The sequence below is a fragment of the Phaethon aethereus genome (assembly GCF_964289735.1).
Source record: "Phaethon aethereus genome assembly, chromosome: 4".
NCBI lineage: Eukaryota > Metazoa > Chordata > Aves > Phaethontiformes > Phaethontidae > Phaethon > Phaethon aethereus.
The window spans coordinates 1,177,661-1,249,749 of NC_138578.1; the positions used below are offsets into that span (position 1 = coordinate 1,177,661).

At 41.8% G+C, this 72,089-nt stretch overlaps 2 protein-coding genes across 2 annotated transcripts; both read right to left on the minus strand.

Annotated features, from left to right (window-relative positions):
* Window positions 1-5,459: 5,459 nt before the first annotated feature.
* Window positions 5,460-12,914, minus strand: EPGN (epithelial mitogen; the record flags this gene model as incomplete). The annotated part of the gene is made up of 5 exons (XM_081999189.1): window positions 5,460-5,514; window positions 5,837-5,989; window positions 6,764-6,884; window positions 12,283-12,372; window positions 12,878-12,914. 5 exons carry the CDS (start codon window positions 12,912-12,914, stop codon window positions 5,460-5,462), a joined length of 456 nt encoding a protein of 151 aa, XP_081855315.1.
* A 3,880-nt stretch (window positions 12,915-16,794) lies between these two features.
* MTHFD2L (methylenetetrahydrofolate dehydrogenase (NADP+ dependent) 2 like) lies at window positions 16,795-55,536 on the minus strand (the record flags this gene model as incomplete). The annotated part of the gene is made up of 8 exons (XM_081998674.1): window positions 55,224-55,536; window positions 45,379-45,563; window positions 43,983-44,105; window positions 38,642-38,794; window positions 37,772-37,879; window positions 31,744-31,836; window positions 25,105-25,230; window positions 16,795-16,907 (listed from the first exon to the last, which is right to left on the minus strand). Exons 1-8 carry the CDS (start codon window positions 55,358-55,360, stop codon window positions 16,795-16,797), a joined length of 1,038 nt encoding a protein of 345 aa, XP_081854800.1. The 5' UTR covers window positions 55,361-55,536.
* Between the last annotated feature and the right edge of the window lie 16,553 nt (window positions 55,537-72,089).

Genomic DNA, 72,089 nt, shown 5'->3' on the forward strand with positions numbered 1-72,089 from the left:
GATTTCCTGGATTTATAGTACAATAGGGACCTCTACAGGCGTTTCCCTCTTCAGACCGAGGCTAACGACATGACATGTACGAGCAGCCACGCATCGCTGCCGATGCCGCCAGATATCTGCAGCACCGAGAGACTGCAGAGCGCTAAGCTGTGCAGACAGCACCTTCAGTCTCTCAGACGGCAGGTTGTGTTGCTCACAGGTACCTTCGGGCCAGGAATGTGACACTTGAAATGCAAGCAATAAACAGTGCATTCCCCCCACTTGTCATTTTTCATGCTTATTTTTCTAGAGGCTGGATCTGGCAACCCCACTACCATGAAGCTGTTGGGTTCCATGCCAGGAGCTACTGAAATGAGCGGGGCTATTGAAGACCCTACCTACGATGGGCTGGAGTTGACTGAAGACAGCCTTCAGATTATTTACCTGCATCATGCAAAATGTCTCGTTTCCAAAACTTAAATTTAGTCACAATACTTCTCTGAGTATCTCCAAAAGTTAAAACACCCAATAATTTGCACTCATGTCATAAAGGATATAGAGTTGGAATGAATATTCACAAAGAAATCCTTGCTGTTTGGCATCTAACTTCCATTTTACCAAGACTGACCCCTCCTTCCCCTCTTCAGAACTGCTAGTGTGTTACCAAGCTACCAGACAGCCATTTCTTAAAAGAACTCCTTAAAAGGAGCAGAAGATTATTTTTTCAGCTACAGCACTATAAGCAGGTTCGAAAAGTTTTATGACTTGAAGCCCTCCCTCTCTTGGTTCTTCACAGCACACCATCCCCAAAGCACTGCCTTGCTTCATAGGGATGCTCTGAAGACAAGTATATTACAGACTGCAAGTTGCAGGGGTCACGGGAGCCATTCTGAACTTAACTATTCCATCAATTATTCACCCACGTTAGCCTTCTCTTCGTGGGATGCTTTTCCAACTACCGTGTACCTCATGGACCAGAAATTAAATAAAACATATAATGGGTGTAAAGAATGACCAACCTATAAAATTTTGCTGACAGCCATACCATTTCAAGTGGTTTGTTTCGTTTTGGTTGGGTTTTTGGTGTTTTGGGTTTTTTAGCATAAAGACCAGAGTCACTAGCAAGTAACCAGTTTCACAGCTAGTTCTTAGGACACAACCCACTACTTACATTCAGACCGTACGCTAGTTAGCCTCGTGCTAACCACAAGAGCACATATCAGTTTATCACTTTTAATATGCACTACAAGAAGCTGGCTTGCCGTAGTAAGTGGGAAGGACCAGAAACCCTGCCGTGTTATTATGCAAAGCATACTCTCAGTTACTGAAAATAAGAGAAAGTTTTCTCTGAGGGAAAACTGTCTCCTACCTACCTACCAGACACCAGACCTCCAAGACCTTCCTGAGGAGCCCCTGGCACTGTCTGCAGCTGCTAGCTGGCTATGGGACTAGGTGGGCCAGCGGCCTGGCTGCTCCCGTGCCCTCGCAGCTCAGCTTGCCGAATCAGCCGTGTGTGATCACAGGCACCGCTGTTCATCAACAGCATGTCCCATCAGGCAAGCAGAACAAGGACCCTGCATCCTCTGAGCGTTAGCCATCAATACACTTCCTTCCAAGATTAAAAGTAGTGTTTTGGAAGGACAGGCATCTCTTCCACAGGCTTGCATCTTGCCATTATAAATAGACCTTGCTGGGATCAGGTAAACTGCAGGCCGCCCACACACCACAACAGAAAATGGGTGTCACGTTCAGGGAAGGTATTCAAGTCACAGCCAAGCATTAGAGACAAAGTACACCTGGATGGTGACTGCAGATGCCAGCGAAGCAGGCAGAGGGCTGGGTGGCTTAAGGGCACCTTGTCTTAAGAGATGCGCTGCAGGAAAAGCCAGTGCGGTTCCATCGGCCCGGAGCATACACAGGGCAAGCGCTCCGTCCTTCGGAAAGGCAGGTCCCAGTCTTGATGGTCTCCCTATTGGCTCTGCTGAGCTGCTGCCCCACCAAAGCCTATGCAGGACTGCCTAAAAGCCACACACAAACACAGGGTCTCCTCTTGAACTGACAGTTTTTGGCATGTGCAGCTAATCGGAAGCAGAAGCTTACGACTCTGTTAATTATGCCATTACCCAAGGAGTCTGAGCCTTATAAATGAGCCAGGAAAGATGATCCTGATCCTCCGACAGGCCAGTTCTGCAGGAAATTCAGCACCATAAGCAGCAGCACACCATACTAGCCCAATAGCATCTGTCACTTATCAAGGCAGGGCTCAGCACGGCTGACTCCACGAAGCAATCTGAGGCAACGCAGACTTCCTCAGCCCGGTCACTGCATCAAACAGCCTTGTGATTCATTCATGCAGTGATGCCTCAAACATGGCTTGGGCCTGATGAAATCCCTTAAAACTGCAATGACAACAGTCTTCTCCCACATGGGCTACAGCCTGTAAACACTGCAGACTGATGGAGAAAGCTGTCATCTGTGTTGGTGCCACCAGCCTTGGACGCCTAGGAAGCCGGCAGCCTGCTCCAAGGTTATGCGTCAGCACAAAGGGCATACAGCACCCAGGTGGTGAAGCACCCATTTCTGGAAGCCTCAGTAGCACTTGGAAAAAGCAAACTAAAATAAAGCAAAGACCTCCTTTTCCTTCCTTGTCCCCATCTTCGTCTTTCCATTTTATTCTCATTCTGCCCTTACGCAAAGTCTCATTTTGCCTAGCACACTCATCTGGTGCCTCGCTCTCGAGCTTTTCTTCCACCAGCAGAAAAACCTTAGGAAACTTTCACTGGCAGCCCTTCCAAAGCTGCCTTGGACCAGGAAGCAAACCACAAAAAATATTACAGTATTTAGTCTCCTTCTAAATTCTGTCCTTGAAATAAACCTTCCTTTCCAGTTACGTTTAATCAAACATTAAAAAAAAGGAAGTCAGTGTGTGTTTCTAGAGGTGCAGTGTCTCACTGGAATGAGTAAATACTTTTGAAGAAGCACTTGCATCCCCTGCAAGGCAGCTGTGTGGCCACTGATAGGTAACAGATGTCAAAAAAGTCAGTAAGAGGACATACAAATGCTTAAAACCAAGCAAAATCCATTTCTCCCCAAGAGCTTTCTTTGGACAAGTGAGAGTCCAGTTGTTCAAACTCCTGCCCTTAGAACTCCCTAACAACTGCACGTACACCCTGAGCAGGCTGTGCTACTGTGTGTGCCTGCTCCAACACAGCCTCTGTGACGCAGAGGGGTTGGTCCTCTAGAAGCGAATGCAGCGGTCGCTCTGTGCACGCAGGAAGAGACAACTCACTGCGGAGAAGGAGTTTCACTCACAGGACAAAAGCTTTGAGTCTTTTCATCCTTTGGGCTATCCAGCTCTAAAATTTTCTCCAAGGTCTATGAGGAAGATCTCTCACCTGCGTTTTCCTGATGACGTGCATGTTTCTAATAGGTATTTCCGTTCAGTCTGTCCAGTGTGTGAGGAGGTGAAGGGTATTTTTTGTGCGTCTGCGTACGGATGTGCAGATTGTAATTCACATCCAACTGTGCTCTCGCTACATACACGTGACACAGGAAACGTTACGGCAACTGCCAAAAGCTGACCTGAAAGTCATGAAGAGCAGAAGCTGTCCCTCAGCAGATACTAAGAAAAGGCCAGTAGAATGAAAAGGAGCAAACAATACAGAGATCTGAAGATTTAACTTGAGGTGAAGAAAACCAAAAGACCGAGAGTTGGAAAATCAGCTCAGTGGCTATTATAAAACGCTCATGTCAATGAGTGCAGGAAAGGACTGGTGTCTGCCTCCATCCAGCTCCTCACCAACAATCCTTTCTGTGTATGCACATGTCGCTCGGTCTGCTCTGTTGCACGGGGACTCCAACCACACAGTGTGTGACATGTTGTTTTATTTATTGGTATCAAATGGAGACCCAAGTTAATGACCAGGATCCCCCTTGCCTGAGAAGCCCATTGAACTTCAGACCACTCGAGTGCCAAACGTACATTTACCCATTCAAAACCCAGTCTTTCATACACATTTCAGCATTATCATTGTAGTCTCACAAATACACAGGGCTTTTTCAACAAATGACATGCATCCCATTGTGAAAATCAACTCACATTACAAAGAAATCGAGCTTTCCAGCAGGGGACCTAAATTGAGGAGCCTGTATCATCCCATAAAATCGCAAAGTACCTAGATGCCTTTTGGTCATCGATGACTAAACATAGCAGATGCATCTACAATGTGCTACAGATGAAAGGGAAATCTCTTAGAGCCATCTGCAGTCTCATCAGCACTGGCAAACACTCCAACCATCAGTGAGAAGTCACAGTTACTGCAACCATCTTCAGAACCAACTTTCTTCCCTTTTCCTTGAAGAAAAGATTTCTTTTTACCTTTGAGATTCTTTGTAGACAAGATGAAGAAAAACAAGCATCTGATATGTAATCTGTTTGTCCAGGGTGGAACAAAATTCCTACGGTCATTTCTTTCTTATCTGAGCGGTCACATGGTGCATGTAATGTGAGAAAGGAATAAAGATGGCCCGTTTCCTGGGCAAAGCTATACTGAAGTTTCAAAACAAAATTCCAGCTCCTCCAGCAACTGAAGTCTTGTGCTGAAATGACAGCGCAGCAAGGTCCTGTTCTGCCCAACGTTCCGTAAATCTGATGAGCTGCTGTACGATGTTATGGAAAAGTAGAGTTCTTTGTCACGAGCACAATCAATAATCCATTTTGAGAAGGACGTACGATTCCTTTGCTTATGAAAACAGTAAGAACTGGCCATGCCCAGCGGTGTCATGATCTACTTTTCCAGGAACTGCTTACTCTCTATTCCTAAGTTTAAGTAAGCTTTTGAGCACCATCCTTTTTTCTCAGTCCAAAGCGTTTTATAATTGTGTCCTTCATGACAACAGAAAACTATACTTGGCTTAGCACGCCGAAGATAACCGCTGTGTTCTAAGAGGGCTGTTTATCCACAGACATAGGCAGCAGAAGCTGAAAGCAAAACCCAAAGGGTTTCTTGTCAGCACATGATGTTCGGAATATGACTCCATTGTGAAACGAGTTGTGCTTTTCCTCCAGAAGGCAGGGGTAGGGGGGTGGGGTAGTGGGGTGGGGTGGAGGGGTGGTGGAGACAGAAAAGACCAAAGCAGAACACTGTACTAGGTCTTGAAACGACTGCAAACAGCTAAAACCAACCAGTCCTCCGCTCAGCAAACACCAACCACATGAGAGCGTCGAGAGGGCTGCAAGTGGCCTTAGCTGTTCAGACCTGCCCATCTAGCAACCTTTACTAATAAAAGGAAGTCTTTCTTCAAAAGCGCGTGGAGCCTGTCAGTTCTGCACAAGTTCCTTTTATGTACTCGCTCTGTCATTCCCTTTATTTCGTCTCATCGGCGAGGCTGGGGTACCTGCCAGACGGCGAGGGGTGGGCTTCCCAGCAGAATTTCCTCTTGTTTACCGGCAAATTGGTAAGCGTCTCAACGCCAGATCTTCACAACGCCGTCTCGCCCATGCAGACTTTATAGGGTGATTTCAATTTCCTGCATCTAAAATGGACAACATCATGTGATTTTAATCAGACAAATCTAATATCACCACAGTTTGAACAGACCCTAAGTCTAATGGCCTAACTCATCTGGGCAGACCCAATGAAACCCACGTTTCAGACAATCGCACCATTTACCCGACTGGCAGAGCGGAAAGCAGAGGTATAGAGTGTCAGCTCCCTTAAGATCACACCGCAGATCAGTAACATGCAAGAACACGCTCCCAGGGCCCTCAAAACTCTGCACACTGTTTCCTCCTGCCCATTCTTCCTGAATTACAGATTCACATGAATGTTCCCAGCAAGTTACATATCTCCCGTACCTCTTTCTTACGTAGCAGTAGATGATAGCAAGTATCCCACTTGTCAGTATTCCTATACCAATTCCCACAGCAATGTAGCGTTCATAAGAATTATGGGCATATGAATTTAGTGTTAAATGTTCACACCTCTCTCCATTATAGCCTGCAAGGCACCTACAAAATAAATATACACCATGCAAAAGTGATTCAGAACGTCTTATGCTTTGTATTTCACAAACACATGCTAGTTTTCATCAGTTTTAACCGATTTAAAACAAGTCTAAATGAGGATGGGCTCAATCTGGTGCTCAGTCAGAACCTCTTCACTCCACCAAGACTACCAGTTGCCCCAGTCTATCTAGTTTAAAGCCAGCTCAAGTACTGCAGTGACAGCAGCAAACACAGTCTAAATACACCCTCATCACAGAGGGTGTGGTCAAAGAGCACTCTGCGCACCGCTGATCCTTAGCTGCTATAACGTCTCCAAAGGCCAAAGCTGCCCAGTATAGACCCTAGAAAATTTGGGCGACACCACAGACACCACATAGGTGTGTAAGCAGTTGCAGAATAAGGGAATTGCAGTTGATGTCTTAGAAGATCCTGCCCCCTCATTGTGCCCACTGTGAACATCTACTTATTCCTCTACTACTTACTTTAGCACTAGTTGTGATTTGAGATGCCGCCACGGCAGTGACCTACTAAGCTGTGATTTTCCCTCTCCCTCTCTTAGTATTACACTAGCACAGCACTACCGCCTTGTTGATGGTTCCGTGCCACCACAGCGCTCAAGCCTGTGCCAAATTTTAAGCCTGTAAATACTTGACTGGCACTTGAAAGTTGCGCTCTGCTGAATATTAGTCACATTACATTAGTAACGCGTAGCACACAAAGAAACAATGCTACTGTTGTTATTTTCTGAGAAGGATACTTATAAGCAGTATTCTTTACTTGCATATGGGTTTCCTCAGTTCGCTGTGGAAAGCACAGAGCCCATTGATACAATAGCTGTGGTGTTCTTCAAGACAGGTCTGCATAAGCTTCAAGAGCTTCGGCTGCTCTGTGTAGTCTGCTGTGAAAGGGGAAACAGTTATGTTATATTTATGAAAAAAAATAATAATTTGAATATATTTTCACAACTCACATTGGACAGACATTGTCTGCAGAAGATACCTATACATAGGTATACCGTGATATGTCTTGTGAGCAGATTCAAACTCAGCTAAGCAGGACAAGCTTCTAAGACATCCCAGCACAGCTTCAGAAAAAAAGCAAACTGTAAATAAATTACTTGCTCTTGAGAAGCGCGTATAAAAACTATTATTATGGGATATACATGCAGGCTAACATCAGCACTATCCAACCCACAATCCAATCAGAAAAAACACCCCAGGAATATCAGGGGCTTAGGACACAATGAGAGCACTGAATTATTCTCAGTATGCTTCCGAATATGAATTCAAATTATTCGTTATTTATTCCTTTTTTCTTCTCCCTATCACAAGACAAACTATTGCATTTCTAACACTCCTGCCCGCCAGCTCTGCAGCTATGAGTGAGCAATGAATAGTGGGGTTGCTCCCTCTATCCATTCTCCATGGTCTAACATTAGCAGAGCGTCCAGTTACGCTTTTAAGCACCCAGGACTGCCCAGATGGTCTTCCCATGCAAAAACACAGTCCACGACTACCGAGTTTCTGAACTTGCGCAGAAGTACGTGCACCCAGGTCAGGAAGCGCGATTCTGCTTGGCAAGCACGGAAAATGACTACCTTAGTCCCAGCTGTTTTTTGGCATCTCTTATCAGTGTCACATCCCAATAGATGAGCACCTGAGCCCAGGAGCGAGGCACCCTCCTGCATGGAAGGAGTGCAGAGGCCGGCATGAAGCCGCAGGAACAGCGGTGCGGCAAGCAAAAAGAAAGCTCACAAGTTTCACCATCAAAACAAGTACCTGTTTAAACTGGTCTCTCTACCCACTTACAGGAATCACTGGTGGGGTGGGGTGTCCAAGCACTGTCTTACTATTTCAGGGGACTGTTTCAGTGATGGCTGAGGGCGATTTCCTAACCAAGTGTACGTAAACACCAGCTTTCAGTTATGACCACAAGAAAAAAAAAAAATGATGCAGGAAGGTGACAAGGTTTGCTCAGAGTGACTAAACAAAGGTAGAACAAGCAGAAATCTTTCTTTCTGACTAAGTGCTGAATCAAGGTCTGGAGATATTACAGTGATGGAGCCACTGTCATAGATGTAAGCCTCTAGCCCTACTCCAGGCAACTCGAGATGCCACGACAATTTTTCAAGAGTAACACCACCAATCCCCTAAATTTCCAATCAAATTCCAGTTTGAGCCATTTAATGGCAGGAATCCACCCCACGCGCTCAACTAAACAATTTTTTTCTTCGTCCTTTACACAGCTTCACCACAGAGATGACAAGCCATGGTAAACAGCTGCTGTACTCTATGCCCGCACTTCGGAGCGATTCACAACTTCAGTTGTGAATCATGTGGTTTGCACACCTAAGAGGCATGATGCTATCAATGTAACTCAGATCCAGCATGACTACTTTGAAAACAGTGCCCTCTAAAACCCGACAGGGTAATGGGACTTCCAGCTTCTCAAGAGACTTAAAGATAACAATTTCAGCCTGCTTGAATAAGAACATGTTGGTTTACTACCCTTTCTTGGGAAAAGCTACAGAGGTTGAAAAAAAATCTCTTGCTTTATAACAAACTTCTTCGGGCTGAGAAAAAGGCACCTTTTCCATTGTTGAATGGAAAAATCACAAGTTTCTCTTCACACTGTGAAGACGGCAGACCTAAAGATAGCAACTATAAACCAAATCCACAGTTTTGGCCTAGCAATCAAGCGACGATACACAGACATCGAAGGATATGCCGAGACCAAGGCCCTATCTCTATCGCGTGCTGTGATGCAGCAGGGAAGTACCTGAACCGGCTCAGAGACCAGATTTGCGTGCAGCATCACTTAGCAGCGAGTTCTGGGCCACCACGGCTAGGTAGTCCCCATATACGGAAACCAGAGAGGCATCTCTGCTATAGAAAGCCCTGCGTAGGGCAGACCGACCCATAGCCTTGAAATGCACACTCTGCAAGGAAAGAAGATGGCCGCACACGAGCTCTCATATCAAGCTCTGGCTCTTTTCTGGCTGGCTCCGGGAACGCTGCCGACAAGCTCCGGGGACAGGCTTGCGGGCAGAGAGCACAGCCAGCACAGGACCAGGCCTTGGAGGGAACAGATTTCAGGAAAAGAAGAAAAACTTCAGAAAGGACAGATTTCAGGAAAAAAAGACAGGTTTTATGACAAGAGATGGATGATACCGTTTTCTGCACAGGAGGACAGTACGATGCTCTCTGGTGGGGAAAGCACAATGGAAAACAAAGCACACGGTCACCACAGCTGCAGGGCTCAGCCGTGCCAAGGAGATCCAGGATGCAGGAGACCTGCAAAAGCCCGTTTTCTCTTAGGCTTAACAGACCTGCAGACCAGCTATCGAACCTCTGCAGGGAAGGGTTTCAGAAAATTTGCAACGACACGCTCACGCTTCCCCCGTGCGTCTCCTTGAGCACTTAAGCACCAACTGTTTTGAATCACCGTTTCAGCACAGAGCGGGGCACAACGAAACCGCTAAACATAACCACTCAACAGGACCCTTGCATGTGTGTTTTCTGCCGCCAAAGCTCTACTCTAGAGCTAGCGGGCCCTGAGAAGATGTCTACTGCACCGGTTTAATATTTCGCTCACACCTCTCCCACGCGCAGAAAAAATAGAAGCGAGGAAGGTACAAATCTGCACGCCAGAGGCATGAAATCCCCAGCCACTTCTACGCAAACTTCCACCAGATGGATTCATGCAGCCAGAACATCTCTCCTCATTGACGCCACCGCTGCCGAGAGGTGGCGGCCTTCCATCTACCAACGTCTGGGAGACACCTCGCTTCGTGCAGGTACGTGAAACCTCTTCCCCCGAGTGCCATGAAAGTTAGCACTGTCATTAGAAAAAAAGGTCAGCCTAGAGCAGAAGCCTGCCTAGAAAGCGTTTGAGACAAACATCTCGCTGCGCAGGTGACCAACGAACAATACGTTCCTCCCTCGTCGTCAGGAGCAAGAGCTTTGTCCATTGTGGGCTGCAAGATCGAATCTTAAATGTATGCACAAAAATTCCAAATGCTAATTACCGTGACGTTGCAAAAGTACAAACGACATCTGAAAGAATGATGAGTCCTGAAAACAAAAAGAATGCTCTTCTAACCCATCCCTGAGCATTATGCTAATTCATATCATATTATCCACCTAGATACTAAATAAGCTGTTGAATAAACACATCTATGCGCCCTTTCATGTCACGTGAAGGAAGAAAAGCATGCTGTGTAAGCACTTGACAGTTGCCTGCAACTGAGTCATTCCAGCAGATACACTTGGCAAGATCTAACACGAAATCAAAAGTACAGGTACTTGGAAGCCTGGGCATGCCAAAACTGACAGACCGGCAACAAAACGAGTCAGCCACTACGACCACGACAGCTCAGCCTTCAAACACGGTGCATCGGGGAGGAAGCAGCAGCTCACAGCAATGAAGGGATCTCATTTTTTTCCCCAGTGAAAGCAAGTTCTTCCCTCCTCCTAGCTGCCCATTTTGCCCATTTGGGCTCCTCTTCAGCCCAAACAGCGTCAGAAGTTCTTCATCCTTGCCGTGTCATCTCCCAGACAGGCATCTTGTCCATTACGTTTTCCATCCTGGCTGAACAGCGAGCCTAACGTTTCCTCGCCCCAGCACTGGTGACAGGTAAAAGCCTATGTAACATAAAATGAGGAAGCAGGACATGATACTGTAAATAGGAGGCAAATGGAATGAGCAGAAATGAATCGTTTTCCACAAACTGCACCTCGGTCCCCAGAGGATTTGCAATCTCACAAGAAGCTGCCAGCTCCTGCAGTGATACTTCACCAGGACTTCATTTTCTTAGGATCCGGTATTACTGAGCCTTGGTTATAAACCTCACTGTGAACTCCACCTGTACAGGAATAGGGAGCTACAAGAAAACTTCGGGCAGTTTCTCTGGTGACGCTTCAAGCATTTCTTCTCAATCTTCTTTCTGGAAAAGCTTTTCAGTGGCTTTGCAAAAGGTCCACCACCGAAATATACTTCTCCCTACCCGTGAAAACGAGCGCTTGTGTGTTTGTGAATTTGCTTCCACCTTTGAAGGGAACACACTCTCAGCTACAAGCGCTATCTACTTGACTTGCACAGCCACAGCTAGTATAAAGCTATTTCTACTTCATTTTACTCCTGTTTGCTGCACGTAACTCTGGAAGAATCATGTCACAGACAAATCCGCTAAACCAGACCACAGAGCTGCGCTGATAAGTCAAAGTGCTGCAGTCAAAAATCAACATCTTCTTGACTTCACGTACATATATGTGTATACAAATACATTAATATATATTTTACATACATATATACAAACTCCACACATATAGTATATGTATGGATGAATATATATAGTACTGTACCACCATGACAAATTAGACCAAAAAAACCCAACAGTTAGACTTGTTACGAGAAAAATAAAAAGGTTACGGATCTACTAAAAAAAAAACACTTGTAAGACATCCTGTGATGACTTAGAATGAACAGAAGATGATTTGTATGCATGTTTATGTTCTTTTTCAAGTACAAAGACATTAATAAGTATCACAGTTAAAATCCTTTCCTCCTTTACTGACCTGCCAAAACCTCAGTTCCAGATCGCACAGTTCTCCCAAAGTAATGACATCACTAGCACCTGAAGTAACATCAAGAATGCAGCTTGCAGGATAAACACAGCGGTCTGGTCTCAGATGTTGGCAGGTAAATAGCTTGAGTTCACATTTCAGTCAGAAAAGAAAAAGAAAGAAAAGAGAGAGCTAGCACTCTGAAGAGGGCTGTGGAAGCTGCGATAGCCGAAAGCAAAACTGCAACAAAGACACTACTGAGTAACAGTAATGAGGCGTCACTTGCAGTTAGGCTTACTGCATTCTGCTTGTGTGCGTAGAGATTCACGCTGCAGACAGCTAGAAACCAAGCGCTAGTTGAAAGTAACAGAAATGGCCATCAGAAACACAGACGCCTGTCGCCATGAGCCTTAAAATGTCTTCTTCGACTCACAAATGACTTTGGGTAAATGAGCCTTTAGCTGGCCAACACTGAGCCCACCCCAGTTGAGTGGCAGCTATTACTTCAGAGAGGATTTTAAGGCTCCACGAAGAAAGCAGCTCATCTCACAAATAAAATACACACAAAATTCAACAGCATCCAAGCAACAAGAGCATTATAGCAGCTATCATTCTAATAGATTTTGTTGGGGGCTTTTTGTTTTGTAGGGGTTTTTTTTGTGAGTTGTTTGTTTGGTTGGGTTTTTTTTTAATGACAAATTAATAGAGACAAACAGAACATAGAATAAATACCTTCAGCGTTGTTTTTTGTCCAATTAGTCCATAAGTCTGTGCTGAGGGATGAAATAGTAATAGCTGACTCTTCACTCAGTGCCCCCATTGCTGTGTAATGCAAATAGATGCTTACTGTAACAGAAAAACTCAGTATATCTATGGAAGGTTCATTTCAGCCCGAACACAGGTACCCACTTAATACAATTCTGATACGATGCAGCAATAGAACAACAATTCATTTAAAACATTCCTGCCTCAAACTTCCTTTTGCCACAGCATGAAGATGACTGTGGAGAAACAAACTAGTGTTTGCAACTTTTGAAAATACATATCCATTCTGTTCTCCATTCTATCATCTTACACAATTTAGGACGCAGATACCTGCAATACACTGCAGTGTTACACCTATTTACCGGTCTAAGGAGCTTCTTCTCCGAGAGTCTAACTTACACCCTATCAGTTAAAATTTCATCCAGGTTTAAGCTGCTAAAGTAATTCTGCTACGTAAGGTCTTTGCATGCTTCCCACCCCTACTGCTTATTTCAGAAAGAGCTAACTATTGTTCAACAAAGCCTCGTATCTTACGACATGGAAAAGCCTCCTCCAAACCTACCTTTCAGCAAAATATAGATTAGCATTCCAAATGCCATGGCATGCAGCTGCTTTAACTCCTTCTCAACTCTTCTTTCCAGATGGCTCGCTTGCTCTGCTTATCTGTGCTCCCGTGTTTTCTCTTGCACTTATATGCCATGAAGCGTCATCTGCTGTTCTCGCCAATCAAAAAAAGGTGCATCTGGCAACAACCTCAACCCCCGGGGCAACCACACATTTATTTAGGAAACTGCTATTATCTAGCAATGGGATCAGGTTTTCTTTTGAAACCCTGGTTTCCTATTACCTGTGGGCATAATTGTGCATGCAAAGATACAGTTTTAGAGACAGACCTGGTATCTGCCAGAGCAGATCAACGAAATACAGCAACACAGAGGTGAGCAAAATGAAAAGTGACGTGTTGTGAAAAACGTGATCTTTCTTCCCCTTCGCAATGTAGGTCTTGTGCTGCTTCCGGGAGGACAGTCAGCATTCAGGATGCTACCCTGGAGTTCAGGGTCCAGGGACCAGCCCCTGCTTTGCTCGTGTTCCTTCCTTGGTCCCCCCCGTACCTCAGTTCCCTGCCATCCAGAAGAGGAACTGCAAGAACAGCTAGCGCTGTAGATTAGGAAGTGATCAGACACGGAGATAACGGACGATGTCCTCCATCAGTGACTGCCAGCAAGAGGCCTTTGATCACAGGCCCTGGTGCGGGGCATGCTAATCACTCCTCATTCAGCCTCCCCTGTGCACAACAGTGAAGCGAGGCAGGCCAGCAGCCCTGGGCGAGGTCTGGGATCGCTGGCTGGTGCTACGTGTGCTTGTGCGGGGCAGAAGTCAAAAGCTGGCAAAGCACAGGCACCGGGCAAACACAGACTGAAAGAGCAGGTAAGTTGCTGCCTCCCGTATTAGGCCACCCCTTCATTAGTCCTGCCACTGCACCGCCATAAAAGCCCAGCTCTATCGTTTCAAGCAAGCGGGTATTCATCCTGCAAGCAATCCGATATTTTTAACATGAAGTGTTTGCAGGTCTCTAAGACATACCTGTCATAGACATTTCTTACACTAAACCACTCTCCGCAGCCTGAAACGCTGTCCAACCTCCTTGGTCACCGGCAGCTTGGAACAAGTAGGACTGGTCTCTCTGAAGGGTACTGAGGTAGCCGGACTAACTAGAGCAGATCATCAGAAAGGCCCAGTTCGATAACGCACACACACATCAACAACCCGACTCTCACCAAAGGAGAGCTACATACTGTACCCCAGCAACAACTTTCCCCTTCTCAACTGTGAGCTCCAAGGAACAAGAACATTTCACAATTTGTATATTTTAAAACCAAGTATTTTCTAATAAACGCTCTAACAACTCTGGACAGCTCAAGTTCTCCCTCTACGCTGCACTCTCCTCAGTGATCTGTAGGATTAAATCTAACCACTTCACATGTTCAGGGAAAAACACAAGCTAGTTATGCACATTTTCATTATGTATTCTCCTGCTCACGGACCGCATTCCAGGAGGCTTTTCCCTTCCTTCACCATCCTGAATTGCTGCATGCCTGCACACTGATCGAGGGCAGCTTGCGCACTCCCCGGATCGACAGAGGAGTGTTTATGCCGACCTGGATAACCTCTGCTATCAGTCCTGAGCAGGGCTAAGTCTCACGAGCCTTGCTTTCAACACACATCTACACAATGGGAGCTTAATCCGGCTTGAACCCGAGGGCTGGCTTCGTCATGAGGCAACACAGCTGGGCGCGGTAGACCTGTGAGAAGGCTTCAGTGGATAAGGCCGTGCCTCTGTCCGCCACAGGGCGTTCGTGCTTGGACCGGACTTGAGCGGGTCTGGCACAGGAGCGTGCTTTTTGGATTGGTTAATAGGCCCTTCCCTCTGGATGCTCCTTCTGGATTTCTCCCAGCAGAGAATACTCTCACAGATGCGTCTGGCAGCTCTGAAAATAGCATGCCGTTGAGTGAACCCTCAGTCTCGCTGGTTTTTGTGTAACGCTAACCCATCCACCACAGGCGAATCGAGAAAAAGCTTAGGATGCACCATTAACTGTTTGCAGGACATGAAAGAGGCAGAGTCACTCGAGTGACGTATACAAAATGCCACGAATTGTTGTTCTGCCAATAAAGTGCAGAGGTGATTATAGCTAAATCAAAGAAAACAAACATTAATCTAGAACAGCAATGTGAACAGATGAAAATAAGTCTGACAGAACATGCAAGAGATCTCTGCTCCATAAAAAAAGAAAAACTACAACCACCCCCAAAAGTATATTAAAATTTTTCACTAAGACTAACCTAATAGCGAACAAGTTTTATGCCATCTTAGTCAGTGATGGGTTGATCAGTCTAAGTATTATTGCCACAGAGGCCTTGATCCTCCTAACGTTTATACTACCACTTATATCTATACAGATAAGCAAGCGTCTGCGCTATTGGCACTATATATTTAGTAATGATTCTATCAAGCTCTTTTGTAACCACTGCATTAAACAAAACTCTCAAGAAGTCCAGCACAAGTACAATCAGCACAGAAGTGATGCTCCATCTTGTTTCTTTTATTACAGTAAGCGCGTTTTTTTGTTTAATGGCAGTAGTATTTAGCCACAATTTCGTTTTCTTTCCCTTTCAAGTTATCCATAGTGTACTGGCAAACACCCAAGGCTCTTGATGAAAATAAATGGGAATTATCCCAACTGAGATAAAAACGCAGAGATAAAAGTCCAAACTGGCTCCCGCTGTCTTCACTGAGAACTGGGGTAAGCTCTTCATGTCAACAGTGCACACACTCAGTTCAACTGGCATCTTAGCGGTAACTCCACTCCAACTTTAGATTCCATGAGGCTATTCTAGATCCATCTTGGAACTAAAATTTTTGGGAACAGAAACCTACTGATCTTATTATCCGATATAGTCCTCTCTAAGCAGCAAAACATTGCAGCCAAGCAGTCACAGGGCTGAGCCTTACATCACATGCTAAAAGAAACACCCTTCATGCAGTTTCATAAAATAAGAAAATAATTAAATGGGTTAAAATTCCAACACAAATATTTAATCAGGGATAAACCATTGCTTTTCTTTTCCTCTCCCCCCACGCCCCATAAATAATAAACACACATACTAGTTTTAACTACATTCTATCTAATTAAATCTGATCCACCCCAGTCATCTATTCAGGCGGTTTTGTGGGATGAGGATATTATGCACCAAAACATTTTGCCAAACAAATCCATACATGGAAAGAAAATAATTCTGGCCTCAATTCTAGCTATTTACTCGTGCATACCTCTTGCATGTGTTTAAGGTCAGAATATCATCAGCATTCAACTTCACTTGACTATTTTAAAACATGTACTTAACATTTGCATTCTTGTCAACAGTACTGCCTGTCAGCTGAAACAAAAACATCAGTCTTTCACTCTTTTCAGATTCAAGATTGCTGCTGCTATCTCCAAGTGTTTAAAAAAATAAAAACCCCGCAACACAAAACACCCCCAAAAAACCCTACACCCAGAGTGCTTCATGACCTCAGAACCCAAAACATATTTTTAGAAGTTATCTAGCATGTTGAAACTTAGTTTTTTATACTGTTTTATCAAAATTGAGGGTCCCAAGTGCTCAAAAGGTCTTGGTAATTGCACCCCATTCCCGGATACACAGGCATATTCATGCTTCATTCTTCGTTTTCACACACACAGCTGACCACCACCAAGTATCTGCATAGGCTGCATTCTCCAATTCATTTTGCTCACAGTAAGTCAGCAGGAGGTAACACAAAGTATTTCAACATTTTGTAAACCATCAGGTTTCGTGTACTTTACATGAAAAAATAAATACAATGTAGAAATAAATATCTTTGTAGTAAAAAATAAATGTTTTGTGTATCAATAAATAGAACAACTGGGATTCTTCTTCCAAGGTAGCTCGCTTGCTCTAGTAAATGAGCTTTTTAGCAACTATGAGTGTGTTCTTCAGAAGCATTGCAACAGTCATAGGTCCTACCCCTCCCGGCACTGGAGTGATAAAGCCAGCCTTCTTCTTCACTTCTAAGAGAAAAGAGAAAAAGGTATTGACTAAGAATGTTTCAAAAAAACTTTTTTCCCTTCAATTGCCCACATATGCCTAACTGGCAATGAGCATAAAGAACCGTGCCTTGTGAAGTACTGGGGAACACGGGAAAAGTTAAGGCAGAAGTCTTACTACAGCCACGGTAGTGACAGAACAGAGTCAGGCCTGGGGCTGCGAGACAGTTTTCTTCAACTGAATATTATTACCCAGGGGCTAGTTCTGGGGCACGCTTTCAACAACCTGTTCGAGCTGATCTACTTGCAGCACGCTGCCCTTCCCTCATGGGAGCAACAGACACTCATGCAGCCTGTGGTCAGACAGATGGAAAGTTTATCCCGCCTTTTTTTTTTTTTTTTGTTAAGGGGCAATTTTTGACTGTTTGATCCAGCTGGCCAGCTGGCCCAGGGTCGTCTAGGCGACAAGAGAGCAGGGCGACCCCAGGAGGGAAGAACAGACTTGCATCAACTCCATCTGCCAACTGTGATAATGCACTGGCAACAACCAAGAGAGCTGTGGAAGCTGGCGTTCTCATGCTGTAGGTAAAGATATGACGACCCCCCCCCCCCGCCCAAAACTGTGTGCGTTCCTGAGAAGCGGCATGCAGAGCAGGAGTCTGCTGTAACTATCAAAATCGACCGCAGAGCGCCAGCAGCAGTTAAGGCACCTATCCACCCTCTTTCCCCTGCTCTGGCTTGCGCCTTCTGAGAGACCTTCTACGATCACAAAAGGGAATTTCCAACCACAGAGGGAGAAAGCAGAGTTCCCTGGTTTATTTGGTGTCCTCAAGCGAGAGTTGTCTCTGAAGAAAAACAGATTCTAGCGGCAAATTTCCCACTGCAACTTCAGCCATAAACACTCAGCTCCTCCAGAGGAGATTTTTTTTTTTTTTAACCGGTGTTACTAGAGTGGCCATATTGAACTAGGATCCCAAGGTGCAGAACTCGCCAAAGTCTCAGACAGAAAGGAAACTCTTACAGCTGAAATAGCTCCGACCATGAGCCACGCCACACTATCCAAAGTCAGTATACACCTTGAATGCTTGTGTCAAGTGGTGAATACGTGAGGATTTTTTTTTTTTTAAGCATTTAACACCTGTCAAGTTAACCTCTTTGTACGAGGGGTTAATGTAACGTAGCAATAAATCCTGACCTGATATTTTTATCTACCGTGTGAAATGCAATCAACTGGAATTGCAGGTTACTTACAAAGGAATTACATGTAACTGGCTGGGAATTCATCGCATGACAAACTGTAATGAGCAGTTATTTGCTAATAATGGTTAGTCCAAATGGCATATTACTAACCTGATTACCACACAGGTTTTTTTCTCAAGTGCCACCGTGAGAGGTTTTTTGTTTGTCAGTTTGGGGTTTTTTTGCTTGCGTAGAAATAACTTCTTGGAAACTCACACCCCACTTGTAAAAGCAATGTTTTTAACAAGTACACAGCAGAAAACTGAGCAAGCGTGATTCTGACACAAGCACATACATTTCCCCTGCAGTCACTACTGAGCAGCATCTATGCCTGGATATAAGAAGAGGTGGATGGATGGAAAACTAGGCACCTTGATTTTGGAACAAGCAAGACAACTTGCCTCTGCTTTAAGCGTATTCATCTTGAACTAATGTGGGGCTTCACTGTTGAAAATAAGAAGGTCTCACCAAAAGAAATATTAAAAGCAGATTTGAAAAGCTGGATATTGGGGTTTTTTTGACAGAACATTTATTAGGTTTTAAGAGGGGGTAAATGAAATAAAAAACCATTGTCTGAACTCCCCAAGGCAGGGACCTCACAAGAGCATTCGCAGAAGTTAACGGCAAATATCTCCCTAGACTGAAGAACAGAAGATTAAGCCTCACTGAGGACAGATGGTAATTACAACTGGGAGGGTTTTAATTACTTAGTTGACTTGTATCACCAGATATACTGTTAAACTATTTGGAAAGGTAAACATTTTGCCACGCAGGTTCTTTTTACATGTAAATTGTAACAAATGAATTAGGATCTCCTATGACAGCCATTCTTAATATTCTCAAACACAAATAATTTGTCTTTTTACTAGTTATACTATTTTGAACTACCTACCATTTGAGATTGGCGTTTATGGTTAATACAGTTACTAAGAATTCCCAGATTAATGTCATAATTATTGAAACGTACCCACATCTGAAATAAACACAGTAATTAACACAGAAAATATTTTAAGCATTTTAAATTGAAATAGGTTTCTTTCCATGGCAATGTTACGTACCTCTTTTTGTGGTATTATTCAAACTACTCCTATCTCACTTACAAAGAGGTACAATCCGCAACCAGACCATGCCTCACCTAAAGAAAGCCTTCTAATGAATATCATGTACAACATTCATTGCCGCTAGTGTTAGTAACCCTACTCAGCAGTAAACACACGGTACACTGTTTTCACAAGTCGTTGGGGAATTTCTCTACCCATACTCTATCATTAATGGAAATCCCTGCGGGTCAGTGTGGCAGAAGACGTATTTTGTATCAGCTAGCATAAAACCACCTGGACAGCTTATTCACAATGGCTGATCCAGATTTTCAAACGTACAACAGGCGTCCACGGTGGGGAAACTACCATCTGATAAATTTCCACCTGGAAGAGTAAAGACAGATAATACGGTGAATGCAATTTTCCAAGATGAATGCCAGCGACCAAAGAGGGAAAAAACAACTCGGCCCTCAAAAATGTACATAGCCCAGTACACAGTTCAAAGACAGTGCTTCAGCAGGACCGATCTCACGTCGGCAAGTGAAGGGCTGCGCTGTCGGTTCCTTCAGAAGGTCTTGGTTCTGCTCCTCAGCAGCAGCATAACCTTGTCCCTAGCTTCAACCCTACTTTCTCGAGATGCACGCTGTACTCCCGGGCATTTCTCTGCCAATATGCAAAAAGACTGGTATGCAAATTAGGTGCCTTTGGGGGAGGAGCTGCTAATTTGCAGCTTCTGTAGAACCTTAAAATCTTCCTTTGATTCTTCAGAAGAAATGAAAAGTAGATTGTTTCCTTGAAAAACAGGATCCACTGCTTTGGAAACAGCCCTTCATTCCTAGGTTGCTTTAAAGCTAAGGACATCAGACACCTAACAGGGTTAATCACACAAACCAAGGGCAAGTCTCAACCTGAAGGCAGTTCTGGGTCTTGTGCATCTGCATTAAGTGATGCAGAGTAATTCCTGCCGAAGCACTGTTTCCACACAGCATTATTAGGCCCTGTAAAGCTGCTCTAGGATCGCTGCATCCCTGCAGCACTGCATAAGTGCCAATCAGGAGCTCAGCGATCGCAGTAGTTATCATCCCAAGTTCTGCCCCACACGTTCTGGGATTCTTCTCGCCACGCACCGTGGCATGCCCACCAGCAAGCGTCTACTCCATTTCTCATAGTTCCTTCTTTTCCATGTTATCCCTGTTTCTCTTACTGCAGCTATTTTAACAGTCATATAACGGAAAACCAAGGAATTATGGCCCAGTACTGTAATTCTAATAGTGCATACATCTCTCCTCCTGCAGCACCTCTAAAAGCCCATCAACAGCGGCATCTCGGGCAAAAAAAATCCAGCATAAAATTACACACAACAGCTTCTTTGCATTCAACTAATTAGCACAGACAGGTGGATGGAATAGTGCTGTAGCCTTGTGATAAGCAGCAGTGGCAGCAGAAATGCAAGATAGCAAAGATTAGTTACTTAGACCCCTGCGAGACGCGCTCTTGTGCAGAGGAGTACCTAGACTTGGCTATCCAGCAGCTTACTGCCACCAGTTAGCAAGCAGTCTGTCTGGCCTTCTGGCAGTCACAGCCTAATGCTAACATTCTTACTTAGTTCTTGCGCTAGCAGAGCATAACAACAGGCAATGCTTCCCCTGATCTTTTCAGACCAGCAACACGGTGACAAGATTACACAGACTGGACTTGTATTAATTGCAAAATTAATGCCAGGTCTTCAAAATCAACTGAGAAATTAACTAACAAAAGCTATAGCAAAAGCAGCTGGTACATGCACTTCCTATTTTCATGACCACTGTTTGGAAAAGCTGCACAGAGAGATAATTTGGAAAGGATTCAATAATCTGAAGAGAAGCCTACAGCCTGGAAGGTAACACAACGAACGCAAAGCGGCAGCAAACAACCGTCAGAAGCGACTGCTGTCACAAAGCCCGGGATTCCCACAAACTGCAGCTAGGATAGAACTGCAGGGCCACCACTTCCATTAAGAAACTGAATTCTAAGATTATCGAGGTAAACCTCTTAAACTACATGAGCAAGTTCCAAGAAAGTTGTCAACTCGTCCGATTACTTTGTAGTCGTTAGTCCTGTAGCTGCTCAGGACAGGATGCGTTTCCCTGGTTTTCGCTCAACTGATTCTTTCTTTTCAATACACTGGGTCTATCCAGAAGCGCTACATCAATCCGGTCCATGCTCCGCCTTAATAGTATTCAGCATACCGTTTCCCTGGTTTCCCTGCATTCGCTATCTACAGTTATCGCTTGCTCAAACCAAATACATATTACGCACCCACCACCCTTCACTGTATCGATCGCTTCTTGAGAAACTCTTTTCTGCTATTCAGTTCCGGGAACCCCTCCCTGCTCCTGGTGGCACCCATTTTCCAGAACATCTTTTAAATTGCCTAGGCTGTGAAAAAGAGATGAGTTGGAAGAACAACTCTCATTTATAAACCCCTCCACTGATATTGCAGCTACATCACCTATGAAGGTCTTACATAAAGGATTTATTTTCTACATAGGTATCTAATAAAGACTCAAAAACCGGCATTACCGTCTAGGGTTTTTTTCACTTGTCAGATATATGGGAGGAATCATCAAGAAATACAGGCCGCATTTAGAGCGAATCCCACTAGAGTTCTGTACGCTTAGGTTTCACGAACATTTCCAGTTCCAGTTTCAAAGGTTAGCTCCTACACTGGCATGTTACTACCCTGCTCTACCAGTCACTCCTGGAAATGGTGCTCCACCCAAAAAAGCCATTCCAGTTAAACATTCTGTACAAGTTGTTGCTTTATTGCATGTTCCTGGTCCTTGCAGCCCTCCTCAGCATTATTGCTGTGGCAACAAAAGCCCTATAAAACAGGGCCAAGAACACCCACACACGCATTACTCTGTCCATACAAACATGTCTCCCTTTCTGTGACTGAAACTTGCTGCCCAAAAGTAACTACAACGGCCCTGGCAATAATCTAACAAGGCCACAGCTTCTCCTGCTCCCTGTCACTTCACCCTCGCTGTTGCGGCTGCCAGAAACTACAAAACGTCGCCTCCCTGGGCTGTATATTTTGGCAAATTTGTCAGGTAAATAGGGGTACAGTGAATGTACTGTGCTGGTTATAAACGGAGATACACACAGAGTTTAAGATATCCTGGCAATATCAGGCTAGGTACCTCAGCGCCTCGCAGTTGACCTCCACATGCAGACTCTTTCCCTGTCACGTTCTTTTAGATACCTTGAAACTGCACAGTAAACTATAGTGGACCAAAAAATAAATCCCTTCTCTGATGTGGACACACTTTGGAGTGTCAAAATAAAGAGGACCTACGGGTATGGGGGAAATAGTAAATACTGTTTCAAGGCACTCCATAATACAGCCTGGAATTTTTGCCCAAAATAAACGGTTAAGCACAGAGGTACCCCGGTGCCACGACTACCAAGCCAACCATTACAGCAGCTGTAGTAGTGATACACACAAGTCTTCAACTGTTAAATTTTTGTAAGTACACTAAACAATCCTGTTGCTCCTCCTCATCTACTTGAGTTTAAAGGACAGCCAAAGCGTGCTTCTTGGCTTGAGAGCGTGTACACACGTACACCGGCATATGCCAGCAGTCAGTCCTCAGCCCAGTGTGGGTAGCGCTGTCCAGGGCAAGGTCAAGGGCTGCCTACAGCAGAAGCAGACATGACTCAAATGCAGATTGCAGAACACATGTAAAAACTTCAAAACTCATTCTTTTGTGCAGCTATCAAATTCTCTTGGCCTGTGCTAGGCATTTTTTCCTCCAAGCATTTCTTATGTTGAATTCAATAATGAACAACAAGAAAAAAAAATGAAATGGCATCCTTTTGTTGTTAAAGAGAAAAAAATAAACTTCAGTGTCTACCTTACGTCCTAGAGATTAAAGGACGGCATCCAAGTACTGCTACGATACGAAAACCGAATTGAAACAGTTTCCACCCACTTACTAAACTTAATTTCCACTACGGGAGATTTTCGGTCCGATGACCTGGTGAAATAAGCCATTTCCATCTGCTTCTTAAAAACTGAAGTCAATCTCTGATGGCCCAATTAAATCTGTGCTCTCCCCACGGCCACATTTTTCTACTTAAACAAGTGGATGAGGAAACAATAGATACCGGTGGACCTCACGATGTTAAACACCTGCTGCATGACATGCCATTTCATTTACATACTTGGCCTTAACCCGCAAAAATAATTTTCACTTAGGCTTAAGATACAAATTCAGTCAAGTGATCAAAGGGAGAAAAAGGATAAAATGATTTGCTACGTGAACACACTAGCTTGTTCCATTTCCTAACTGCCAAATCAAACACTTGGCAAGGGTGATTTACTTTTTAGTATTCAGTACTGTATACATTGGGATGGGTTTTTTTGTTGTTAGAGATTTAGTGAAACTTTCACCGATACCAATGAACCAACAACAATTTCCCTTTGGCAACGCACAGTGAAATGCTCCTTGCAACTGTAGTGGCATAATCCAAGTTGAAGTTCCTCCCTCTTTTTTGGATCTTCCCTCCCCCCAGGTAAAATCCTGAGAACAACCCACACCAGACATGACGAGACATATACAGTGCATTGCTGAAACTCTGAATCACAGCCTCACCATTGAATCTACACCTCCATTACATTCAGAAGGTCTCACATTTACAGGAAAACAAACGAAAAGGAGACAATTTCATATTTCTCAAAGCTATAGCTTTTTTTCCTCCCATAGCTGCTAAAGCAAATGCAAAATCCTGAAAATTATCTGTACTTCAGTTCCGTTGTGAATACATAACCTTTTACTTCTGATAGTGCACGTAGAATAACAAAACAAAAAAAAAATTTCCAAGTTGTACTCTAAAAGTATTTTTCTGCTGCAGCTCTCTTGTACACATACGGTTACATTTCCAAATGCATGCCGAGACAATCGCTTAGCTACACTCGTGCGGGTAATTTCATTGACTTTAACAGACGGGTATCATGTAGGATGAGTAAAAGCAGCAGGAACTAAGGGAGTGATGTAATTACAAATACACAGCTGGCTAGAAACATTTTTAATATAATTAAGCTTTGAGACATTATGCCAGCCAAGATGTTAATAACTGTGAAAAAAAACCCGTGGGTGATTTTCATACTTATCAAAATAAGGAACTGTTGAGAACCATTAATAATGTGGGTAAATGCTGCCTAAGCTTCCCACACTCAACTCTGCCAATAAGCTTTAATTTTCAACTGCAACAATCCTGCTATTCCAGTCTGGAGCTCCTCCAGAGCAGAGATAGTTAATCAAGTTACATTGTGAACTTGCTCTGCAACACATTAAACATAAAAAGATCAATATGTAACACAAATTTTTATCTGTTAGACTTGCTTGGACCAAGTTTTTCAGCAGCTTAAATGTGAACCCGCATTAAAACTTAGCATAAAGGATATTTCTAAAACAGAAGTTAATGTTTTCACACACAAGTGTGCAGCCAGAGCGTGTAAGTTAAAGGAGGCTCAAGAAGCCGTGGTACAATAATATTTGCTATGAACAGCGGGAGACCCTATGCTGGTGCTAGAGCAGAAACTGCTTCTATTGCTTACTCTCAAAACCCTTCACAGACTCACAAAGGATTAAAGAAACCTGGATAGAGACAAGCATCTTCTGCCACCACGCTGCCATAAGAGCTCATCTGCATCTCTTAAAGGTTGCTGGTATGTGTAATTAAAAGTAACACTTCCTCTCTTAAACAGCATACCATTTCTTAAGAGCAGGTATACAAACAGACAGTTTGTTTTCTTATTTAAGCAAATAAATTAGACAAAATTGTTGCAAGCGTCGTCTCGTTTGAGACACTGGCTATTCCAAGTATTTATCAGGAATAAATCCCACAAACTTCAATAAATTTATCACACAGCTTCATATAAAGAGTCTTTCACTGACCTTCAAAGTCCACATCCCCAACTAATTTGGTCTTTCCTGTAAGAGGATCGTGGATATGGTTGATGCCTACATCAATCACAGCTGCACCTTCTTTGACCATATCGGTTGTAATCAACTTCGGGATACCTGGAATCATCAAGGTATATTCGATTAACACAGCCAGGTAGCCCTACGGCAGTCATTTCCAATTATATCAAGTGGTGTGCATGCACGCGTACGTACGCACAAAAAAGATGATAATTCTTTCACTTGATTTTTTCTTGATACATCACACACAGAAAACAGTTATTCCTCAGTTTCACACAGTTTGTAGTTATGCGAGCATAAGGTGGTATTTGTTCCTTTTGCCTAAATATTTTCAGCTAAACATGCTGTCACAAACATAGTCAACATGACCTCTGAGATGCAAATACTTGCTGGTTTGTGGCAGTAAGTCCCTTTCGTAGCATTTCCAAGGAAACGCTGGATGATAAAGACACTCTGTGAGCCACCAGAAACCATTAGTATTGTCAGAGGTGTGTTGATCCAGAAGCGTTGCCAACTGCTGAAGCAAGCCGTGTACTTCACCTCCACACCATTTTCTTCGATCTTTGCTTTTTTAATACCTGTATTAGATTTCTGTTACTCCTGACTTGTCAGATTTCTCATATACTTTACTTGTTACCTCCACATCTCAAGCAGTTACTTAAATAATGAACATGAAGCACATGAAATACCACTGCTACAAAAAAAAAAAAAAAATGCTAGCATGGTGAGAGAATCTGATCTACCCTGCCATCTTATTTTTGATTCCTGTCATTTATACGCAACAGGTAGAGAACACGAAAAAATAAAATGGTCAGCTCAGATTTACCCATAATAATCAGCATCAGTTCAATCTGTAGGAGAGATGCCTTTCAAGTAAAACTTTCTCCACCTCATCTTCTAATAAGCGAGCAAATTAAACATACTGGATGAAAAACTAGTTGGTTAATTGTACCCAGATAAGAGGCTCCAATGGTACGTTACAAAAACAAAAAGCATATGCGGAGGGAGTACCAGAGGGGCCACGTGTTCGTTTATAACATCACTAGCACGACAATAGAGAACACTTATTATTTAGTAGCGGCACAAGGTGCAGATGACACAAAGCTGGAATGAATGAACTTTAAGCAGGTAAGTTTAGCTTTCAAGTGCCACTGGAAAAAAGAAGCAAGGCATCAAGTATCATTTGACATGCAACATGGAGGAAGAAAAGGCAGCACATATACATACAAATAGTAACCCCTCACAGAGGCAAGACAGCAAAAAAACTGATTAGGCAGTAATTTTTAAGAAAAAGAATTTGGGGGTAGATCAACTCAACTCAAATACACACAATCAAGCTACTGCAAGACACACATAGAAGCCCTAATAATGTCTTCCACATATGACGTCAGCTGGGACACCATATTCTCCTTGTGGGTGCTAGACTTCTCTGATCTGTCTGTTCACATCTCTACAAAACACCAACCGCAATGAGGATTATGAGGACACTTGGCAAAGAATTAACCTTTTACATTTCACGACAGCCTTCAAGGATATTAAAAACTTTTGGCACAAGAAGAGGAACTATGCTTTTTTTCCCCATGTCCGTGATCGATGTAACACAACAATAATAGACTTACGTTTGCTTCCCTTGCTGCACTGTCCAGATCTTTTTAACCACAAGAACCAAGGAACATGGAAGCAAGCAGTCCAAGGAAAGAATCAGGAGGTCTCTACCACTGGAGATCTGAAAAAGCAGACTGAACTACCACGTACAAAATAGCACTTTCGGTGTGCTAATATGGAGTCAGAACACCATTCCCACCCTGCTTTCCTACCATTTCTGCATGGACACAGCAAAGGGGAACCGGGAAGACCGCCTGCATTCAAACGTTACCGAGGTGCAGAAGATGGCACTCTGTCTCTTCACTCCTTAGGTAATGAAGCCATTGACACTGGGCAAACACGTTTACCAAAATTTGTTCACAGGTGCAGGAGGGCAGCTTGAAACTGAATCTGGGACAGCTGAGGCTTTTCTAGGTTACTTTCTACTGTTACCACCACAAAAGAGAGTAAAACCCCACAAACACAACCCAAACCAGAAGTTACGCAATGGGATTGGTTTTGGTTCAAGAAACACACTCGACTAACAGGCAATTTTAACTGTGTTCCTGGTAACCCCGGACCTTTCACAGGGGAGCTTCTACAAAACTCCATGTCCTGCTATTTGTAGCAAATTGGGATAACTCCCAGCTTGACCAAAGCCAGCCTGGCCTCAGCACTACAGATCTTCATCATCTCTCAGTGGGCTACAGTTGCGTAGTGTCCTGGGGTATGACTTTTTTGCTATTAAAAAAGTCCAGCTAAAACAGAGCGCTGAAACAAGCTGCCTCAGCTCTTTCATACGCAACATATTTCTTCAGCACAGTTAAGCATCTTGATATTCATCACAGAATGTTCAACCGTCAGGTCCCAGCAGACTTAAAAGGTCACTTTAAGGTACAGATAAAGAGTTGAGTCAATGGCTATATGTTTCCAGTCAGCACAGCTGAGCTATCTATACACATAGCAACAAACACCACAATAGTTATTTAGATATTGAAACAACTTAAGAACAAAAATGACAACCGAATTACACACAAAATCTGACTGGGGTCCTACCGAAGGGGATGGCAAAACTCCATTTTCTAAGGCAATAGTCCTGGAGAGTAAACGTCTTCCCGTTTGAAAACATCATTGCCGCATGGGATTTCAAACTGCGGGTAGCAGCACACGTTTACTTTGAGGAGATCAACCTCATACAGCTTCCCCAACATGCTGAAGCTAGAGCTAGTACGTCTTACAGCATGCAGACAGCTCCACTTGATGCACAGAAAAGATCTTCCTTGCAAGAACAGAATCAGTAGTTCAGCAGGATCCCCATTTGCAGAAAGCAATTTTTAACGACAGTAAAGGCTGTCTTAGGACAAATGTAGTAAAGCAGTGCTTTACTAACAGCAGTGTTGTGTGTGATGAGACATCTGAAAGTTTGTGCCTGCACAGTCACAACAGATGAAGCTTCTTCTGGAATGTTAATTAGGCAAAGCAGCATCTGAGACCAAAGTCATTGCATGCGATAGGGGAGCCAAGAATATCAAGTCCTTACACATCATCTGCATTAACCTATCATACCTTAATTGCAAGAGCGGCAATCTCTTCTCTGTATTCACTTTAAATGACCTCCTAAACTTCTTTCCTACCATGCAACCTCCAACTTTGAGTGATGGGAAATTCCAACTTCAAAATTACAATTCACCTTGCTTCTTGAGCAATTCCGCCAGTTCTATGTTCTATGAGGAATGTTCATCCTAGTAATAGAGTATCTCCAAAGGGCTCCCCTCTCCCTACCAAAGCAGCTGTCTCTCAGGGGGGAGAAAAAGGTAAGAAGGAAAAGAAAGCAAATCCATATGGCTCGAGACTGTAGTTTTATTGGCGGCAAACACTAAAATACAAGAGCTTTGGCTTCATTTAAAGTGCTGGATCACAGCCAGTTAGTCATTTAGATACAGGCAATGCAAGAACCTTCTTTGCTCTCCATTTCTCACTCCCCCATAGGACACAAGCTTGAAACTCTGCTTCTAATGTTGAGCAAGCCAAGACCTCAAATTCTGTCTTATGCCATTTGATAACATCTGGCTGCGTCTACTTCATCACACCCTTATGCAATCAGTTGCAAGCTGGTTGGTAATTGGATAATGCCTCAGCCTTATAGGGGTAAATGATCTGTGTGTGATAGGGATGGAAGCATATTAACGGAAGCTGCACAGTTACACCCTTTGTAAAATGGTTTGATAATAGGCCAAATACTTAATAGCAACAAATAAACTAACCCCCAAACCAAATGAGCAGATCTATTTACTTAAGCCTACTTTACATACCAAGCAGGAAGAGATAAGCTTTAGAGCAGCTATTCCTAAAATGCACCGACTGAAGAATGTGGGAAAATCTTTCACTGGTAATTTTCGTAGAAAATGACGAATCACATTTTAAACAAAAGAGAAACAAAGCCCTACCTAATCCCAGCTTAGGTACGAGGACTGTAAAATAGCCAACTCCTGAGAAAGCTCACCAGTCACTATCTGAATAAAAGGCTCTGACAAATGAGCAACTCCTATACAAGAGGACCACAGACTATGTCCCGAAGGACAGCGCAAGTAGTCCCAGAAGAATTTCACCTGGCTTTCGGCACTCCCGTTCCTTCTCCTCTTTACGCCCTCTCCAAACACAGAGAAAAATGAGTCTTCTCTCTCAAGGCTGATTGGAAAGCCAAGAGAGCAGAAGCAGCAGGTTGACTAGTCAAAGACTGCCTACTGCCTCCATCAGCGCCCTGGAAGTACCATGGTGGCTCTATGAGCACCACAGGTCAAGCTGCACTCATTCTTCTATTACAGGTCTGGGCCAATGGCAAAAAGAACAGACTCTGTGGGATGTCTGTATAGGCAGGGATAGCAGGCAAAGACAGGAAAGGCTACAGGGGGATGCCAAGGGCCCGGTGTGCTTAGGAGGAAGCATAATGCTTTGCCTAGAAATGCAAAAGCTGCATGGTATTGAGGCAGTTTAGGAAGCTCCACCTGGAAGCAGACACAAGGATTTTAGGGGAGGGGTAGGCTGGACAAGAGCAGCATTGTTAGAACTTATAATGCAAGGAGCTGGGAGGGAATGAAGGGGAAGGAGTAAACTGCATGGATAATTACCATCAAAGTAAGCAGGAAAACCAGGGTCCCAAGGCTGGGGGCAAAGGAGAGACAACATATGGAAATGGGTATTCTCAGACTCAAGAGAAAAAAAAGAAGCACCTGATTTGAAGCGTTATGAAAGCCATGAATGCAAGTGAACACAAAACTCCTCAGAGAAAGAGCACCACATCAGAATGAACAGACTCACTGCAACAAGTCACCAAGCTGGGAGCCAGAATGCAGATGGCTCTTCTAGAAGTATCACATGGTAAGAGGAGAATGAGAACAGGAATCTCACTCTTATATGCAGACACACACAAAAAGCTGTTGTCACAGCTTTCTGCACAGTGGCCTATGACAGCAGCTCTTCAAGTTAATTTCTTTGCAACACTCACCAAACAGGTCACACATTTCCGGGCAATGCGTGATCCCAAAGTTACTTAAGAACTGTGCGCATGGTACCGACGGGAACCTTGGAGAGATTCCACTTTCTAAAGTGTCATCTTCCCCAGAGCATCCACTGGGGCAGGGCTGTACACTGTTTGCACAATCTAGCCCTCATTTTTTTCATCATTCCAAGTCTATCTCGTGTTGTGTCATGAGCGTTGTATCGTGCTCCTGTTACAAATGACACGAGGGAAACAATGGGAAGAACAAACACGGCTGAATTGCTACCGAACTGTTTAACTACGAGCATAACTGATGACAAACCACGTTCAGCATAAAAATCAGAAGTGATGATTAAACTGGAAGCACTGAATTCAGATAAAAAGTTACTATTTCATTTCCAATTAGCACACACATCATTATTTTGCATTCACAGTGCATGAATTCCGGTCAGGCCCACAGTTAAGTAATCATACATGGGACAAGTGAGCCGTTTCTTGTTCCTGGCCTTGCACGAGAAAGAGATAGTGCAGTTAAGCCCTGCAGCAAAGGACACCTCACTTCAACAGGAAGTGATGAGCTTCAGACAGGTACGTATCTGTCTTCATCTAGCAAATAAGTAAGACAGACTTTGGTCCTGAAGTTGATGAAGAGAGAGGAAGGTAGGAGAAAAGAGCAAAGACACAATCCTCGTGCGGTCCTCCAAAACGGTAGGAGAGCAGAAGGATGTCCTGCACTGTGAGGGGACACAGAATTTTGCCAAAGTTTACGTCAGATTGTTTGGGTTTGTTTGTTTTCAATAACTTTATATTTCTATTTCTAATACCCATAAATAAAAACCAGAGGTTGTTCAGACACAGAGTTCTGCTTGTTTTTTTCGTTCTAGACTAGTCAAACTGCAAGTATTTCACTCCACATTGCTTTAAGAATAGAGACACTGATTTTTCAGACCCCTTACTCTAGGCAATTACCATTCTCCTCCTCATTACATGATAATTGTAAAAGAAAAAAAATCAAATAATAATTCAGTCGTTAATAACATATATTACCAAAACTACCAGTTAATTTGGCAGGCTTGCCCTCAATTCTAACAGCAAGGGAAAGGTACCATTGTTTTATGAATGCAGCCTCCAGCCGATTTAAAGAAACCCTCCTGTCAAAATTTAAATGACTCATGATTTTTGCACTGCACGGAGAACGTTTTAATTTACATAATTATACCTGTATAAACTACGCACCGACTAGTTCCCAATCTTGAGTTCACTCTAAAGTCTCCCTAAGGGAAAGGTGTCACATGTGACGAGAAACAGTTTATGTAAAAAGTGCAAATGTGAAGGGCAAGAACAAAGAGTCAAATCACTTGACCTTCTTACAACAAGAAATCCTACTTCCTGGAACACCCTCAGCAAGCACGAGCACCAATTATTTGCTGAAACGGGAAACAGCTAGTAGTGCCACCGCCAGAGACACCAAAGTTGACGCTGTAGGTTTTAATCGTTGTCATTGGAGTACTAACAACAACTAGTATTACCTGCAGCTACTATTACAATGTCAGCGAGTTGTGTATGGATCTTGAGCTGCTCTTTTGGTGTGTATCTGTGAGTAATGGTCACTGTAGCATCACCTGAAATGTAAGAGATTATCAATTAATTGTCACATATAAAATGCCCATATAGCATTTACTTTCAGGTGCCAATGACTGACTTGGGTACACGAACAACAGTACAGGTGATCATCAGATGTGTCTTGGAACGCATCATTTATTTCAGCATCGGCAGAAAGCTCACAACACATGCTGTTCGCATGTATGAGAACACATTTATTCTGAAAAATTCTCACAGGATGAATTCATTTATACACCGTGGACTAACTTATTCCTTGACCATCTTCATTACGTTCAGTGGAATTACACAGAGCAAACACAGCATGGACTCCGGAGTCTACTCTTATTAGGCACAATTTGTATAGTGTGCCATCAGACTCAGTTGTTGGTCACAAACTCAAGGTTCAAGTACAAGATCACCATGTTTGAATCTCCGTCCTCAACCACGCTGCCATTCATCTGTCCTGAAGCTCCCTAGAGGCTTCCCTGGGCGTTCTGTTGCGTAGACAGGAATGAAGGCCACAGTCTTCCCTGTACCTGTGCCCTAACTTCATAATGGCGTTTCCCTCAAGTCACAGTTCAGTCTTTGGCCCATGTTTTTGACAGACTTTGAGTGTTGAAGAAGTAATTGGTAATTCCAGTTCAGTGAAGTGGGACTATTTCTGGATGATATTCCCACTCCCGAGAATTAATGCAGCTGATAATCTGGCCAACGACAGGAGAAGACAACAAAGGCTCTTCTCTTTGTAGGGCCAGATTGCGGAGGGAATGAGCCTAGTAGCTATGACAATAAGGACAATGCCAGGCCAAGGGTCTTTGTTTAGAAATCCTGAAGACCAATAATTGCGTGCAAGGGTCAGTCGGCAAAACCCCTCTCTTGACTGGAACGCTACCAGATTTCATCAAGGAGAGGCATTCTTGAACATACAGGTGGAACACAATCAACAGCACCGTCGGCATTTACCAAATTCTCATTGGATGGATCTGACAAGGTTTATAACAACTTAAGGAATCAATATATCCAACGCATCTATTTTTTCACGTGCTCACAGCATTCCAAGTCATCATTTTATATAGCTCAAGTGCAACAACGGGAATGGGTAAGACTGGACAAGAAGGTGCTCAGAATTTTGCAAGTGTCCTACCATCTCTTGTATATTCTGATTAAACAAAACCAGCTGAACCCTTAGTTCACATCAGAGTAGGAAGTTATCACAAATAAAAGTTCAGACCCTTTTGGGCAAACCCAAAATATCTGGGGCCTCCCCCTGCATGTATCCACATCGGTGGTCAAGAAGCTACAAATAAACCCTCCTTGTAAGACATGAAAAACCTTGTGCTGCTTCATGGAGATACTGAGGAAAGACAACTACACACAAAAGGAGTTGTCACAGGGATAGGGACTGCAGTCTCATACTGCATCCAACAGCAAGTGTGGTGATGCCTCAAGGTCTGCCCAAGGCAACAGCAAAGATAACAGTTATCAAAAAGGAGTCATCCCAACACTTTCCCTATCAACTATTTGTACTGCACAGTGTTCAGCTGTTACATCCCCTCATCTCCACCTTCCACTCATCATTGACTCCTGAGCCACGTTATTAACCATTAAACTAGAAGTTTTTGCCATTTCAGACATTACCACCGCATCTGCTTCCTCTGGAAAACGTCTGACTGATCTAATCTGTGCCTCTCATCTGATTAACTCCATTCCTCAAGCATCTCATCTTCAACCTGTCTGTGCTCCGACTTCTCTGCCCTTTCCCCTCATATTTGATCCCTCTTTTCCTTCAGTCTCTCTAGCGCATATCGTCTACTCAAAGACAAGCAGATGAAGAAATTTTCAGACAATGAGAACAGAAAAGTACTGATTTGCATAAGCGATTCCATAAACTCAGAACTCTCTCACCAACCTCCTACAACTTGCCATGAATTTAAGTGCATTGAGAGCTTAGCTAATTGTCTTCAAAACATCTCCACAGTAACCCTTCGTGAGGTAGCAACATCCCAGCCAGTACATAAAGCCTACAGGTCAAGATTCCTTCATCTTTCTTCCTTAAATACCTCTGCAATCATGAAATAACAACTCATACAAACAAAACAATTGGAACAGGACCGAAGTATTACTCATTGATACTCCCCACTTTGCGCCAGTCTAAAGCAGCGCCTCTCCAGCTGCTGATTCGTTTGTACGTAGGCCACACACGTACTATTTTGAGGGAGCAGCTCACAGGTTGTAGAGATGGTCAGAGTTTTCTTTCTTTGGAGGCCTCACTCTCCAAACATAACCAATCGTTTGTCCCCCTGCAGAGGAACCATGCCTATTCTTTGACGTGACACATTTTCCTTTTTTTTGGCTAATGCTCTATCAATCACACTAAAACTTAGTGATTCTCTGAAGGGCCGCCCCAGACACATGAGAGGCAAACTGACTTATCACTGGATTCTGGAAAGAAAGGCTTGAATAGAATAGAGTAATCTTCTGATACGTATTGTAAACAAAAGATGAAGCATTTCTTGCCCAAAATCACAACCATTACTTCCAAAAATATATACGTAATAAGATTCTTTTGACCTCTTATTCTGTACTCAGCAGAGAAGCTGAGAAAAAACAACGGGTAAAATCCAGAGTTACAAATATTCATACCTTCTGAGAAATACTATCAGTGCTGTTTTCCCATCAAGATTTTAGTGAGCAACGTGTCTGTAGTCAGCTCCGGAAACCAAGTAATAGCTCTCTCTATTAAAGAAGAAAAAAAAAACCTCAAAAAAGTCCCTACCTTCAGAATAGCAGTCCAGAAGCTTACAGACACCTCAGAAAAGGTAGATCATGCCAAAAGAGAAAATAAACAACTATTTTTACAGTGCTACTTTTGCTGAAAGAAGAGGAAGATATTTAGTAGTTAAGACTCCGCATGACACTGCTGAGTCAATTCACCAGCTTATAAGATCGAGATAGTCTCTTGACCTGCCTACACAAAACATAATTTGTTTTGTAAGGGTTCAGAGAGTTTTCCGATCTGACCAGCTATTGCCACCTGCAGGACACTACAGTTTCTACATACAAAACATCACAGATGGAGACAGACCCTAGCTTTTCAGTTTTACTTTTTCAGTCCAGGTATCACACACACACCTTGCATAACTTCTCAGTAAAAATTATTTAATCAAATCAGCCCAACTGTCAATAACACCCTACCCTGACTGACAACCTGAGAAAGTTCTTTTTCAGTACTTAACTGTAGGTTTTGTCTGGTCCCCACCCTCAAGGAAAAAGGAAAGAAAGAATAAAAGAAAGAATAAAAGAAAGAATAAAAGAAAGAATAAAAGAAAGAATAAAAGAAAGAATAAAAGAAAGAATAAAAGAAAGAATAAAAGAAAGAATAAAAGAAAGAATAAAAGAAAGAATAAAAGAAAGAATAAAAGAAAGAATAAAAGAAAGAATAAAAGAAAGAATAAAAGAAAGAATAAAAGAAAGAATAAAAGAAAGAATAAAAGAAAGAATAAAAGAAAGAATAAAAGAAAGAATAAAAGAAAGAATAAAAGAAAGAATAAAAGAAAGAATAAAAGAAAGAATAAAAGAAAGAATAAAAGAAAGAATAAAAGAAAGCTTTCACTTCATTAGTATTGACATGTTCAAATTGTTCTAAACATGTGCTCAAGAACAAAGCCTGCCTTTGTTTGGTTAAAAATAAAATTAGCAACTCCAACATGTAATTTTCAACTCCAAAACACACTTCATCCAGAAACTTAGCACACTTGCTAAAGCTACCTCATCTTGTATCCTGACAGATGTCTCTGACCATAATGCGCAAATTTTGTCCTGCTATTTATTAGCCGCTAAGAAATCAGGTGGAAAGCATGATTCCAATTAAGCTGTTATTTTTATGTTCGCCAACCTTCCCTTTAGCTCCACCTCCTTGATCTCATTACATTTTAGCTTTATCCATTCTCTTTCACTGTCTTTCTCAATTTCATCTGAGCTGCCTTCAGTTTCTTCTCTGTCAGAATACATCCAGAAATTCTGATAGCCATTGAGGTAAAGCTGAAACCACCGCCTAGCCTGCCTTCCCTTCCACACGCTGTCCAGGCTGGCCTCTTGTTGCTCAGGGCAGAAGCCGGAAAGAAAGCTAACTGCAGAAGACCAACCAGATCTTCAAGGACAGCCCGATCTGTGAGTCAGGAATGAAAAATATACCTGACTAACCCAACTATGAAAGTATTTATCACCCTGTACAAATTCATACCTAATGCTAACTTATTGTCAAATAAGTAAAAACGTTCCTTTGTTTTCTCATTGTCAGCTGCTTCACACAGTATACTGCCACTTGGAAGGCTAGAGAAAAAAAAAAAAAAAAAAGAGAAACCACCTTAAAAATAAATCCATTTCTTCACAATAAGCAAAGATAACTTCAATGAGTTAAGTCTTTCTACATCTAGATTCCAGCTTCATTGTTGGTAAGGGAATATCCAAACGTTTTTCTGTCCCTACACAGAATACTTGACATACATAGCATCAAGAGCAGCGCCAGTAAATTGTGCTGCCAGTGAAGTAGCATGTACTATGTCAGGAATCGGAATGTAGGCAGACAATCGTGAAGCACAACAAAGTTCGTTCATAGGCCAAACAACTCATGGACTAGGCTCCCAAACAAGTCATACTACCAGGCAATCAAATAAGAACTACAAACCCAGGATACAAGCAAACACAACTAAGCCACAGATCCACCTGACTCTAAAGCTGAAAGCTACAAAACGGTATTTAGCTACAGCTAAAAGACCTCCATGCAACTACTGTGGGTTTTGTAACAAGTTGCTGAAAGAATCTCGGGTCACCAAGTCTCTCATTTCCAACTGAGAAACCTGCAAGTAGTTTACAACATAACTCTGTGTTGTACAAAGCCTATTTCAAACACGGAACCGCACTGCCAGTAATATATTTATAAGCTAATATTTGCACAAATGGCAAAAATGCTGCTAATTTTCATGGGAATGGGGATGAGACCAGAACTATGCACTGATGGTAATTACAATTCAAACACTGAGAGAAGTTTCAAATAGCAACTTTCCCACAGAGGCTGAATGGAAAAACCAACTCTATGATTAGTGAGAAGCTTTTAGTGTTTCATTATATTAATAACAGATTTCACTCCACTCCTATTAAATATGCCTGGGATTAAACATTCATGTTTACCTCATTTGTGCACACCACCTTGGCAGTTTCTAACATCAAAATGAAGTTGCAAAAGGACATTATTCTATTTAAATGATATTTGTTTTTCTTTCTACAGCACAATTACAGCAGCACATGCATGCTTCTGTAATTAGGATTACTTAAAAATATTTCCATTACAATCCCCAATTTCCACGGGGATATAAACTGCACTGCAGAAAAATCCCCCCGGCCAACGTGTAATATCATAGAGCTCACACTGACAAGTTACTTTTTTGGTCATTTGGAGATTTTCATAATCGTCACCTAACTAACAGAGCATAACACAGGAATCATGTCATAGTTGTTTTTTTTTTTAATCTCTCTCTATATATGTGTGTGTGTGTGAGTGGGTGCACTCGTGTAAGAAAAACTTGATGTTAATATTACATAATCAAGAGGACAAGACATACAGCTATATTACTTTGCATAAACATCACGTGAACCTCGGTAGCTCTTTAAGGCCACACTGTCAGGTATGACCCTCAACGTTCAGTGCTAACTGTGTTTAAGCAGCAGCTGTTTCAAAAGGAGGACAAAACCATAACATAACAGCAGAAAAAGTCGAGTCCATAAACTGCTCTCCCAAGAACATGTCAGGAAATACATTAGCACATTTAATTCCTTGCTGTGGTTGCAAATACTGTACAAGAGACAAAAGCTTTCTCTTTTTATCTGAATGCTCTGGTCAGCTTCATTTTCATGATTTCACAAATGGAAACATTAAAACAACACTCATGGACTTACCTCCAGGCCTTTCATGCTCCCCATCAGTATGTAAAAGCATTGAAATAGGCATTCCAACATTCTTAGATCTTCCAGCCACAACAACGTTTTTTCCAAATGTTTGTATTCCTTATAGGAAAAAAAAAACCCAAACCAAACCAAACAAACAAAACTATCAAAAAATGACTCCAATATTTTGATATACCTAAACCCTTCTTCTCAATCCCCAACATATAATCATTTGCTGTTGTGGACTGCTGACATCAACATGACTTAAAAAGCCACAAGGCTGAATTTGAAGGATGAATCCACAAAACAACTTTCAGCTTTCACCTTAGAGAAACAAAACTGGCATTATTCAAATCACCTTTTGGAGGGACTTCATTTCTCTTCTCTGACCACAAAGGGAAACGGAAGTTCTTATGTCTACCAATAAGAACTTGTATAATACACTTCTAAAATAACAACTATTGAATACATATGCATTCTTTTCCCCTTCTAACACTGAATTAAATGCTCCCATTTTTTTTCTTGTTTCTTCCCCCTCCCCCAGAAGAACTTACGCATTCAAATCTATGCAATAAGTCATCAGGAGGCCAGCAATATCACAGAAAGTTCCTTGCAACATTATAAAATGCAGAAAATAAGTTACCAAAGTGTCTCCCCAAGTGTTCTACAAGGACTACTGTCTACACTTAAATAATAGTTATGCTACCAGCAAAAGATCTCATCTATTTGGCACCTCCTTATTATTTAGATTCATCCTCTAAACATTTGTTCTTCAATCAGCCCAATACATTTAGATAACCTAGACCTTTTAACTCACACCTGACTCTCTCCTCCATTCATCTCCTGAGATAAAGAGAGTTTCAATACAGTTCAGTTTCTTACCTGTCCGTTTTATGATTTCCCACACGGCAGCAGCAGTGGCAGGTATTATAGAAGGCTGATCAAGACACAGACGTCCAATATTCATAATATGAAATCCATCCACATCCTTTTCGGGTGCGATAGCGTTACAAACCGTTCGTTCATCGATGTGATCTAGGAAAAACATTGCTTTCAAATTACAGTTCTTACACCTGTCAGGAGTCATCAATAATATCTGAATCATTACACAGAGAAACACACTAGTTCAGTCTAACTAGAGTAGTTATTATTATTCATTATGAATAAACTACTCTCCCCCTCTAAAGGCAGCACTTACAACTGCATCTTTTGATCATGTACTGTAAATGAAACTATTCCATTTGTGACACTACTAATAGAACAGATTCGGTCAAAATATGAGGCCAATGCTCAGCTGAGAACGACAACTTACTAATTATAAAAATAAGTGTTTAAGCAAGACACTTAAGAGTCACTTCCGCATTCTGGAAGTGTTAATTATCCAGTGGCTCAAAAAAACAAAACAAAACAAAACAAAAAAAACCCCATAGGAAAAAAAGTTACTGTGCGTGTTAGCTGTCTCAAAGATCACAAAGGACCCAAGTGTTAAACAAATGTATGGAAACCCTAAGCTGAAATAATTTTGCGGGCCTAGCTCTGGCTTTCCATTTTACAGTAATACAACTGTTTGTAGTAATTCGCTAATCAGTAGGACCACAGGATATCCCACTTCACTGGAAAACTGTGACAATGCATAAAACTGTTTGATATTGATGAGCTCGAAACACTAAGTATGGCTTAAATGATGACACCTGCACATAATGTATCATTCATATCTATTCATAATGAACCTTCTCCATATGCACTATTAATATGGGGTAGGTCTGCAACTGCTTGAAGCTTATGCTGCATAAACATTGGTACCGATTATGAAAACAATATGCATTAGCCAGTCCTACCTCTGCAAAGTTACAAACTCAAGTATCAAGTTTGCATAAGTAAAGACACTCCAGAGGATCAGCTTTACAAAACACCCCCATACTGACCCAAAAAGCAAACTTTGTTTAATAAATCTATTTCCCCAGTGGTACTTCAGTCACAATTTCAGTCTATTGCTTCATTGTTGAATAACGTCCCAAACTGCTTCCAGCATTACACTTCCAGCTTTACTTCCATCTCAGAATGATTATTTTCAGCATCTTTTACATAATGATACAATGCCCATTCTAGGCAATACGTCCCAATGTTGAATTCAGGGAGCATAATGAGATGTTTAAAAAAAGATAAATCAAGGGAAATGAGTGTTGATTATGGAATTCAGACATTCCCAGTAAAAATATTTTGAAGACAGAGATATGATCTTTGAATTTAGTAGTCAACTAGCTCTACCCAGGTATTTTGTGATTTTGCATTAAAAGGAGCCATCTAATTAAAAGACGTCACGCGTATTATAAAACTTAAAACGTGGTAATGTCTTGTTAAAAGATATACAATTAAAAAAACCCTAGAGTTAAACCAGACTGTTTTGATTTACGATTTAATTCTCCATTTTCAGACAGGAGGAAGTTACCTTCTGAATCCTAATGAGAAAGGTCTGCGGAAATTAAGACGTTAAGTACTTTGACGAAAGAGCCTCTCAGAAGTCAAACTAGCCAGTGCAGATTGAAGGCAACCATAATCTTGTTTTGATGTCAACTTAGTGAATGAAAACAACAAAGAAGAATTAAATTGGAAGTAACCTCTTAAGCATTTTTTGAAAAAAAAAACCTCGATAACCTTATGCAAGTTTGGACAAGGTTTAGCGGGCATGGTGGTGTTGGATTGACGGTTGGACTTGATGATCTTAGTGGTCTTTCCCAACCTCAATGATTCTGTGAGTCTGTCAAGTTAGCTGCTCATCAAACGACTACTCAGCAGCCACGCTTTTCTTTGCGCCTGGGATAGGACAGAAGACGGCTCTGACAAAGACGTCCTCATTGCTGTCTGCCTTCAGCTTGCCAGAAACAGACAGAGAATAGATACACTCATGTGAAAGGGAAGGAAGTCACGCTTTACACAGCTGCTTTTTTCCCTACTCAAAACTGATTCGCAGAACTTCAGAAAAGGGCACGTAGTACTGGGAAGAAACGCAGCTGCACAGCTGGAGACAAGTAGGCTGACATGGGCCTCAGAAAAGAGGATGTGGACACCTTCCTTGCCTCATCAGAGACACTTCTAAAAGACTATCTGGGGCAGGCCATCCCCAAACAGACAAACAAAACCAATTCAAACTGTATAAACAGTTACTATGTTACCTAATGAGTAGATTTTATTTGCCTCAAGAAAGCTATTTTGCTGGTTCGTTTCCACTTCACTGCAGATAGCCTCATTTATTTCCAGGGGAGCAAAATGATTTCTTAAGTGTGTTACTGTCAGTCTCATCGACCGTGCTTAGCCTCCTCTCAACCGATATTCATACAAACTTACTGGCTGTCATTCCAAGCTACTCTCCAGACCAAGTTCCTCTCTGCACTCACCCTTTCACTTATTGAGTAAACTTGCAAGGCGACACGGGCCATCACTTGCTGAGCTACTCCGACACATATGCAAAGACTCTTATTTGCACAATAAGCAACATGTGCCTCTAATGTTGAGATACAAAAAATAAAGACAGCTTTTCAAAAGGGAAGACTGATGACAGTAAAAACGTAGCAGCAAAGGGATTCAAAAACATACCACATGGATCAAGAAATAGAGACACAGAGCAAGGAGAAACCTGTTCAGCAGCAGCAATGAGCTCCCTGGAAATAATTTTGAGAAGCTATACTGGGACACTGCTACAATTTGGAGAGTCAATTCCACCAAAGCAGGCTACGCTTAGGCTGGCACAGTCTTTCGCAACAAAGGGACTTCACGCCTGTAGTAATTTCTCTGATACTACTTTGCTGATTGCAACTAAGAAAAGTCTTAGTTTTTCACATTCTATCACAACTAAATATCTAACATTTCATCACCATCTTGCAGGCAATTTAAAAAAAAGATACTGGAAACTCTCCACAACACCATTACCACATCAGAAGTAATGTACTCAGAAGGTGCACAGAAAGCAAGTTTTCCCCAGGCAAAGATGACAATCCTCAAAGTTAAGTTGCTCCAGCTCACAAAAGTAAAAGAGAACAAAGCTATTTTCTGCTTCTATTTTTATCCCCAAGTTGATCAACAGCCACACCTGTGTGTGGTTTACTGCAAAAAACCCAAACCCCTACACAAAGCCCAACTCTGGAATAAGCAGCTTCCACTGATAAAGTTATGACAATTTCTAGGCTTTGTCTCCTTCCATTGCAATGCAAATCCAAATAACCTTGGAAAATGAGCTAACGTAGCTTTTTGCCTTTCCGTTTCTGAAGTTCCTTTGGGAGAAAAGAAGTAACTCGGTAATCAGAGTTGTATCTGACGTCTATTATGGAAAGAACTTGCTGAACATTTTCAGTTGGCGCTAACTTGCATATTTAACTTGACTATACAGACAAAGCAATACTGAAAACAGTTCTGCTACCAATAAAATTACTCTAAGTATTTTACTAAGGCAGGCAACAGCCAGGCCTCAAACTAGCAATTTTTGTAGGTTCGAGGAAAGCTAATTAGTCTTCCTGTAGTTACTGTGTCAGGCATACCGAAGTTCCTGAGAGGGATCTTCAAACAACTACTTTAGGGCTTAAACATTTAAGTATACTAGCATCAGACATTTGAACTGACACAATTAGAATTATCTTCAGGGGTTTTTTTCTTTTCAAATGTTGAACAGGTTTGAATTCACTAAGTTTCAAGACTTAAGTCTACTGTTGAACTATGTAGCCATGAAGGCAGACAGCTCAAGAGCAATCCTCCTCATAAAAAAAAAAAAAAGCATCTCTGCAAGCAGTACCTGACAAGTAAAACAAGTGACACATGAGACCATGTTTCTGGGGAACACAACATTGGATTGGGAGCCCAGTGGATGAGTCTGTTTCCTTCCTGTGAAGCTACACGCTTCAGACAGACTTCCATCCCTAGGCTGTCTGTACTCCATCTTTTGCACGAGTTCTTAATGCTGAAATGAAAATTTGTTACATGACCCGTTTCTTCTAATCTGCTTATAGTGGGAGAGATGTTGTTCAAAGTACAGCAGCTACATGCCATCAGCTCCCAGAGTTCGTTTCTCAGTGTCCAAGATAGTAGTCTCCTTGCCTATGTTACACTTCCACCTTGTGGCCAACTTATTTCAACCAGTGGCCTATCTAGGCTAGCTTTCATAAAAAACACAGCGCACAACCTGCTAAACGCCAACGCTGATGTTTATTACAACTACGCACAAAGTATCTCTTCCTCTGTAACATTCAGCACCTGCCCAAATTTTTGACATTTCATAAATGTGGAATAAAGGCAGCGACAACTGTCTGAAAGCGAAGACCGAGACTTCAACTTCACCATCATCAGAGATACTTACAAACAGTAACCCTGGAGTCACAGTTAGTGCTAGAAATCATGCCTATACATGCCAAAAAGATAGCTCCTGCCCTTCAGAGCACACAGTATAAACATATGATAAAAGACAACAGTTGGAAACAGAGACAGATGAAATCCAACAAACCAGTCAATTTATTACGACGACTCTAGTAATTTAGGTACCTCTTCATTAGGAAGCATATAGTGATTTAACTAAGATGACTTAGGTAGATTTAGATGAAAACTGCAAGTTTTATCACAGCCAAAACATCATTTTGCCAGCTACTGCCAAGTGCTATTTTAGTGACACTTTATTACAAGTTAGGAGAAGAGAAATAAAAACCAAGAATATAGTAGAGGCTTTTAGGACCTCAGCACAAAGTTCACCCGGAACATTAGTGGCAGCATAGAAAATGTAAACAATTGTTTAAGGCAAAACCTGGAATCACCATGAGAAAGGCCGTAGCATCATCCGCTAGATAGCATCCCTTCGCGTGACATACGGGATGAAAATATGGCCAAGGTCTAGGAGTTCAAGGCAACACAGTGCAACGTGTTACAAAACAAACAAAGAGAAATAAACTGGATAAAGTGCATGACTGGAGGAAAACTCCTTGAAATAGCATTCTGACTGAACTTGAAAAAAAGGCAAGGTTGACAGTATGAAATGATTCTCACGATTCAATTTGCTTTTTTGTTTAAAATGAACTGCAGGCTAGTGTACAACAAAAAAACTTAAGGTCTGAACTAATCCTTCATTACACATGTCCTCTTTCAAGATCTTCTTATGCCACCAAGATACACTTACAATCCAAAATTGTCATACTCTTTCCTCTTACATTGACCGTATATGAGGAGGGGGACAAAAGATGTCACCTACCTGGGAGAGGTAGCTGAACTAATAAACCACTAACTTTTGAATCCTTGTTGAGTTTTACCGTCATATCTAAGAGTTCTTCCTGAGAAATGTCTTTAGGCCTCAGTATGATCTCACTAGAAATGCCTGATCAAAAACAAAAACAGAAGACACATATTAGTATCAGGACATTTATCTACCGATAGCTTAGTCATTTTGTCTAAAAAACTGTCCGATGCTTAACAACTGTCTTAGCCATGAAGGACTTGCTAAAAATTCTGCTTTCGCTGTCTGGTCTTGAATGCTGCCTTTCTAGATGTCAAGTATAATCTTGCAATGAAACACACAGAAAAAGATAAATGAATCTCTAGTTGGACACATTAACTCCAAAATTAAACAACAATTTAGAAATAGTTGCAACACAAAGCATGTAACTTTTCTACAATTGTGCTCTTGAGAATTACAACTGAAACTGAACAGATAAAGCTACAGTAGCACTACTGGCATTTTATCCGATAGCTTTTCTACTTCTGTGGGACAAAACTCATCAATAGAAAAGAAAATCTTCCACGTTACTTCACAAGATGGCAGTTTCACCGACAGCAACACTGAAGTTGCCCGTTTAGGCAATGATAGTCTTTCATTTGGAGATGAGATGTTGCAGTCAGTGGGCTTTATCCCAGTTATTCACTCATTTAGCTTTACTGTTTGATTTCATTATGCTTGTCCTTTGTGTTCAGAGCTGTGAAGCCTTGGTTTTGGATTGGCTTGCCTGGGTCTAGAGCGGAGCTAAAGCATTCAACAGGACAGATATGCCATGAGATATAGCAGGTGCACATGAAGATAGACGTCATAAAGAAATTTCTGACATTATGAAGAAAAAGGTTCTTCTCAATATCTTCCTGTGAAACTGGTTACTTAGTCACTGTTCCCGGCAACTCCGGGGTAGTAGGGCTTGCTACCACAATTGGAGGTGGGCTGAAAAACCCACTGAAAAAAACAAACAGCTCTTAAGCAAGTATTTCACATTCAGAAATGATCAGTGTCTTGCAGAAACAACTAAAAACTGCCATGACTTCTCTCTGACAGTCTTTATTCACCAAGACAACTAACTGCCAAAAAACTTTCCCAGTGTTCTCCTTCAGTTTCCAGTTTCTAACCGTAAGGGTGCAAACTGTTTCCTAAGAACGCTTTAAGACACTGAACAAAGGGCTGCCGTTCATGCGCCATTAAAACTACTTTCTTCACATGTCAATGCAACTTCTTTTCTTCAGGGTCATCAGAGAACGTGAGGAATAAAACAGCGCAAAATTAAATTAAGATATAAAGGGGCTTTCCCCCTGCTTTTCTTTATATTTTTATTATTAGATAACATTATCTTGTGTTTACCAAAGGATTATTTATATTACATAACACATACCTACAGCTGCAGCTGCTTTTATCTTGTTTCTGACATAGATACGACTAGCTGGATTGTCTCCTACTAATATGACAGTGAGATGAGGTCGCTTGTTTCCAAAGGATATCCATGATTCTACATCCCTTTGAACTTCCTTCAAAACTTGTTTAGCAAGCTTTGTCCCTGAGATAATGGTTGCTTCATCACTATAAAGACAAAAAGATACACAATATTTAGGTCTAAAATTTCATAAACAAGAAACTTGTGTGTGATCTACTGTGTTAAATACTTGCAAATGCTTTGACTAGTTAATTTGCTAATATTTCAAATATTATTTGAAAAATGCTGACAAACTGCAAGTCCACCTGGGGAAAGAAGAGTTTCCCCACGCTCTTATTTGAAGAGCAGGAATGTGCCATCGGTGCATACAGAGAGAAACTCACCTGACACACCCCACCTTCCCAACACACGTACCCAGCCAGGTTGAACTGTCAACTCCCGCATTTGGGAACAGAACGTGAGAACATTCTTACACTCTTAAGTGTTCTGGTTTTAAGGAATTTTTTCCCAACTCCCTCGCCAAATTTCCTTCAAAATTTTATCTGACGTAGCATTACTCACACTATTCTTTTATCCAATTCCCCGTCTTACGAGTAACCCTCCTCTGTCCCTCAACCAGCACTACAGCAGACAAACATCTTGAACTTCTCCCAGAACTCCTCAGCCCCCCGCTTTCCCTCTAGCGCTGCTGTGATCACCACCCCAACCAAGGATGCGAACCACCTCCCAGCATCCCAACCAAACCACAACAAACAAGAAACCTCCAGCAAGGATAACTTTCAGATGCTAAGATGTTAATTCTTTTTCCATCAGAAAAGCAGCCTTTAAATACTAACTTTATTGTTGCTGCTGGTGATGTTTAGAGGGGGAAAAGGCAGTAAGAGACAAAAAGCAAGATAGCAAGAACTTCTGTCACTGATCCCGTTTAAAACAATTTTTAATTTAAATTTAAGAATTCTCTAAGATTCAAAACCATAACTTCAAGCACCCAAAAAGACTAAGTTGCCTTTTACTTATTTCAGAAATCTGTGCGGTTTCAATCATTCTCAGTAAATCTTCATGAACAAGGAAGCTAAATGCACAAGGCTGTGGAAGAAAGTGGGGGAATGGGCAGGGAAACAGCAGCAGACGACGAAGACACCACAAAGGACAGGACAACCACAAGACCACCCAAAATCACAGACTACCTATCGTCTTACATAAAGAAAGCATCCAAACTTAATCTCTATATCTGACTGATACATGAAGAAATCCAGTTTACCTTTTAGGTTACTGAAGGAGGATTCTATGACGATTCTGATACATAGGGAAGAGCAAGATACCTGAAAACACATTTTTCTGGATTGGAAATAACCGTATCCAACTCTCCAACTTCTACTACTGCTGCTCAGCCCCTTCAAATAAGTGAACAACTTGTAAGCAGTAACATGACATCGCTGTATTTTAAAATAATTCAAAATGGCATATGAGGTAAACCTTAACAGCGCTCCAGAGGCACCGCAGAAAGGAACGGAAGTCGAATTCCTCGCTTAATCTTACAAGCCCTACCCTCATCCTTGAGTAACACTTTGGTGACAATAACATTAAGACTTACTCCTTGGTAAAGCTCTTGATATCTTTTATCAAGTCCCCATGCTCACCTCAGCAGCTAAGTGCTCACAGACCAAGTGCGTCTTCACGGAACAGCACTTTTGTAAGTACTATTTCATACAGATCTTCCGAGTGTCAGCTTTATTTTACCTTGGCTGCTCTCGTGGTCTCTGGAGTCTTCTCCATCCCCCTGCCTGTCTGCTCACTGTGAGCAAGCACCGGTGCTCGTCGCCTTCTACACGTCCACGGGACATGTTCCACCACAGTTCAAGGTCTCATCTACACTACCTCCTTCACTAATTGAACCTCTCATCTTCTCAAAGAAACTCCAAGAACCCTAACTTGATACATAAATATAGTTAACTGTGTTAACTATGAACTCCTGCTTTGAATTGAATAAATTAATTCAACATGACTACACTTGATAACTGACACAATCTGGCACGGACTACAGATCAGTTGTGACACCAAGAAGGTGTTATTATAACTTTAAAAAAAAAAAAAATCACAGTGTCTACTATAAAAAAAAGAAAGAAAAAAAAACACACTCTGCTGAGAAAAATTTACCTGACTCTTTGTCAGGAAAGCCAAGTATGAGAGACATACTTAGCACACAAAAAACATGAATACATTGTTTCTTTCAATTTTATACAAGTCTTAGCTACTTCGCAGAAAAAAGTTTATGTACTGTTTAACTTAAAGAGATATATAAAGAAAAATAATTAACCCAACAGATGTGGTTCTACTCTTTTCCTGTATGGCCTGCTCTGTATGTGCTCATTTTCATAGATGTGTCTCTCACATCTTCATTATTTATGTTTTAGCTTGATTCAGAGAAATAAAAACTCAGTAACATCAAAGTGTTATTAAGCAGACATCTTTATTACAGCACCGGATGCATGGCGAATATCTCCTCCTAACGTGCGTGCCTTGAAACAGAAGTTCATCCTTTATATACCTTAAAGACATGAATATTCACACATTTTCCGAGAAATCTCCACCTCCCTACCCATCTACTACATTTACATGTAATAAATCACATGTAGCCAAGCGATTTTTCCTTATCATCCTTGTTTGAGCACTCCTGCTAGGATGTTTCTATTCTCAAGGTTAGTTTCTCAGTCCTTGCTCTTAACTCTCCCTTGTTTTAATTCCATGAGACCTCTTGGTACTACACGCACGCATTTCCTTGTGATTAACTATTTACACATAGCTGAAATGTTAGCACTGAGGCCAGTATAGCCTAAGGACTATGAGAGTGGGCTGTTAAACACAATCACACGGTCATTAGGCCAAAGGAATCTGTACAAAAGCCAAATCAATCACGCAACCAACAACCCTCCAGAAAGTACACACAACTACAAAAGGACACTTACAAAGCCCACACCTGACTGACTACATATGCTAAAATAAACTCATAACTGTCCCAGGTCCTTGTTTCAAGCTATACCTGCCTTTGGCACAAGACATTTTTTTCCTATGCACTCATTATGCCAAATAAATAATTAATGCTCACCTGTGCAGCAACGCCATATACCTTTAAGAATATGAGAACTTAACAATATTTTGGTGCCAAAAAGTATTTTCAATCCATATAAACGTGTATCACATTTCTATGCTATTTTTACTCTAAATGCGTTGCCAAAGGATAAGTTTTCCCAATCTTTAAGCAAACAATTCTAAGTGCATGCCTCGTCCTTCAAGTCTAGCCACAGACTCATTACGTTTCAAATATCTGTCCTCACTTCAGTCTGACCATTCTCACCCCATCATGTTCAATCTTCTCAGTCATCCTAGGACCAAAACCAAAGCAAATGAACAGAAAAACAGTGCTAAAAACACAAAACCACACACACAACTATAGAAGAAGAAACCCTCACACACAGAGGAACATTATGAGCTAGGACAAAACACAGGTAACATATCCTAACCAGGAGGCAGTGTGATAAGGCTCTTTGACACCTAGATCTTTCTGAAGAGAACAAACAGTAAATTCTACAAGTCTCCACAAAAGTCAATTATGAAAGACAAAACGTGCCTGAAAAGAGAAATGTTTCACCTTAAGACTACTCTGAAAAATTCATACTCTGGGGCAGCCCAGGTAGAAAAGATCAAAAGGATTCTAGGTGAGTTCACATGTGCAGAAGAAAACAAGTACAGTTATACCTTAGCAAGAAGTTATGGGATGGCGCTGCTTTAAGACAGCTACCCTCCTTTGGCATTCGAACAACTAAACGGCTACTTTGAGGAAGTTGAGAAAGGTATCAATGCAAAGAGTAGCTCTATTTTTCATGTTCTTAACTTTTAAAGGTGCTTGGAAGCGAGATGGTAAATAGCATGTACATTCATGGCAAATGCTTCTCAAAGTGACTCCAGGTCTTAAGGAGAATCTCAATGAAGACAAAGAACAGGGAAAATAAATCTTTAGATAAAACTTTCAGCCTTTGCTTTAGAGACTAACCACGAACCACACAGCAACTGAAATGACCGAATAAATGGGAAATGGAGTGTGAAAGGGTTCTTACAGTCTTACTCTACAGAGTTACAGATAAAGAGCCTGACAAGTTACAGATGCCCTCTTCTCTCTTTTAAGGAAGGAAACAACAGCCAATCTCATGACTTGCCCCCGCCCCACTAAATTTTGCTATTTGATTAAGGCAAAAAAGCCTGCCTCCCATCATCTGCTCATCGCTGATGATCATACACCTGTCTTGAGCTACATGGGCTCAACCACCCATAGCTGACCAATACCAGTACAGTGTCACTAACGCACTTATTTCTTGGAACACGGCTAACAACTTGTATAATGGTTCAGAAACCAAGTGTGCCAGTTGTCACGAGTCCCAGGCTATTACAAGCACTCCACACACCCAGTAGGTTAAGTCCACACTGAGAAATGCCATCTCGGTAATGTTTTAGGGTGGTTTTGAGGATTCCTGAGAAGCGTAAACACATATACACAGACTACAAGGGGAAAAAAGCAAGCATTTTATTAACTAAAGACATCCATTACACTAAGGGTGTTTTGCAAAGCAATTGTCTTACCATCTTGAGGACTGTGAGGAAGATGGACCATCTGTACATTCTTGTATCTTCCTGCGCCACAAGCTCAGCCCAGCAGTTGGTAGGTGCCAGCTTTACGTGGGCGTCCCCACGGAGGCAACGGTGACGTCGCAGTACACCAGCCCACTGCTCTTCGGGAAATCCCAGTATTTACATATTTGCAGAGGAGCGGGTTTCGACACACGTGGCCAGTGAGTGTCGGAACACGCTTTGGTTGCCACCTCTCAACACAGGGAGCCTATGGCATATGTACCCGCTGGCCAGGCGCGCTGCACGCGCCACAGCCATCCCGTCTATTGGTTCATAGGCTTTGTTCATGCAGCATATTACCATCATCCAGCAGCCACATATCAACCATGCTCAAGCCAACAGCACAACGTTACAAGGCAAACAAAACTGTGAATTGGGCTTTATATTCCTCCATTACTGCACGACTTCCACATTCTCCCCTAGCCTTGATCAACTTTCTTATCTCTGTGGGCTGTTTTCTCTCACCCAGCATACTATCTATTTCTCATCCAGCCATCCGTTTTCTCCTATGCTAACTGCAGTTTTCTCACAGACCAAAATCCCATCTCTTAACCCCTCCACTGCGGTTTTCTCAGCTATCTACTTCTCACTCACTGTCCATCCATGGACCAAAATTCCATCTTTTAACCCCTCTGTACACAGGTAACGAAGCTGTAAATATCACCACTGCAAGAACCACCACTTAGGTTGAAATGTTCATTATTTCTTATATGTTTCCTAGCAGAAGTTTTCAAGTCGATTTGAAAGTTTACATCACCTTCATAAATAGCAAACAGTTTTCCCTGAAATTGGACAGCACCTAAATTTTTACAAGTCCAAGGCCAAAACCAAGGGTAAAATAAGCATTATGGTACTTGGAATATAACGATTATTATGTTCTTCTTTAATATGGTTAGATATTCCACAATTCGCAGCTATTCCTGTATTACCATTCTGCTAGTCTACTTTACTGAACAAAAATTAAAAAACCAACACTAATACTTAGTATCTACAGGTAACCATACACATTCCAGTTACATAAATTGAGAACTCAACGCTTCAATACATCATACAAGTGAAGACTATCTAGAGATGTCCCAAAATTAATTCTTTCAGTCTTGATGATAATTTATCTCAGCTGGTCATTATTACACCAAGACAACATACTGTTCTTCCTATGAAAGGTTTCAATAAATTAAATTTAATCACCATAATTAATTCCTTTATTCTTACACCTTGTATTTGGCTACTCCAACTTTTGTTGCTTGAACTTCACTTGACACATAAAAGTAGCCAAGTATGTGATGGCATTTCACATCTATTCTCTAGGAAGATAGCAGTATTTATTATTTCTCTTGATCATTATCAGTATTAGCAGGTTTACAATTTCATCTAGATTTTTAGATGAGGGTACCAATTCAGTAGATCAAGGAAACATGCATCACCTATTGTGTAACAGAAGCGTGGTTTTAGTTTCAAAGAAAAACCTCACTGGGAAGGAGAAAAAAAAAAAAGGCCCTGACAGATTAGAAGAATGTTTGATTACCTATTAAGAGAATAAAAGCTTGACATGCTTCAGCAGTAACCTTTTTCTTTGCCTGACTGCACTGAACATCCAGAACTAAAACATTTCAACACCATCCAAATACATATGCTTGAAGCTTTATTGTGTACCTGCAAGCAAACGCATTTAACACTGCTGTTTAATAGATGTTGAGTTGGTTTGCCATGATGAAAATAGTTCAAAGTCATTTGCAAAAACAATAAAGTATTCTACTTATATATTAGAAGTGGATCAGTTTTCGAAGTGCTGCAAGTCTGATCAGCTGGGGTTTTCCCTGTATTATATTCTGGGGGTTGAACAAGCCCACATCTAGAACAACATTCAGGCAAAAAAAACCCCACACCCATCATGCTTTCTGAGACTGTCTAAGACCAGTTTTCCACTCTGCCTCTACAATAAGAGGCTACGCAACTGGGGTGAAATAACATATCATTAATGTTTCATTAAGCAGATGCGTATTTGTCTATTTACTAGAATACTCCAACATGAGAAATGGTTAACAATTCAACACATGGGGAAAATATCTAAACACTGGCAGACACCGTATTTTTTCCAGAGACACTTGTTTAAATTTTAGAAACACATGATGGTAGACCATTAAGTATTTTTAAATATTACCCTAACAGCACATGGAAGAAATGCACAGTGAAACAACTTCTTTAAAATAAATCCTAGAAGCACAAACAACTGCCAGGAGCATCATTCCACCCAAAACATAGTTCATCCATTTCTTCAAAAGAACTCTTTGCTTAAATAAGATCTCATTTGCGAAGACAGCTGCTGCCAGCACCAGAAAAAAAACCACAACAGTCTACAGATTTTACATGCACCCAGTACGACAACACAGTCTTCTTGCTACTACCTACCAAGTTACTCAAAGACACTTGTTTAAATGCCAGGGGCTAAAATGCAGAAACCATTGCTGGCTTTAGACACAAATACTAAAAAGGCAACCAATGAGGTGGCGATGCACTGTCATTTACCATTCCAAAGGGAAAAGTTTCTAGTTCTCCTCCTTCCGAGACTATTCTCTGTCCTTCATGACTCCAGCAATTACCTTCCCCAAACTAAGAAAACGTTGCACTAACATCACTTTTTCTGTAACATAGCTGATTGATTTTCATGAAGTAGATTTCATCAAGAACCTAATTACTGCTACATAGTCACCATCGATTCGTACCACATTTTTGAAGTCTCTGGATTTGCTCAACAACCATTAAAGCTTTGAGCGTTTCTCCAGATGTGATATGTAAGGTGCTGAGAGTTTTACAGGGGAAAGATGAAGCCACAGCACACACATACACACCTGCTGCACAAAACATACTTAAATTCAGCTCACCTCCCGATTCTAGCAACCTCCTGAGCAACCAGTTAAAGTAAAACAAAGGTCACCTTGAAAACATCTGTGACTTCCTAAATTCAAGTTTAATTTGTCTTCTACGCATCAACTAGTATTTTCATACACGAAATAAATACCAACAAGAATACTTCACTACAACTTAGTAAATACTATCAGATTTTTTATTTGGACCTTCATAACTCTGACTCAGCAAAACCACCCTGTTACAAAATTAACTCTCACTGAAGAAAAAAAAATAAAGCAAGTTTTAAATGTATAGCTAAGGGAAAACTTCCAATAACTTGCCCTTTTCTTTACTTGCAGTGGGATTGGCTTCAAAGTGTTCTATTTACTTGTTAAAAAGACTGTGCATACATCTTTCTCAAGTAAGGAAAATCTTGCACAACTGTCAAATATAAAAATATCAAATACTATAATATGTTGACGCTTCTTAGGTTTAGAATCTAGACAGGTTAAGTCCTTCGATGGAACTATTACACAAGAATGAGACGAAAACTAAAAGCATCAACTGTACAGGAAGATTCCACTGCTAGCTATTAAAGAGTTCAAAATTTAGTAGTGAATTATTATTTAAATTTCATCCACATGAAAAACTTGACCAGGTGTAATGACAGATTAAGCACGTGTTACTATGCCATCCTGTCCCACTATCATCCCACCCACTCACGGAACGCTCTTACTCTGAACTCTGCGTGACTTCGCAACAGAGTATTTCACGTACTAAATTTTTCTTGTCAGTGCATCCAGTGACTTGCAGGACAGACAGAAGCAAACGTGTCAGCTGCTGTTTTAGATCAGCCTATACACTAAAAGCCCCAAATCATATGGGGCATCATGACGGCATCTTCTCAGTTCCATATTTACCACATGAAAACCTGTGTAAAATCCTTTTTACAGGAGCATCTACTTCTCTCAGAACTGGAAAAAACAGTTACTAGCAGCAAAGAAGAGAAGTAGGCATGCACTGTTCCAGAAATACAGCTGTTTGTGCCAAAACCGGCACAATTGAACACTCTGTTGTACAGGATACACAGAATACCTCGGAGGCCAGACACTTATTTCAATTATCACAGTCCTGCTCACTGATCTTTTCATGCCTGAAAACACAAAGCAAAGACAATGCTTGCAGAGTAGGCTGCTTGTGACCGGCCGAATGGAACGAACTTTCAGGTCAGTATTTAAGACAACTCCAGTATAAATGAAAAGGCCGACAAGCAAGAGCTCAGCTGAAACCCTCCCACCCACAGCCAGACAAGCGCTAGTAATCGCCATGCCGCAACACCAACGCGAGAGCTCAGTCCGGCCAGCACGTTAAATGAAACACAGGGGTAACAACGCCTGGAGGCCGGTCCTCATGTTAGACAGCGTCCTGCTCGCGCTAGGGACCCCAGGCTTTCAGCAAAGACTGGCAGACCCCTGCCCACTGCAGGGCTATGGGACACACAGCATGGCCACATGGGTTTTATTTATTTATTTTAATCGTTACTATTTTAAGATTTGTATTCATTCATTCACTAACAAAGGAGCACCACAGTACCACGCCATCTGCCTTGCTGAGGACAGCGAGATGCAATGGGATGGGCCGTCACCATCATACGTCCCCTCACACAGACAGTAATATTCTTTTGCAAAGATTAAAATACCCACCTACCTAAAAGACTCGTTGGCAAAAATAATGCCGGACGCCAGGAAAACGAATATCTACAGTAATTCCGTGTAAATCAGCTGACAGACTCCTTACGGTACCAGGAGCAAACAAACGTTGAATAGCCAGACTCCCCGCGGGGACGGGGCAGGAGGCCCGCAAGGGCTCCCTCAATTTCACTGCAGCCCCTCAACGCCCACTGGACCAACAAGGCCAGGGCCGCAGCCCACCCGCCCTCCCGGTACCCGCCTGTGCCCGCTGGCACAGGCCCCGCGGAGCCCCATTTTACAGGGCTGAACTGCAAATCCAGCCGGGGTGCAAGGGCAGCCACCCCCGAGGCGATCGAGGAGGCAGACGGGCCCGCCGGGCCGGGCCGGGCCGGGCCCTGCCCTCCCCTGAGGCGGCTGCCGCCCGCCCTGCCCGCCACACGCTCGCGGGCTTCCAGCGCGACCGTTAAGCGGCGACGGCGCGCGCAGCGCCCGCCCGGCCCGCCGCTCCCCAGGACGCTTCCTGCCGCAGCGGGAGGAGGAAGATGAGGGAGCGAGGATGAAGACGCCCCGAGCCGTGCGGCGTACCTGGCGGCGCTGCGAGGGGAGCTGCTCGTGCCGTAGGCCGCCCGGGGCGCCAGGCGCGAGAGGGCTCGCCATCTCCTCAGCGACGCCAAGCCCGGGCGCAGCACGGAGGAGGAGGTGAAGGCGGTCGCCGCCGCCATGTCGGTCCCGACGGACGGAAGCGCCGTCGCAACCCAGCGACGAGGGGAGGAGCCAGGGCAAGTAGCGGGCCCGCGGCCGCGGCAGGGCGGGGCGCGGTGCTGAGGGCCGGGCGGAGCTGCCGTGACGGGGACCGGGGTCTGGCGGGGCGGGTGAATCCACCGCCCGGCAGCGGGGAAATGGCGGCGCCTCCAGGGCACGGATACCTGCGGCCAAGCCATCCCTCGCCGGACGGCCCGCGGCTGGCAGACCCCGGGGGTTCGTGTGCTGAGAGGGCGAGCGGCACAGCCCCTGCCCACCTCCCCAGGCCGCGCCACCCTGCAGCGCTTCGGGCGTGGTGGCAGAACGGCTGCCGGTGATGGTGCCAAATGCTTTTGATAAATTTTACTATGCAAATTGTGACTGAAGAATTGCTTTACTTCAAAAGTACATCAGTTGCAAAATGTTTGGCAGATGTAGGCGAGCATATTCTCACAATCAGTGATGCTGAGCACAACAAAAAAATGTTACCCGTTATCTTTTATGCAAACTCGCCTTTGGTACAAAGTGGATTCCTGCTATTCGTACTGACCCCTACAGACAAATAAAAATAGGTTTTCAGTAATATGAGGATGAAACCTTTTTTTCTTGACCTGAGTTGACTGCTTCGGTTTTAGAACCCATTCGAGTTTGGAACTTAAATATCACAATTTAACAGAAAAGGCAAAACTTCACAACGTTTTAAATTGACTTTCAGACCAGTCAAATTGCACCATACTGGCAAGCTCAGGTTTGACCTTCAAGCTATGTGGAGTAGTGCACATATAAAAAAATGCTGCCAATATCAGTCAATCACATCAAAATAATATACTGCCTTTCTGTATCATTCCTGAAAAAAAAAAATCTAAAAGCGCACCACTACTATAAAAACAATATTTATAATTGGCAATTTGCAGAGCATAGCCTACAAAAGGTGACGATATTACTTTTGCCCAAGACCTACTGCATAATAATATAGAAAATATAATTATATATAAATATGTATTGCAATAAAATAAAATAATATATAAAGTATATAAAACAACCATATAAATCAATATATAAATAAATAATATATCCAATAAAAATAATATAGAAAATAAAATTTTATTCTCTAGAAAATCTTATGAAAACATTACAGCAATAAATAACAGTATGCATATGATCCACAAAAATGGACTGATTAAATTGGTACAAAGGATAAAGCTGAAAATATGCAATTTGGTTTGTATGACAGTTAAAGCAGAGTTAGGCACTGACCGCTGGGAAGAAGCTGGGTATTTTTAGCAGGTTGTTTCAGAGCCTGTTATGCTTGGAGTATTTTTATGTGCATATGATAAAGGACTGTAGTTATAAAATACTGTCTTGCGCATTAACAATCCCATCAACTTAAAATTACCTCTTAATAATGATTTTTGTGTGAAGAGAAAGTCAAACACGGTTGTCTGGTAAGAAGCGCTGTTCTCTCACCTTGGGAAAACCTGTATCAGGAAATGTTGCTTTACAAAAAAATTTGTGAGTAATTTCTTTTTGTATCTTGTGAGAATATTATGTCTTTCTGTCTACTTCTCCACTTTTTTCTTCTCTCGTTCGCCTTCGCAGCTGCTGGAAGGTGTACATTTGTATGAGACAAAGAGGTTGAGAAGAGAGCTGAACCACCCCGTATTTTACAGTCTTAGTTTAAGGAAAAAATAAGTCTTAGTTTAGGAAAAAAATTAGTTTGAGAAAAATTTAATTTAAGAAAAAAACTTCTTACCCTTGGGAAATTTTGTATTTTAAGAAAATTTATTTGCTGGCCTTTTTTAACTTGCTAGCAGTCCTATCCCCACCCTCAGCCTCTGTTTTCGAAGGACACCTGTATTTGGGATGGATGTAGTATCTGGGATGAACATACTACTGTATTTTAAGACAGCCTGCGCCGGATCCCACGACCTGGCACTTCAGCACCCGCTGCAAAGGCTACTTTCTGCAGCAGCACACCCTGCCTAACACCTCGGCCCTGACTGCAGAATACCGGGAATTTTCAGAATGTGAGCAAAAGTGAGAGTCGGAAGAGATACTCAAGGAAAAAGATGCGTTACTGATGTATTTAACAGATGCGTGTTTTGCGCCTTCGTTTGACACTGCTCGGCTTCAGTTCAGAAGCGCTGGTTGGCAAGAGGGAAGGGCAGCGGCACAGAACACCTGCGGCTTTTCCTTTGTCAGTACGGTCTGGCTTGAGTTTGTGCGTGCATGTGTGTTACCGTGTGCCGCACCGGTAATCCGGTAATCTTGCCCTTATAGATAGAGTCTGCGACTGTATTCGTGTTGATTACAAAGGCAGGAGTTGGCTGCCCTGGTTTGCGATGCCGTGCGGGGAGCTCGCCACCGGGCGGCTCTCATCGCACACGTTAGTCCCGCCTCACCCCGAGCCCTCCTGCTGCTCTATGGGCAAAAGCTCTGCTGGGGAAAGCCCAAGTTCGGTTTGAATGTCAGCTGCCAGCTGAAATAGAAAACACATATTACATTGTTCTGTAGGAAATGAAAGAGGAACAGATTCAAGATGGAAGTTCATATTTAGGATCTTGAAGAGAAATATAGACATCAAAGCACTGGCAATCTTTTAAAAACTCTTATCCCATGCTTTTCATGCAATATTAGGAGTCCTCAGTCTACCAGTCAACGCTGTATGGTTAGAAAAATCTTGGTTCAAATACACACTTTTAAGGCACAAACTGTAGAAGTAAATACCCAGCCAAGCCTCTTTTAATGAGAGTTTTTAATCGTAGATATTTTGACATCCCTTTCTGCAGACGTCAAGGCAGTCAATGCTTTCAGAGTGCTAAAGTTTATGGATAGATGCATTTTTGATTAATAACTAGCATTTATTGTCTGGCATGCTCTGACTCTGAAATGTCTTCTTAAGTGAGCATGGTTTTGGAAGCACTGACGCAAGTTAGGTAGATTGTGTCATTCAGTAATGGTGCACTGTATTTCTACAGAGGTCCTAAATTTTGAACGTGGTTTCTCCTTGACTTGCTCTAGCACAATTAAAATAAATTAAGGTTTTCTTTTCCTCTGCACCCTCTCTAAAGAACCTTGCAATGAAAACAATAGAAAGTATCTTTTTATGTGTCTAGCATTTGGTGTGGGATCGAATTTGGAGCAAAGGTTCTGCTATTATTTTTAAGAAGTAAATAAAATAGGAATCACTAGCTACAGCAATAAACATTTATAATGCCTTTCACAAATACTATTGGTCCTTTAAATGCACATTTTCATGGAGAAACAAGGAAAGTATTTTGATTTGATTTTAAATGAAACAACAGTTTGTGTTATTACAAAATCATTGGTAGACAGTAATGGCTATTACTATTATTAATAGTAACAGCTATTCCTAAGTAGTAACAGCCTCCAAGTCCTGTAGTATGTTTGCATAAGTATGTAATATTTTGACTTTTTCATTGTTTTTCATTTTCTATTCGAACTGTGAGAAATGTAAAATGTGCTGTAAGTTTAAGCAGATTCTGCATCGTTTCCCAGTCAAGTTTAGATCAGTGAATTTTTAATAGTCAGGTATATTTGCTGTGCCGTGACTCCTTTTGAATACTGTGACTGGTTCTAGAACTCTGCACAAGTGAAAATGAGGTATCTAGTTGGTGCTTGAGCTCTTTGCTATGAGCACAACAGCAGGGAACATGGATTTTCAGCCTTGGGAAGCTTCTCTTAAGCTTGATTGACATCTGTTAATTGCATTTACACTCTCAGGTTATTCTAAAATAATCATTAAGAATTATAACCGTTGCCAAGACTTCTAGCATGTAGTTTAACCACACATTACAAAGTACGTCTGATAAAGGGATCTTCCTGTGGATCTTAGGTTGAAGCTTATTCTATTAAAAAAAGAAAACCACAAATGAAAATTATTTTTCTGGTAACTTACATCAGCCAAACATAAAAACAGCATTTTATGTTGCTTTTACTTCGGCATGCAGGTACAATTAGCACTGCTACTGAAGTCAACAGAAGATGTCTTTATGAGTTTAAAAAAAAGTAAATCCACATTGAAGTTCCCAGTAAACCCATAGTAGTTAGCTTCATTCTTACCACTTGCCAAACTGTTCTTCAGCTGTGTTTTTGATACATGTACTCACTAGACGACTAAAGTTTTTGCTAAAACAGTCATTTGTAGGCAATCCCAGAAAGTAACTTCTCTCCAGTTCATTCGCATAACTAAAAAAACTGGAAATTATATAAAGTCAGGTCACAATTTTCAATATGGTTTTCATGTTAAAAATTCATAGATGATGTTGTATTGTTACTGTTATCTATATGAGACTCTCTAAGCTAGTGGCATTTTCTTTATTGAAAACGTGTATTGTCTCAAGTGTTCCTGCAAATTATGTAGACTCGAAAATAGCTACGTACTACAGTTGCTATTCCCTTAGATATCTTTACAATTTCACCATCCTCCTTTGCGGTGAATGAGAGACATAGCAGCAGTCGTGTGCCACGGGTGCAAAGTTCCCATCTCTTCATATCTGTTTTTGGGTTTTTTACAGCACAAAGTTTCTGTCCAATAGAGACTTGAAATTCTCTACCTTCCCATCGCTGACTTTTTGTTCTGTGTTTTTTCTTTCAGGCAAGGACAGATGCTTCTTACCGAAGATCTGCTTCTGGGGGCTGAAGAGGTGTTTTGTTCTGAGCACATGGTGGAATACTAGCATTTACGGCTTGAGGTGAGCAGCTGATGGTACATTATGAGCAGGGCCGTAAAGGGCGGAAAATCACCTGGGGAAAGGCTACAAATACCGTGGTGGGCTGCGGATGGGGAAAGACAGAGGCAGATTTGTGTTAGGTTTCTCTGAGCGCTCTTCTTTTTGGAAGACACCTTTATGTGGTGATGAGGGTTTGTAAATTGGTATCCAGGATCTAAAGGGTTTGGGTGTGTCACTGTTGGAGAGCCTGTGTGCTGGCAGCCGTCTAGGATCAGCAGGAGTATTACAGAAAAAACGCTTAAAATGAAACTATGAAAATATGTAGTTGATCTTGGGTCTTGTCTCTTGGAGAGAAGAGCGTGGGAGAAAACTTAGAAAGAAATGTCTCTAAATGTTATAGTTTAGTGTAGAAAGAAAAAGGGTCCATTTTACATGGTGTTGTAGTAGTAAAAATCTAGTTTAATACCCTTATGATAAGGAGTGCAGTGTTCCTGGAAAGCAGAAGATGCTGCTCAAAATGAAAGTGCAAGCAGAAGTTAGAAAAATCTGGTATGTTACATGAACATGGTTTGACAAAGAATAAACAGGCCTTTCAAAAGCAAACCCGTGTTCAGTGCATTTCTCTGGATCTGAATGGGTTTGCTTTCCCTGTAGTTTTTAAAAACCTCATTAAGGTAATTATATTTTCCTTGCCGTGCAAACTGGACACTTTGTGATTTTAACTTGGATTTAATTATAGGTGGAATGTAAAGGTAAGATTGAATGAGGAAGAGAGGGCTACCAAGCTTGTTGAAATAAAAAGAATTGCTGTGGGGTGTATTATATTTATTGTCTGGATATTACAGAAACAGCGTTACTCTGGAGACTAACAGGAAATCAGCACTTGATTGAGAGGTCACTAATATAATAAATGTTATAGAAGTATATATGCAAGACATCCTAAAAATAGATGTTGGAGGTATCAACAATCCATTGAAGGGAAGCATCAAATGTGGGTACCAAGCAGAGCATCTTAACTGACATTACATATTTAGGGTGGGTATCAGAAGTGAAGCTGTGCTGCTAGCAGGTAGGAGTAGGAAGGAAGTTCTGGGCTGAGGTGAAAAGTCAGATTTATGCTCACACGCAAATCAGGAACGATAAGGACAAATATCTTTAGGATATATCTCTTAACGTTACTTGGTGAGCTTTATTTATGATGCCAGATGTTTCACATAGAAAGCCTGTTTGCTATTTCATTTTTTGTGCCAAGCCATTCTCTGCACACGGCATAAGAACCTGCTTTTTATTTAGCCTGGCTGTGGAAACCCCTTGAAATACAGCACCTTCACTGACAATGTGATCAGCTACTTTATTCAAATAGTACGGGCAAAAAAACCCCACCCAAACCCTATAATAATTGTTGCTAGCTTGGCAAGTGAGTTTCCGAGTGCCCTCTTTCTGTGTGGAAGAGGATAGTGAACTCGTATCCATGGAGCAAGACGCTTGGATGTGTCTTTGCTGGAGTAGGTATTTGTCTATTTTTAGTGCTAAGTCAAGTATACTTTTCAAGAAATTTTCCTGGCTTCCCCCAGAGGTCATTGCAAACTACTGACATGTTATTAAGATGGTAAGAGTCATCATCTTTGAGTACCCTTGCAAAGTAAGGAATTTCTAATTTCTCCGTGAAAAGCATTGTGCTTCCACAGTTTGCAGTCATGTAGAACAAAGCCATTTCCTAGCCATTCCTCTAAATGTCTTCTATCTGTTTTCAGTTCATCAAGTTTATTACAATAAAGCACAAAGACTACTATGCTAATCACTCAAAGCTGGAACTTCACGTGGAAACACTTTTTCCGGTTCCGCTTTTCATTCCGAGAAAAACAGTTGCAAGGGTTAAATCCAGTTTTAAGTTGCAACAATAGGCTTAATGTGACTGTGTACATTTGACTATCAGTAGGCATTCATCTGAAGCTCCTAGGGTACTGTCAGACTTAACTTTCTTCATGCTATGTGTTTTGAGAATTTCAAAGAACTGATAGATAAAAAGTCCTAAGCCCCATAAGGACTTTAAAAAAATGAGAGACTTTTGATGTGTCTTGTTTTACTAGCATTTCTTGTTGGGCAATATACTTCCATGCTGAAAATGGGGTGGGAGGCAAAAATCCAGAGTTGTGCAAGAAGATATTTCCATTTCTGTTTTAGTAGATTAGCTTACATCTGAAGAAAAACATATGACATAGAGCAGGAGGGAAGGACTGTAGCAGTCTTCACTGTTCCAGTGTTTTCAAAAATAACACATAAAATAGGCAGCTATTCCAGGAGGTATATTACATCTTTCAGCTCTTGAGGGAAACTGGTTGTTGTCATTGTTTTAGTCCCAGTCTTCGGTGTGCACCAGGCCGTAAAAGTGAAAATTCTGCCGTGGGAGACTTGGGATTTTGCAAATATCTGCTGCTCTGGTCAAATGAAGCCAGATGTAGCTGTTTCTGGAATCCATGCTATTCCCAAGACAGGCGTGTTGCAACAGGACAAGGTGCTGACAGTGGTTTCTGACAGACACAATGCCCTGGAGGAAAACCATTATGTGTGCAGATGCGCTGAAGTCTGCTGAGTGGTGGCCAGCGCAGGCAGGACTTTGTCAAGGTTCTGGAGAGGGAGCAGTACTTTCAGGTCACCTGTAAATGGCAGGAAGGGAATGGTGGGGGGCAAAGGGATGAACATGTTCGATGCTATCTATCCACGGGTGAGTTTTAGCACTACCAAGGTTGGGGACAGAGGTTGCTTACCTACAGCAATTCCCTGGTGCTGGTGAAGGAGACAGTATTTTATATACCTTAGTTTGCTCTGTCCTGGTTCATCAAAATGCAGAGTGCTTTGTTGTTGCAATGTGGTAAGACACCACCTGTCCATGTGCCCGTTTTCCACGAGAGGGCTGAGGAGGGTAAGGGATAAATCGGCTTCTAATAGCAGTAGACTGCAGAGTGAAGTACATGTGACTTTCATAAGAACAGGTGCTCTGGATGTGACTGAAGATCCATCCAGCCCAGCTTCCCAGGTGGTAGCCAAAAACTTGCTTCTAGGAAAGAAGACGAGAACAGACCGTGCGCGTGGCAGTAGTGTCCCAGAATTGCTCCTGTACTGCCAGTGATTTATGTTTCATGGACTGCCTGAGCTAGGCAACAGTCTTTGGATTTTTTGCCGTATGTCTGCACGTTATCAGTAGGAGACTCTTGTAAGCTCCTATAACATCCTTTGCTATAACTTAGCTACAAGTTACGTGATTAGCCACCTTCCTTTGGTTTCCAGCCTGTTGTCTGCAGTCAGGCAGCTGACTATGTCCGTGCAATCCTGAGGCATTAACACACAAGAGACTAAATGTGGGTCACTTGGTATACTGCCTTTTCAGTATAAATGTCTTCAGGTAGCATTGCTCTGAATAGGATGCGCTTCCTTCACCAGTCTCTTAGGAGTGTCACGATGCTGTCCCAGGAGAGCCATATTTGTCACACTGACCTAAAGTGCTGGATTTTGGGCCTTTCCATCCCTCATGCGATAAACCGAAAGGACATCCCTCACTCAGGCACGCCCTGTGGAGGCCCTATCATAGTAAGTCCAAATCTGTATTACACCCCAAATACTTGCAAGCAAACCACTCAAGGGCAAGCCAAATGAGAATTAAGTAAACAGCAGGATACACAAAGAGTAGGAGCTTATATTTTATTTTGTAATTGTTTCTATTTAGCTGTATTTGTCATAACACCACAACGCCAACGTAACACCATACATGAACGTGTCAGGGTTCCGTGGATACAGTAATCCTAGCTTAAGCTAGGGTGCGCGCAGCTGGCGTGGCAGCTACTTCTGCCAAACGTTTTGTGCATAAATCAATCCAATCACTTTGTAGCAGACAAATGGGATGGAATAGTGAACTGACTCTGTTAACGTTATAAAAAATTCCTCTGATTATGTTTCTATGCAATAATGTTCAAATATTAATATGCTGAGGAAACGGGTTCTTCCTTTTTACTGCCAAAATGTTTTCATACAGTGCAGATGCTGTGAGAGAGGTAGTCCTAAGCAGCTCTTTGCTTGTATATCTTCTGACGCCAGTGTCAGTCAGGTGTGCTGCGTTTGGATTGAGGAAAGACTGATTTTGAGTGAACTGTGAAGTAGTTCTTCTAGCTGTTCAGCATGAGGAACTTCCTTTAATGCTTCTCCAGTCCTGATTTTATCTCTGAAGTAGGTTCAAAATGCAGAGGGCCTGTTAAACTATAAAGACGGTTTGTCACTTCAGCCAAGGTTTGAGGGGACATGCCTGAATATTAGCTCTCATGTGATTCCTATGACTTTGGCAAGAACTGATGGATGCTCAGCTCTTTGGAAAATGTTGGTGTTACGCACAGGACCCAGTTTTGTACTGTAGCACTGCACCTCCATCCTCACCTCAGTGTTGTAGGTACAGGAGGAGCCGAAAGGGTAATAAAGCTGTGGTTCTGAATATGTACTGACATGGTTTTAGTTTAAATAATGATTTCCTAATCAATGGCAGCCTGTAATCTGACAACAATATTATTAGGTGCCTTTTAATAGACCTCTGATGGTGAAAGGTGAGCTGTACAGTGCTATTTGACTTAACTACTGTCTGTCTATGAAGAAAGGTTTGTGAGATGATGCAAAAAACTTAACGCTAGGATACTTTGTCGCTGCTACAAACTTACGAAGTATGAATGACGAGGATAAAGAGGTTTGTTGAGGCAAAAGTTAGGTACATAAGCCTGCTAGCGTGTTCTCTTTTCTAAGACAGAGTCTTGGTGTGAGGTAGAAAGTAGAATTTTCGAATTTTTGCACTTCTTTTATTGCAAGGGATGTTGACAAATTATTTGACTGTATTTGGATGTAAGCCGTTATGTGAATCTTTTATTTTGCTGCCTGTGGTTACTGGCTTGTGTGGGTGGAAGTAATCTGTTAAATACAGCAGGGAACTTGCTGTGGACACTGGCTGAACTCTTTGAAGACTGTTTCTGCCATACAGAGAAAGAGTTATCTGTATTATTAATGTCAACCATGTGATTCAGTTCCACTTGTGGGTTTAAATATAAAGTGCTGGGGTTTTCAGACTTGAGGCCCAACAACACTAAGAAATATGAACTATAATGGTAAAATTGGGGCAAGGCTGTATGTAGGCATAGATTAACTAAAATCAATGGAATTCCATTTACATTGGTGTGCATTCTCTGTGTGGTTTAAAAATACTACTTGTAGAGAGAACTGTTTATAACATGAGCCATTTATTTTAAATCCCGTCTGAGAATGAATTAGAAACATTCTGAAATTACTGCCCTAATTTACACAGTCTGACCACAGTGGGTATTTCCATAAAACATAGATGTCGGTTGCCTAAACAATGTTCAGCTCCAGCCAGCTATGGTATAACCAGGTGCACTTTTCTTAATATTCTAAAACTTCGTTTAATTTTTTTTTACTGCTGTTTTATTGCCTGTCACTTTGACCCTGAACATCTGAGTTCTCTGTTCAGTGCATGTGTATGATACAGATTTAAACCATTAACATGCACCAGCAAACTTGGGCTTATTTAGAATAGCTACTCTACAAGCTAGTTAGATAAGGATTCACCCTTCAGGTTTATTTCTAATTTCCTGACGGGGGATTGCATGAAAAAAAAAAAAATGTTCGGGTCACACTGATTAAGCTAATTAAGAATATCAATAGCAGTTGACCTCTGTCCCTAGGAACTCATGAAGATGGCTACAGCTTTGTCATCGCCTGGGGGGCTTAGCTGGCGTATCTGTATTAGCTAGTGGGACGACAGCATTGCCATGCCCATTCTCGTTCGTGCCTCAGCCTTCCAACCTGTGCCAATCTGGATCTCAAGCCGCAGCTGAGAATGTCATTGCTCAATAGCTCTGCCAGCAGAAGGTATGGTAGCTCTTTTAATCTACTTCAGGTTACACTAGCGGTATTATTTTAAATCGCCTTCTTCAGCCGTGACAACCTTTTGCTAGGGGCACAGCTTTGAATAATAGGCTGTCAAAGCTACTTGCACAATCCTTTCCATTTCCTCTTGAGAAGACAAGGGCAGACACAATTGCACCACGTGGCAGTTCCAGCAGCATAATTACGGGGACATAAGCCCTAACATGCAGACAAACTTTTAACTAGATGGTTTCCTGTAAGTGAGGTAGATGTGCTGGCCAAAAAAAAATGCTCCTTGCAGATCTGCATTCTTTGCTATGGCTTCTCGCAGTGTAGCTTTCCAGGGTAGTCTTTGAGTGGGATGCAAGCAGTGCAAGGTTGGCGCTGTCATGCTCTGATGAACCCCTTCATCGAAGATGCAACTTTCCCTGACAACACAGTCTTCCTTGTCTTAGACACTTCCCTGTATAAAATAAGCTGTCTCAGGAGAAAGAATGCTTTTAAAAAAATCTGCTTTCACGTTACAGTTTGAGTTACATAGCTGTGTTCCTAAGTGACTTAACATTTTTTAACTGTACTGAATATTAATGTTTGCTTATGTAGAAAAAAAAAGTCTTTTCCTTACACTGTTAAAACCTTCATATTTTTTATGCCACTCTTTTATATATGTTTGAGCAGTATGAAGGAAATCAGTCTGAACTGCAGCTGCTTCAGCTGACCTGAATGTCACTCAATGGGTTTTAGGCAGCTGTAAAGAAAAGAATAATATTGGTGTGGTTTATTCTGCTCTGTATGAACTTAGCCAGAAAGGAAATACATTCTTAGTGTCTGAAATCAGGAGATATTTACAATATGATTATTTTTACCTGAATTTGAAGCATACGTGCTGTGTCAATACAGCAGGCTTGTACATTGCATGTCATGTCACCAGTCTTGTTCCCGGCCCTGTCATTAGTGCATTTCATGCCCTGGTCCCCTCTGGTAGGGAATACAAAAATTGGTTCCTCTTATTGTTTGTACTTGAGGTCTAAAAATATATTTAGAGGTTTTTAATTTCCCTGTAGGTGCTCAGGTAGAAGATGGTAACTTTATTTTTCTAAACTGTTAGCCGTTATATAGAATTTTAACTGACCTGGCCCTCTTTGAATTGATACCATTCAAGAGGATTGTCTAAAGCTTCAGACAGCAGCACCCTCAAATGCTGAGCCAACCTAAGATATTCATGGTGCAGTTAGTAAATCTTGTTAAGTTCCAGAAAGGTGGTAAGTTTAATGTCCACATGTAATTGCGCTGTAAAAAAAAAATCACTTTTTTGAAAGTGACACTTTGCTTCTCTGAACAGGGAAACGTGAAGCCAAACTAAAATAGTATAACTGCAACATTAATAATTGTACTGATGTTACAATAGATGTGAACACTGGCCTTTTCTTACCTACCTCGTAAGAATGAACTGGAACAATTCATTTGTATTTCAGAATAAGTGCCCTTGGCAAGTTTTACCACCAAATACTACTCTGATCTTAAATTCATAACCTATGCTCTCTCTCGGCCATGTGCATCCTAGTGGCTTCTAGTCTGACTTAGACATTTACATGCTTACATCATTTCTGAAAATGGCATTTTCTCTAGAAAATGTTTGAGGGTAGTTGGAACCTTTTATCTCAAATCACAGTTATTTTTCATCTTCATTCCTGATCCATCTCCTTGCTAGGTTGGCTTTTTTCTAAGTAAGTTTTTAAGATGTGTCAGCTCTGATACTGTTCATGGCAATCTTTCTCATTTTTAATCTAACCACAGCATTACCACGGGGATATGGGGGGGGGGGGCGGTACTTGTACTTTCAGATGAAACAACTCATCTGTCATTGAAAAGACGTGACCAAAACTTACTGTACATAAAAATCTTCCAGAATGAGATGGGGACAATTTAATCTCTAAAGTAATTTGTCTTAGAGCACTCCCACAGAAAATTAACATTTAACGAGAGGTGACAGTCAAGCTTGATCATAGCGTGCTACCCAGTTCCTGTCCAGTAGTGAGCTTAAGGTGTATAACGCCTTCCTACCATTGGTGTATATTATTATTCATGTGCCATGGAAGGAAAATGTTGCTAATAGTTAAGAGATGATGACTAGTAAATAGGGTGTGTCTTTGGAAAAACCCTGAAATGAAAAATTGCTATTGCACAGAAGTGAGAGAGAACTGGTATTTCCATAGCTCAGTAGGCTATTCATACTACATACTGATGAGTTCATCCACAGGACAAGTACTTAGGTATATGGCAGTCTTGAGGCAAAAGCATCTGCAGGCTACGTTCACTTGTGGTATAATTCGATTGGCCGCAGCGGAGCGACTTCTACGTTGTGCTTTTCTGTTCTTTATCAGTGTAAATATGAAGTTTGAGACTACTTTCTAATGATGCCAATGTAACTTTTCACACCTCGTGACTGAGATATGTAATACATCAGGTGGGGTGGGACAGAAGGCCATTGCAAAAGTAGACAAATAATTCAGATCATGGGAAAAATCCCACGAGATTTAAGGAATCTGAAATGGCAATCTTTGCCATAGCACACCCGCTGAAGAAGAGTTCTACGGAAGCCTTTCCCGTTGGCACCAGGCACCAGATACCAGATACCTTTAGCTGCCCAACTTTTCTTCACAGGTTTTGGAAACAGGCTGATAATGTAGAAAAGATTATTCAAACAGCAAAGGCCCATGGCTGTTTTGTATGGAAAAGAGTGCCAAGCTACAGTTCTGGCGCAAAACAAAAAGGGTGAGACTTTGCTATAGTGCAATCAAGATGCAATCCTTCTGCTGGAAAAGCTTGTGTGTCAAACAAAGTAAGAATAAATATAAATGAGAACAGAAATTCGGTAGAAATGTACATGTCATTGTGCGCATTATTGTATTTCTCAGTAAGAACTGTTTTTACTGATCCTCCCTGCTGGAGGGTACAAAAAAATCCAATGGAAGAGTTTTCGCTTAGGGTTTTCTCTCACGGTTAGGGAAGAGTTTTCAGAGAATGGAAGAGTTTTCTCTTCCATTTAGGCTGAACGAATCAGTAAAGAGCACATGGGTTGCCTATAAAATTATTCTAATAATATTACCATGATGTTCTATGTCGTTGACAAGAGAAGGTTTTTGTGTCTGTAGGAAAGATTCCTGAATGTGGTAATTCGCTGATTTAAAGAACTGTGAGGACATCCTTCAACAGTGTGTGGCTTCAGAGGGGAGGAGACCCCGGTGACAGTTCTGGGTTATTTATGACTTCAGTTTCCCCATCGTTAAACTGGGGCTGATAATAGGTCATTGCCACCTGTAGAGCGGAGACTGAGTTCCTCACTGAAGAGGCTCTGAAGTTAAGAAAAGTATTTGTTTGCTCTCACACATCCATGTGGAACTCCGTCGTTGTACTAATGTGGCCTGCAGTACACAGTGGTTTGAGAGTGTTCTTGAAGTGCACCTCAAGCTTTCTGCCAAAAAATGCAAAACCCTGCAGGACAGTTAAATAATAACCTAGGTATTTTCACTATATCAGGAAATACAAAAGTAGGATGATGAAGGCTTTGTGGTCCATATACTTATTTCTCCCACATAAAGTAGTTGGTCTTATCTTAAAGGTGTTATCGTTACAAATAAGTCTAATAAAGATACTAGCATTCTTAAGAAATCTTGTCTTGCTGACCAATGGACATTTGCTCCCTTGTGGCTTAGAATGAAGTCACAGAGGTGGCTGTCTCAAACACCAAGTGCTGGTATTCAAAATATCAAAATGGCTAAAAAAAATTTACATTTCTTTTCTGATTTTGACTCTGCATGTGATTGAAGAATTACATGCGTATTCACCATTTTAATTTAATACTGAAAGTAGGCTATTTTTATTTAGTGTGCCACAAACCTCACAGGTGAGTTTTTATGAATATACTATTTTCCTTGCAGTGAATCAGCATTTCCAACATAATTTCCTACATCTGGCATCAGAATGGCACATTTCCTTCTGACATATGATGACACTGGTAATAATACAGAGTGCCAAAACTAATGCTGTAATGGGTCAGACCAGTGCAGACAGGAGCAGGAAGATTCCACACCCTCTAAGGAATCTTTACTGTTTCATTATTTTCCAGATTTCCTTTTTGTTTCCTCATCCTTCTTTTGCTTCTTTTAGTCTGTACTTGTCCAGCTGCTTTCCCCTTTGGATCAGTTTTTTTTGTTCATCTCCTCTTCAGCTGTTCTAAGAAACTATTCATATCAGCTCTTTCTGTATTACCTGAGCTGGGAAGTAACATGTAGCTGGGAGGCAGAGCACCCTAGAATTAGAGGCCTCATGTGAAGGCTGTGGAAGGAGGTAAGACGGCTACAATTAACTTCGCTGGCTTTTTGATCTAAAGACTTACATGAGGGCTTTTAATGCAGAGTTATTGGTGCTTTCACTCTCATTAACTGCATCCATTTCAGAATGCTGACCTGATTCCTTTGCAAATAACTCACCACCTTTGCAGCAATCGCACAAAGCCTTTTGAATGGAGAAGTCTTCTAGTGACCACTTACTCCTGTTTTTCATAGAACAACTTCTCCCATAATTCATCGAGAAAGAATCACAAAGCAGCTCACCTTATTAAAACCTCAAGATATCCAAAGATGGCACAGATTGCAACAACGATAAAGATGCAGCATCCTGTGTACGGCTTTACAAAGCACATTTCGGCTGAATGTGATCTCAGCCTTGTGCTGCACGCTCTTTGGCATGTTCCCGCAGCGATGCTTAGTGTGGTGGCCAGTCTTACATAAACTTGGCATTAGGGACAAGAAGAACGCAGGGACAAGAAGAACGCTGGGACAAGAAGAACGCTGGGACAAGAAGTGCAGAATTCAGACTCTGCGGCTACCTTCCCATAAAAAATTGTGGTAGTACATGAATGATGCTGTATTTCAGGCTCCTAAATAGCCCTGTTGGCAGTGTGGTATAATACATGTTTTTATGTTGGGACCATTTAGTGTCTGTGTTAGCAAGTATCCGAGGACTTGTCCCTAATGGTTTTCATTCACCACACCAACGTACTCAGCACCAATATTATCTCATAACTTGGCCTTGGGTTTTGGTGGTTTCAGCTCAATGACAACATTATTACATTACTCAGAATGTGCAGATGGAAAAGATGCGCTGGGATGGTGACTGTCTGAACGAGGAAAATTTTTTTTGTATTTATCATTGGCTTTTTATAACCCTGGATCTAGAAAATGCTTCACAAGAGGTTAAAATTGTGCAGGTATTCATGTCAAAATGTGCAAAGCTTCCCAGGAACGATTGACTCTAGCGCTGCTATACCATGTTGGAATTCATAACGATGAGCAATTTTTTATCGTGATTACCAGTTGATCACTTCGGAAAATCACAGTGATGAAGAATTCTCTTTACTTGATTTGAAAATTCTTATTTTTGAGAAAAACAAACAAAACAAAACAAAAACCCACCAGCCACTGTGTTTTGCTTGAAAAGATATGTCCTTAGGAAAGATTTTTCTTTCCTCTCCCATTGAAGGAGGAGAAGAATGTTTTTAAATGTCAGTGAAAATATTGCATGTATAGACAAAACTATTTTTTCAAATCACTTTAACATTGACTAAAAGGAGAGGGAAGCCTGCCTGTGATGCTTTTAACACCTGAACTTTTTTGTGTTTAAAGGGACGGACCTGTAATTTCATATCTCCCATCTGCTACTACTGCAAGCACAGTATAACTGCCTCAGGAAAGCCCTCCACTGACTCCCAGGAACTGAGGGCAAAGCAACAGGCCCTCAAGTGCTGAGTCCTCATTCACTGGTAAAATAGCATCGATAAATGCGTGTGTTGATCAGATAAATCATATTAAATTGGGTGGTGGTTCCAGGAACAAGGAAACCCAATTAAAAACCCATAACAGAAATTTCTGAAAGGGTTTCTTTTCTGTAGTTTGCTGGACATAACTGATTCGACCAGAATTTATGCACCGGTTGTAACATGGTTCTGATATGCAGTAATGGTGTAATCTTTCAAGACTATAGTTAGTCTTCCTCATCATGCTGTGAGGTTTCTAAATAGTCCTTCCACAGTGGAAAT